This window comes from Vipera ursinii, assembly GCF_947247035.1.
Source record: "Vipera ursinii genome assembly, chromosome: 2".
Taxonomy (NCBI): Eukaryota; Metazoa; Chordata; class Lepidosauria; order Squamata; family Viperidae; genus Vipera; species Vipera ursinii.
Window position 1 is genome coordinate 197,728,809 of NC_139513.1, and position 72,089 is coordinate 197,800,897.

The window sequence follows — 72,089 nt, forward strand, 5'->3', positions numbered from 1 at the left end:
TTAAAAATGATGCTTTCTCGAGTTTTTAAAAATCAACCTTTTTTTTGGTTTTCTGAGGAAGGAAATTCCTGATATTGGGGTCAGTGAATTTTGTGCCCAGGAGGTGAAAAGGTTTTTTGACCCAAAAGTAAAAACGTACACCAGAATGACATTTGGAGTTAAATTTCGTGCTTAAAAATATTGTTTTTTTCTAATTTTTAAAAATCAACCTTTTTTTGGTGTTCGGGGAATTTTGTGCCCAGGAGGTAAAAACAGACACCAGAATGAAATTTGAGGTTCCATTTGATGCTTGAAAATGGTTCTTTTTCTAGTTTTTAAAAATCAAGTTTTTTTACTGTCTGGGTCAGGAAATGTCTAGTGCCGGGGTCTGGGCCCAACACTGTATGTCGAAATTTTCTTTCTTTAAAATTTGCTATATGTTGGCGAGGGAGAAATAAAGCAGTTTTATTACTTTGAAGGGCAAAAGGTGCGTGCATTTCCAGAGTAAGGGGCCATTGGTTTTAATGGGAACATTTTTAATTGTCACGCTTCTTAAGAAAATGCACTTTTTGTGAAATTGCTACATCCATGAGGAGAGGACATGCTGCACTTCCACCCATAGAAAGACAGATGTGAGAATCCTTTGATACCAGGGTCACCTGTTAAACTGATGTCAGATAGCAGAAACACTTATCTGTGATTGGCAAAGAGGTAAAATACCTACACAAGTTAAACCAGTGCTTTCTTGAGTGATTCATGTGACTCAAATAAGTGATTCTGCCAATATTCATTTAAGATAGTGGGGGAAAATAGAATCTTCGCATCCTCTACCAAAAAAAGAGGAAGCATTTTGGAAATGGAGAAGAATGGACTGGAATAGAAAAAAGAGTTTCAGTTTGCTATGCATTGAGAAGATTGGCAACAGGATGATGCATAAAGTTGCATGTTGTTTACTCCCAAGAACACATAAGCATTTATTTTGAAACACTTACAGATGTCTGAATGCAGGGTTCTTAGGTATTATAGTTTCTTGATAGACATTTCACAGACACACATATATGCTTGCTGTGTTTCCTTTCAAGATTCCTCACATACATACTATTGTGTATCAGGTTCTGAAGCGTAGTGAAGATGCCGGGCAGATGAGTACAAATGAACAGATGCTTTATTGGCAATCATATCTGTACTGAGGGGTTAGGTTGTACATGCATTCTTATATACCTTCATACAACCAATCAGATTGAACCCAACAATCCCGCCACTTTGGCTCCCACCAGAACTGTTAGAGTTCCATACAAGTACAGGGAACTGTTAGTTCCCAGTATACATGTGAATAGATATTTCCCAAACCTCCATACATAACACATATGTCACTCATGTACAAGTCCCAAACTTATTTAGCAAACTAAAACATGACAATCCTCTCAATATTGCTTGTTCTCTTTCTACCCTGTATACCTGCAGTTGTTCTTGAATCATGTATAGTGGCTCAGGCAGTATGACAGAGCATCTGGAATGCCAATAAATATTTCACACTATCAGCAATTCATTCAAACTGGCATCTGTCTGATTGTTTTCAGCTGAAAATACAGTTTAGACCTTCCAATGTTTGGACTTAAGTCAGTTCTGGATATACAGATCAAAATTTTGAACATATTAAACATGCTGACTCTACCAGTCAATGGAAGGAGCCATGTCTGCCTTCAAATGTAGTCTCAAAGAATGGATCTGGGTTTTTTTCTTACATCTGAAAGAATATTGATGGCAAATCATTATTTTTTTACCTGTTGTACATGTTCTACTTCCTTCCTTCCTTCAGTGGCGTAGCGTGGGTTGTCAGCACCCGGGGCAAGGCAAGTAATTTGCGCCCCCTAACCCCCTCCACAGCGGGCGGCAACCCGGTGGCTCGGATCGGATTCGCACAGCCAGCACTGCAGTGAGAGAGAGTGAGTGAGCCAGGCAGGGGCAGAGAGCTGCAAGTGCGAGTGCGCCCCCCCAGATGTTGCGCCCGGTGCGGACGGCCCCCCCTGCACCCCCCACGCTATGCCACTGCCTTCCTTCCTTCCTTCCTTCCTTCCTTCCTCTTTCTAAGTAAATTATTAAACCTGATTAACACATACAAATAAAACAGCATGAAAAAGGAGAGTCAAAAATCCATCCTGTTAACAGGATGCTTAATTTTCATTGTTCAATTAAGGGGTACATTTACCTCTTAAGCAACATAGGGAGGTATTGTAACAGCTTTGGAAGAGTTCTAAAAACACCCCAATGTAGAAATAAGTGTCCTATTAAGGCAAAAGCTCTTACAATCTCAGCTGGAGTCCTAATAGCAAATACAATTACCAATTGCTGATAAAAGTGTAGTCAAAGTACAATATGCCTAAGTGAAACCAAAGTTTGCAAAATTGCATTAAAAAAAATGGAGTAGAAGAAGCTCAGTCTCAAAAGTGCTTTTTTCTCTCTCAAAAAGCAGCTGGACTTTCTTGATTAACTTCTTTGCTCTGAGAACAATTTGCTTCTCATCCAAGAAGCTTCTTCAGTTCTTTGGGAGAAGCATGACCTGGTTGATTGAGAATCCATAGACAATAAGCTCAAACGTTTTTAAAAAAGCAGGCCAGTATGAACAGGGGGCTAAGTGCTCAAAGAATACTGAATGTCTCCCCCTCTCCCCCTCTAAAAACAGATAGAATGAAGCAGTGCTTTTTTTGTAAAAGAAAAAGGTGCCGGAACTCACACATGTCATACAACCTGCCTTGCCTACCCTACAAGGTTCCATCCAAAACTCTGTTCTGAGCATTCTATGAGAAAAAAAGCCCTGGAATGAAGTATCCTGAAGAAGAACAGGACTGGCTGACACACCCAACTGACACTAGACCCATGGAACTAAATTTAATTCATTTCTATGAACCTTCTTAATATTTAAAATATTCCCTCCATTTAAATTAATAGATTTTACTCCAGGACAAGATGTTGACATGTAAAATACCATCAACAAAACCCTCAACCAGTATAACGTACTCTTCTTTTCACATCCTAGAAACTTTAGTAAACATGTAAAGTGTTACATGATCTCATTGAAGGCAGTAAGGATGTTCAGCATTACGGCTATTCATTTAAACTCTGTCTTTAGATATAGGGCCAGGTATATGTCTCCAACTTAACCACTCTATCCATAGAATTTTCCTACAGTGCTTCTCTTCCAGATTTCAAAAATTGGAAATTGTAACAGAGACACAGCCTATACCAGTGGTTCTCAACCTTTTCTTTACCACAGACCTCCTTTAAATACCTTTTGTGGCCCCAAAACATGGTCCAGGACCACAAGCTTTTCCGGACTCCCTGTGATGACATTGTGGCCCACGGACCACAGGTTGAGAACCACTGCCCTATACAAACAGCATTATGCTCTGTTAGCTTCTATACTGGTTTTTTATATTATATATACTGTATTATAGGTAAAGGTTCCCGCGCACATGCGTGCTAGTCATTTTCCGACTCTAGGGGCCGGTGCTCATCTCCGTTTCAAAGCCGAAGAGCCAGTGCTTATCCGAGGACATATCCGTGGTCATGTGGCTGGCATGACTAGATGCCAAAGGCGCATGGAACATTGTTACCTTCCCACTGTAGTGGTCCCTATTTTTCTACTTGCATTTTTACATGATTTCGAACTGCTAGGTTGGCAGAAGCTGGGACGAATAACAGGCGCTCACTCTGTTACGCAGCACTTGGGATTCGACCCGCCAAACTGATCGACAAGCTGGGAAGTTGAAAAAAATGCTAAAAAGAAGGCAATAGAATGCTATCAAGGAAAATGTATGGATATAGCCAGCAGACTTTTAGGGAACCTTTATTTTTCATACACTGTTTGAATTTTGTTTTAATGTCATGGTGATACACAATCAAATGTAGTCAGTCTTTTTTTTTAATCCCAAAGCATCTGTTCGTTAAATACAGTATAACAAAGTTTTGGATGATGGAATTATTTTTTATCTAAGGATAACTAATGATAACAGCTCTTAAATCTGTTATTTTGTTTTATTTTTGCACAAAAAAATGTATAATTTGCATTTGCATTCATTTACAAATAGAATATGTTGTTAAAATGTATTAGTGTTGAAATAATTAGAGCACACATATACCTAAAACCAGTTTATTGCATTTGGCAATTGTACTAAAAAAAAATCTCATTGTCAACCAATATAATTCATTTAATTTGAAATCAAGTGAAAAAATGATTTAAATTATTTTATTAAAACAAATTAATAGCAATTCTTTTATAAGAAGTTGCCTCAAACAAAATGAGTTTGACATGCCTGCTCTAGATAGTTGAATGCTCGGAAATAAATTCTAGACCAGGTCTGTACATGCAGACTACCAAGCACAGACTTTTTTTTAAAAAAAAGTAATAAAATCACCACCACTGCCCTGAAAGTCATGTTGCCTAGTGCCTCCATGGCTTACCATGACCACGAGCTCCAACACTGTAGATGCTCCTCTAGTCACCAAATCATTGATTAGCCCACCAGCATTCCTTTGCAGACCACAAAGTTTTTTAATTTATCAGTGTGGGCCTTTCCCTTCTACAAGTTTCACAGACCTCTTTTAGACTTCCCTCTTGCCTTTCAAAGTTAACTCCTCAGTCTGTCACTGAGCAAGAATTGACCTTGTAGGGAAGCATATTATCATTTGATGTATATTTAACATATGTTCTACCTTTATTTACCGATTATATAATATTTGTATGCAATCCACATGGCGAGGTTTGGGGCAACTTACAATAGAAAAAAATATTTTTAAAATCATAAGATTAAAACATAAAAGCAGGGCTTTTTTTCTCATAGAACGCTCAGAATGGCGTACCGGCACCTTTTTTCGCACACAAACACAAAAAGCTTTTGCACAAGCTATGCTACTCCCTCTATTGGCTTTTGAAAGCCTATTGGCTTTCGAAAGCCAATAGGAATTTCTGCTGAGCACGCCAAAAGACCCAGCGGGCAAACGTTGCACAGGCAAGTTGTCTTCAGCAAAGGCGAGTTGACAGGAACTTTGCATCCCTCCCTGCTGCCCAACTACACCATCTCAACTAGGTAAGTAAGAGAGGACAAGGAGTGGGAGGTGGGTTCTGCAGAGTCCATGTGCACTCCTTCCTTGTGCTCACCCATGTCAGCCAGGCTGGTGGCCTACCCGGTGCTGGACCTGCGCCACTGTTGCCTTGCCCTGAGTGCCTAAGTGGCCGCCCTGCATCGCCTGGCCCGCACTGACTCCGCCGCCCGCACCGTGCAGCCCCACCATATAGAGCAGACCTCGCTGCTCCCACAGCACCAGCCACGCTGGCTCCAGCCCCGGGGACAGCACGCCACCAACAACCGTTGCACCCCACACCCCCACCTCCTGCGCCCACCAAGATGAGAGTTCTGGCACCTTTTTTTTTTTTTTTTTAGAAAAAAAGCACTGGATAGATTAAAAAAACTTCATTAGAAAAGGGAATTTATTGGAAGTCTGTCATATTGGAGGTTTGTCAGTCAGGGAGAAACCTTTTTTTAGTCAATTTGTCTGCCATTACTAATTCTTTTTGTGATGAAGTTGCCACCCTTTTTTGCACAGGAGAAATGGAAACTGGAATCACTTCATCCTATCAGCTGAAGTTTTGTGCATATGGTTCCATTTCCTTTAATAGGATCCCATAGAATAAAATATTTCTCTCTCTGTGTGTGTGTGTGTGTGTGTGTGTGTGTGTGTCCCTCCCTTCCTCTGTCTCTCTCTCTCCCTCCCTCCCTCTCTCCTATCATGCTTGGTAGCTTTCACACATACTGTAAGCTAAGCATTCCATATGGCATTTGCACTGGCTTATTTCCTAAAAGTCTGCACCCCATTTTCATAAGTTATACCTGTCAGCTCAATAATTCCCTCAGGTTAATAGATTGGCTTAATTAAGTAAAACACAGTTGGATAATTAGACTTACAGCCTCAGCTCCTCATTGATTCAGAAAATCTTTGTTTTGCCCCCATAGTTTTATTTATATTCCAAAGTTCAGTGCTTTCTTTTTTATTACAGTATTAGTTTAAAACCATTGTCTTGTTTAAAATATTGGCTCACTTCATTTGGCCAAAATTCTGGGATTCAACAGTCATAAACATAGTTTTTTCTCCATGTGACACTGCCTTCCAAAGGGCTACCAATCAAAAGGCAGAGACAAGCCATGTTTGGAATGAAGGATTGTCTTGTGGCAGTTTTATTACTTCATCCCCGTATTAACCAACTTGGTGTGAAAATATGCTGACAAGAATGCTTACACTCTGCCATCACTATTTAAAGCTTTGAAGGAAACCATACTCCGGTGAGGCTTCCAAAGGGAGATTAAACACATTCAGAGTAAATTTCTATCAATGGAGACAATCCTTAGGTTCAAAAGAGAACGGCTGTTATTATCCATTACTGGGAAAGAAGCTGTGGAAGTGGGCTGGTGTGTTCATGTATTATCGGCATCTAAAATTACCAACTGCCCTTTATGCTAACGAAAGTGACACATTAAATAGGCCTTTGGATTGGTGAAGCTCTTTATGCTTCCTTTATGCTTCTTTTGCGAAAGTAATACAACAGCAGGTGTCATTTGTATATTTATGACTCCAAGAATTCAAAAAATATGGATTTACAGTCTTTATGGATTACGGTATTACAGAATTCCAGAATACAAATAGAAGGGGCCCTGGAGGTCTTCTAATCCAACTGCCTGCTTGAGAAGGAGACCCTATATTGTTCCAAGCAAACGACTATCATCTCTTCTTAAAAACCTTCAGTGAAGGAGCACTCACAACTTTCGGAAGCAAATGGTTCCACTGATTGTTGTTACTGACAGGAAATATCTCCTTAATTCTAGATTGGATCTCTCTTTCATAAACTTCTAGCCATTAGTTCTTGTCCTGCCCTCAGATGCTTTGGAAAATACAGTAGGTTGACCCCCTACTCTCTGTGACTAAAAAAAATGGAAGACTGCAATCATATCATACATGGCATGGGTCCGGGTTACCTCAGGGACCACCTGCTGCCGGCGTCAACTCCCCTCCGCCCTGTGTGTTCCCACAGAGAGGGCCTCCTCAGGGTGCCTCCGGTAAGGGAATGCCGACTGGTGGCCCCCAGGGGGAGGGCCTTCTCTGTGGGCGCTCCGGCACTATGGAATCAACTGCCGGTGGAGCTCCGGATGACATCAGACCTCCGAACCTTCCGTCGCGGCCTGAAGACCCATTTATTCGAACTAGCTGGTCTGGCCTGATGGGGGAATAAGGGCTTTTAAAAGTGTTGTTTTTATTATTGTATTATTGTTTTTTATTTGGGCATTGGTTTAATCATATTTTAACTTTTGTATCGTAATTTATATGCCCTGTGAACCGCCCTGAGTCCCTAGGGAGAAGGGCGGTATATAAATTAAATAAAATAAATAAATAAATAAATAAATATCACCCCCTGGTCCTTCTCTTCATTAGGATAGACATACCCAATTCTTGTAACCGTTCACCGTACGCTTTAGTCTCCAGTCCCCTAATCATCTTTGTTGCTCTTTGCTGCACTCTTTCTGGAGTCTCAACATCTTGCCATTTCCAGCATGAATCTTCGTATCCATAAAGAGGTTCTTTTGAGGATTCTCCTATTGTAGAGGCCCTGTAGGAGAGAACCTTCTGTGTTCTTCCCAGGCTATGAAATGCACTCCCATATTATCAGTACTTGGAAAATCTGGAAAGATCTCTTTTTGCTCAATCTTAATTGTTAATTGGTTTGAGTATTAATAGTGGGGCTGGACATAGTTTGGATTTGAAGGGAGAAAAATACTTCCAGGTACACAGGATTGCTCGCCTATCTGCAACTTCTTAACGCAGCTATGTCTTCCCTCAGAACTGCGTGGTTGCCCTCCACAACTGTCACACAATCCCAGGAAAAGACAGCTCAACAAATTACTAACAGATGCTATATGCACATACTAAGGCACATTGTTGCCTTGGAATCCGAAGCACAACAGTCTTAATTAGTAGCATTTCATTTTTTAATCTTTTATATGTGCGCACATTTTAGTTAGTCCTCTTGAATGCTTGTCTGAATAGAAAGGGGGGATATAAATGGATTAATAACTTTTTATTATATTTGAATACATAATACAAACTCATTATGATAGTGCATCTACATTTTATGCAAAAAAAACCTCTTGTGTTTCATTTCTGCCATCTCCAGGTGCAACTGGGAATGTCTCCCAATCTGTAATTTCTCAATAATAAGGCACAGAATTATTTCTTCCTGTCGCAAAAACTCATTTCATGTTAATGGAGCACACCAAGGTGGTTGACTGGTAAGATTCCTTGAACAGCTACTTAAGTCTTCCCAAATGTAGAAAAAACGAGAATTAGCTGAAGTTTTCATATGCAGTTATATTACAATATTCAGATTTTGTAGGTTATAGAGCTCTAATGTTAAGATAGAATAGCAGAGTGGGAAGGGACCTTGGATATCTTCTAGTCCAACCCCCTACTCAAACAGGCGATCCTATACCTGTCAATGCTGTAAACATTGGATGTTCCCGTTCGGACAACTGATGAAAATTGCAGCCATTTTCTCTTTGCGTTTAACATGCTTTTTCTGGTGTTTAGAAATCAAATGCAGAAAGGGGGGGGGGGGTTTGGGATAAATGTTCGAGCCAAGCTAGCCATAATAACACTGCTTTGTGGGAAGCCAAGGACGAACTGATAACGTTTTGTGGGGCTGAGGAGCTGGGGAGAAAGGCCGCGTTTTAGGCTAATTGGAGAATGTGATTTATGACAGCTTAATGGGGGTGGGAATTGCACTTTGTTACTTTGTATCTGGGGGAAGGGAATTTAGTTTTGGGGTTCAACTATGTAGTGCCCATACTTTGTTTCCTGAATGAAATGTTCTTTAAGGAAGAATTTTTGTCTTGAAGTTCTTTTGATGGGTTTCATCTACTGAAACCATGACAATACCATTTCAGGCAAATGGCTGTCCAGTTTCTTTTTAAAAGCATCCAGTGATGGAGCACCCATAACTTCTGGAGGCAAGTCATTCCACTGATTAATTGTTCTAGGTTGGTTCTCTCCTTGATTAGTTTTCATCCATTGTTTCTTATCTTGGCTTCTGGTGCTTTGGAAAATAAATTGGAGCCCCCCTTCTTTGCTGCAGTCCCTCCAAAATTGGAACAGTGCTATCACATCAACTCATACAATTTTGTCGATTTACTACCTGAGCCCATTTAATTTGTCATTGCTTTCTTTTGAAGCTGGGGGTGGGGTAGAAGACAAAACGCTAAAGGTTAGGAAGAATGCAAAATATAAGGGTTGAAAGAACTGGGAAACTAGAAGGGTGGGCAGTCGGTTCAATTAAATGATAACCCTCCTTTTCGTGGAAAGTTGCTGTAGATAATAAAGGAGTTTTCAAAATAATTCTGTGAAATTGCATAGATAAGTCTAATGGAATGCCTAACAGACTTTGGGAGCCCAGAAAAGGCAGCAAGACAATTAAGAGAAGAAATAGGGCCATTGGAGAAGATTCTGCATTCAGGATGTGGGGCCAGGGGAGGCTGTGTTCTCTAAAAGAAATAATATCCCAAGGGGATTGTCCAAGTCCAATGTCTATCGAAAATAGCATTTTGGATATTAGATCTTCTGCTGTCGTTTCAAGCCTTTAGATGGAAAATGCAGCAAAGTTAAATCCACATTTACTTGAACAAAACCCTGAATTTAAAATAAATGCTCTTTTCCCTCCCTCCTCAAAGATTAGACAGGAAAAAACTCACCAGCCTTCATTAGCATATTCTCAGCAAACCCAAGATAAGCTTTCCATTTAAGGGTAAATAATTTGGGGGAAAAATTAATCTTCCTTTCAGACAAATACAGCAGATTATCTGGTAATTACTCATTGCACTTTCATTGACTAAATGGGTTGATAAATTTAAAACCATTACTTGAACTGGACGATGTGACTGCAATCAATTGTATTTTATTCTTTCTAGCTTGTTAGACAGAGCTCGTTAAGATGGAGACGTAAAGGATGGCTGGTATATTATTGTGTATTAAATTTCTTATCCGCCCATTTTAACAGGAAAAAAAACACCAAGGCAAGCTAACCGTTCCATAACCCCACACAAATCGGTGGAGAAGCAGATAATAAATGTTCTTGAAATGCAGCATTGTTGTAAGACTTCATGCAACTCCAGTATGTGAGAAAAGCCCGTTACTGTCTCTCAGAAAAAATGTCCAAGCTGCAGACAAAGACACTATCCAATGGTTGAAATTCAACATCACAACAGGAAACACTTAAGAGAGGAACCAATCTAGTTTTCAAAGGCAATGGCTTGGGGGCCCTGGCTGCCCCTCCACTCAGCTGGTTCAGATACAGAGAGCAGGCATTTTGATCATCTGATTATTCCTTTAGTGCAGTAATTTGTTTTCTACCCAGGAATATTAGGCATAAGAAATCAGCACCATAACTGGGGAAAAAAGGAGCCTATTTCACACATCAGAGCGTGTAAGATAACTTGAATCAATTATCCTCTGCTTGTTTTTAGTTTAAAAGAGGAAAAGGGGAGAGGTGGGAAGGCAGGATCACAGAATATATGGCTTTTTATCAGAAGCAGAGGTTGCTTGGATTTGTTATCAGCAGGACCTAACAGTTGTTAAGAACAGGTCTACTGCATTGGGATGAAATAGTTCTTCATGTTGGAAGATTACAAACGGATGGAGGTACCCAGAATAGGCCCAATTATTCAGAATTAAATGGCAAAAGAAATGGAATAAAGCTGTAGGGTAATAACGCATGCAAGAATACGCAAATACCACAATTAGCCAAGGATACAGGATGTTTTTTTTATGAATCAGATAAGAAGAGCTTTAGTAGAGCAATGTTTGGCTTTAGCAGCAGCCTTCCACAATATACAAGTGTATATGAGGTCCACCCAACCCAGCCTTTGAACTGGCCTCTAAAGATTTGCTTCTGAGATGCCGATCAAAGAGGCAGAGTAAGTCAAACACTCATTCTTTGATAATAACCACTATATCCCTGTGGATAAGCAGAGAATTTTAGACGCCAAAACACACACAAAATCCCAAATTGGCATATCTGTGGATAGGCTTATCCATGAGTATATACAATAATACTTTTAAAGTACCAATATATATTTACAGATAAAAGACCATCCCCTCTATAGGTAGATCCTCAAATGTTTTAACCAAATATTGTGGAAAAATGCAGCATCCATGGATAGGTCAATGTGAAAATGAAAGCATACAAAAATTTCAAGGATTAGCTTATCCCCAGAGAGCACATTTTTTCATAGTATTTTATATAAAATTGAGGATCAACTTATCTGTTGATGGGCTTATCTGCAGGTATATTTGGTACTTTGTCAAGAACAGTTAAGAGAAAGGGAAGAAGATAAAAATGAAATGTAGCCACATCATGCAGAAAAAAACCACATAGCATCATCAGAAAATACGAACAAGTTTTAAACAAGTGGTTGTTGTAATAGTTATTAGAGGCTATTACTACCAGCCAGTCTGAAGCTTCTAGTTATAGGGAGACTTTATCCAATTATAGGGAAACAGATGGAACATTATAAGGCAGGCATTTCAAATGTTGTTTGGATTTATGACATAACAATTAGTATTGTCATAAATAATGTGACAGTGTTATTAGTAAATGAAAACAGCACACAAAATGTCACGTTACATTTAAACCCCAATACTAATTAATTTGAACTGCACATCATGTATCTTTACAGATGAAGTAAATTATTTGGGATTAGACTGTTATTTTCCCCCCTGCTCCCAAAATTCTGGCTGATGGCACTAATAATCTGAGAATTTGCGAATTTGCTAAATTACAATGCAATGTTCATTCCCACAGTGTAATGGAATGTGCGGATGACCTTGGGGAAAGAAGAGTCATGATGATGCCCTGGAAACAATCAGACAAGTGGCATATGAGTGGCATAAGGGTCAAAGAAAGAAACTTAGGAAGGATCTACCCTAATGGGATCAAGCAGTTAAAAGTTGTGGCTGGAGGTTTGTGCCTCCAGACGAGCAAGATAAATGTCAATCCTCCTAGGAAAGCCAGCCAGGAAACATGACTAGATGAACTAATTCTACTTTATTGTAAGGCTACATTAATGGATTCCTGCAAGGATGAAGGTTCAACTTCCTGCTGCTTAATCCCTTAAGGCAGTGATGGCGAACCTTTTAGAGACCGAGTGCCCAAAAACCGCCCTGCCCCCGCTCAGCCCACCCACTCCCGCCCTCAGGGCCATCCACGGCCCACCACAGATTGCCCAGGTGGCCCTTCAGTGCCATGGTGGCCACGCCCTCCGCATCTTCTGCTGCCCAGCTGCCATGTGCTTGGCTACGCTGCTCCCTGCGGGCCGCACCCAGGGTTACTCTCCTCCGGGGGGGGGCTGCTGGTGAGAAGGGGGCTGTGGGGGGAGACGGGGCTGGGGCTTACAAGTCTCTGGCACTCGAGCCATAGGTTCACCACCATTGCCTTAAGGGAAGGGTCCTTCCTAAGTTTCTTCCTCTGACCATTTAGCCACTTGGAGCTCCTGCCTCTGATTGTTTTCTAGGCAGCATTTCAATCCCCAAGTTCATCCACACATTCCATTAAATAGAGACAAAAATCACATTAATGCACAAATAAACAAAGTGAAGACAAAGATATGGTAGGCCATATTTATTGACAAAAGAGTTTATATTTAAAAGAAAACATACTATATAGGTTGAAATAAGCATGGCTGGGAAGAGATAAAACCGTCTGTACATTCGTAACGAACTGGGAGATCTATAACTTGCAGCTTGACAGGATGTCTTCCACTAGTCTTTTATAGACCCAGGCATCACCCTTCAACCGTTGCCTTCTAATGCCCATGACTTCAGGTTTGCTTAGCTGGCAAATCTCCAGTTCAAACTGCATTGTCACTTTGCCATAGTCTGACTGGGTTTGACACTTCAGTTTATAGCTGTGAAAAGTAAAGAAAAGCAAATGAAGCCCCTGACCAGGAAATCTTTTACAAAAAATAAAAAATAAAAAAATCCCCATAGGTTTTCATTTTCAGGAAGCTTTTATTTTCAAGAATGATCCAACTCTCTTGAAAAACCAATAAGCATCATTAACACAGAAGAAAGCCATAACGGATTGTTTTTATCTGCCACACAGGACAAAACGAGCAGCTTCAGACCTGGAATGTTGATATTTCAGGAAATATTTTTCTGAAGAATATGCCATTAAACAAAAGTTTGGCATCAAGCAATTCTTAACAGAGATCTTGGACAAACTATCACTATCAGGGGCAGAGCTCAATATTTACCCTACTTACCCTTTCTGTACATATTCAACTCGCTTTTTTGGAAGGACAGCAATTATTTCCTGTAGCAACTCATCCGGATTTATTAAGTTAGTCAATGTCACATTGTAGTGAGCCTAAGGGAAAAAGTATTTAATGAGGATTATTTCGCAGAGCAAAACACACACACACACACGTTCATATTCAGAACAAACTAACATGTGGAAAATCTTTCTGAGATAACTTCCTGTATTTTAAGTTAGGAACTTGAAAATATAAATGCACTAGAATTAGATCAAATCAAAAACCTGTTGAGATCAGCATTCTGTTTCCATAGTGCCAACTAAATGCCCCTTAGAAGCCAACTTAACAGGATATTATCAAAATAGAACATTCCTATTAGGAACTGATATTGAGAGGTATACTGCTTTTTGTATGAGAGGTAATAAATAATTATCTCTAACTTTGTTCAGAAGCCAGATCATTTGCTGCATTCTTTCAGAAGGTGAAGAAAAAAAAATAAGCACAACATATTTGAACTTAAATCTGCATTTTGCCCTCCAAAAGTTTGACTTTCAGTAATGAAAATGGCCTACTGGCCATGTGAAAACCAGTTAATTTTCCCAGGGACATCCTGGGAAAACCTTTGGAAAATCAGGTATCTTTGCATTGCGTTTTATATGCAAAGTCTGCTTAATCTGTTATGTGGCAGTTATTCCAAGCCTGCAAATCTGCAATGGTTGGGATCACGGATCTAAAATCCTTCAAGCTAGCTAACCTAAGATACAAGAAACCCACCAATTGTATTTTCAAAGATTGTGTGTCAGCAGTCAGATGGGTCTTATGTGTTTTATTATCAGATAAAATGCTTCATTTCTCTTGAAGAGCCAGTTTCATATTTGGGGATCTGCAGCGAAAACAAGGATTGGTATCAATGGTTTCCCTTGATCCCTGCAACCCATTTCAACGGAATTAGTCTTATTGACAAACATACCTTTAACTTCCTGGGGCCTTCTTTAGCTGAACCTTTCCTTCTACTGGGGGTAAGCATTGTAATCATTTTATCCAAGCCCCTTTCAAGGCTGCCAAACATTTTGGCTCCTTTTCTTTTTTGGCCATTTTCCAGATGCATCTGATTTAAGTCCAGCTCCACTGAATGGCACCTGTCATAATGAGAGACAGCACGCAGGTGAGTAGATTTAATGCTGCTCACTTCAGCTACAGCAACAATGGATCTTCCATTTCTGTTTCAATAGCAGGAAGTGTGTAGGAGGGAGAAATTTACAGCGAAAGAAAAAGGAGGGCTTGCTGCACAACAGTCATTGGGGATTTTGAGAGAGAACTATATATGTGCTCCAATTCTCTGGGGGCACAAAAGTGAATTTTAATTATGGAAAATAGGAATGCATCCAAGACTGCTGAAGTGTGTAATGCTTTTAAAAAAAGGCCCACAGCCCTTTAATATTTGTTGGTAAATGTAAGAAAGGATTTAAATAGGTTTAACGCAGCCAGCACTGATACAAGGCAAAAAAAGCACTTTTCTTACCAATGTAAGGATTAAGACTGGAATAACTGCTGGACATTTACCTTCTCTCGGGGCTAATGACGCCAGCTGTCAGCTCATCTGCTTTAATAGGAGTATTTATTGGCATTGCTTGGGCGACTGGATTTTTCCCTGCAAGAACCATTCAAGTTTGAATCAGTATGTCTAGAAAGATAACTATTCCTTCTTATACCCAGGCTTATTAGCTTACAAAAGTTAGTTTTAAGTTAACAAAGAACACTTGATCTTTGATTAGTTGTCCTAGAAGAAAAAATGAATAAAGATGTAAGTTAAAAACTAAGTACATGAAAAATGGAGGGGAAGACATGTTTGAAAGGAGGGTTAAAAGAATCTGTTTTGGGACATCCGGTTTGCGCTTGTTGCGCATGGCCGCGCAAGAACAGACCTCCACTTCCCACGGCTAAATTCTCCCTGTCTGGGGGATCCTAGATGGGTCTGAAGTCACCCAGGAGAGGTGACAGAGAAGGAGGGGTGCCCTGCTGATCACGAAGCGATGGCAATCACTTCATTTGATCTGGTAAAAGCCCTCTGAACCCGACAGGAGAAAGGCTAGCCGCATGCCAGCATCTAGCCCAAGCTACTGAAGCCAAAGTCTAAGAGCACTACCAAGAACAACGGTGAACAGTGTGCTTGGAACTGGTGAGAGTATTTGATCTTCTTTTCTTGGGAAAGATCCCCAAAGCAAACAACTTCCGAAAGTGAGGGGTGGGGTTTACATTCCCATTCCCCCATAGATGGAAGTGGCAAATTAACCTTTAAGGAGAAAAGAACTATATTGAAATTAAATTCAAAATACTATAATCTGATCAAAGTTAGAAACTAAAACAAACTGCTAAGCTTATATTCTAAAGAATTTTGATTGAACTACATAGAAAAAGAAAAATAATAAGAGCATTTTGTCTGAAAGAGCTGGAAAATAAATATTTGCTGACATCTAGTGGACAAAGAGAGTATAGCATACTAAAGATAAGGCCCAGAAACAAAGAATAACAAATCTGTTCCCATGAACTCTAATAACCTTCAAGAAGATAGTTGCTAAGGAACAGAGAAGAGATTGAATACCAGATTGGCTGGCTACAAGATTGGAAAGTGTTTAAAGGGAAAGAAATGTTCTGATTATGGTTTAAAGTTATGAACTATTTAAAAACTTTGATCTATGATAAAATATTGAGAAGGGAAGCTACAGAAAGGATTTAAGTTGTTTAATTATACTGAATTGACAATTAACTCCTGAAAGAAAAGAATTGTTACAAAACATTGACTTTACTGAAACTTTGACAACTGAAAATTACAGTGGATTACAAAAATTATATATAACAACAAGAACTATACAAAACTGGACTGTATGAATGCTGAGTTTTGGTTAGCAGGACAAGGCTAACTACAGAGACTATGACATTTATGATGGACTATTCGAAAGGGGGAGACAACATGGATATGACACACTCATCAAAAAATGATAGAAAACCACACCTAATATGTATTCCTGAAAGTTTAGCTTGAAAGATCAAAGACGTTTAGAAATACTTCAAGACAAGACAGATACTTTCCAAGACGAAATTTATGTAATGCTACGACAGATACAAACTACAATTAACTTAAACCACGAGGAGATTAAATATAATTCTGATACTATAAGTGAATGTACTTTTATCTTAAATCTACAATCAAAAAACATTCAAAGAATGATGGTAAAGAATGAACAAACAATTCATACAATAGAATGTGAACTAGAAAAAAATGATTTGACTGGCGAAGTTACAACTGAAGAGAATTATACCTTACTACAAACAAGAAAAAACTTACAAGACTTGGAGACAACAATAAATATGGAAAAGATACCTTACGCATTAGAACGTCAAAACAAACCTGAGAAGAAAGAAGACTTAATAAAATGGACACTGTTAGGAGAATCATTGTTTGGGAGACAAAAAGCACACATATTATCTACTATGTATCCTCTACTCCTAACAATAACTACAAAAATACGAGACGGAACAAGTTGAAAATATTAATTTGGAAAACAATTTGGCAAAGGAAGATTGGTTGGGCTGAAGAGACTGGATTCGCCCTACATGGAATATTATATGAGTAAACACCTGTTTAAATATGGCTAAATAAATAACTTTGGTTATAAAGGGACTTTAGAATAAGTGGGATAAGAGATATAAGTAATATAGTACTTTTTTATAAGATACAAAATGTAAAAATATAAGGATGTTGTAAGTGAAGGAAAAGTTTGAATTTTAAAGACAAATTAAGTTTGAAAAGATTTAGAATTAAAATATTGAAATATTTAGGGGAAATTAGGCTTAATAAGAATTCTGAAAAAAAGGATATATAGTGATTTAACTAATTTCTACAAATAGAAGTAAAATATAATCTGACTAGAAAGATGTTGGAAAGAGAAGAAGGGGACGACAGAGAATGAGGTGGCTGGATAGAGTCACTAAAGCAGTAGGCGTGAGCTTAAATGGACTCCAGAAGATGGTAGAGGACAGGAAGGCCTGGAGGAATGTTGTTCATGGGGTCGCGATGGGCCGGACACGACTTCCCAATAACAACAACAAAGAAAGATGTTATTAGATGCTATGATAGATAAGTAGTATAGTATTTCTATAATATATGAAATATGAAAATACTGGGATGATATATTTAAAGGGAAAATTTAGGTATTTAGATGTTAAATACTGGGAAAATATGATTGATAAGAATTGTTTGAATATTATGGAGAAATTGAGCTTAAACAAGATTTATGAAAATAAGATACATGGTAAATCAATAAGATGATTCTTACAAAAATAACATAAGTTGGAAAAAAATCCATATAAGGACGTTACTACTGTTGGTATAAATATAGAAGAAAATGTTTTTACTCAATCATTTAAATATGGAAAATGCCAAATATTAGAAATTATATTTGTTTAATGTTATAGAAGGAGAATATCATTGGGTGAAGAGAAGATCTAGGAAATATATTTACAATTGATATACTAACTGTGGAAATATAAAAATTAATTACTATTGTTTATTAATTATTATTAATTGTATATTTTGTTTTCTAAAAAAATTATGAACCAAGACAACACACTGTACACCAGGCACTAAGGATGTTATTGCAAAAAACCAATAAAACTTTTACAAAAAAAAGCTGTTTTGTGTATTTTACAAGAAAGTGAAATTGAAATAAATAGGTGGTCTCACCCATTAAGTCTTTTGTTTGTTGAAAATAAATTTGACAGAAATGATTACATTAGTACATTAGATAAAATGGTTGCATCGACCTAGTACTTAAATAAAATGTACACTCCCCATGAAGACTCAACATAAGGATGCCATTTTCAATAATAGCCTCCGGACAAGTAGGCTGTAGGTCAGCCTATAGCTTGTTCTCAAGTCCACAAACCCATCTAGCCAACTCAAAGCTACTTGTTTCAATCCATTCTCTATAGTTACAGATTATACCCTCGGGTGGAAGAGCATAATTGGGAGTTGTCAGCACTTGTTTCTCAGTCGTGGCCCAAGCAGACGTCTTCGGTGGAGGAATCACAAAGGGCTCTGCCTGTGCAGGTGGAGCATTGGCATTCTCTTTGTTGGCACGTTTCTTTGATGCTCCTCTCTTGGGCACAGAAAGTAACGGTGAACTGAACTCTCCCCCATCCTGGAACATTAGATTCTTTAAATAAATAAATAAATATATTTAGACAAAGGCTTTCCAATTTCATGTGAAGAACATAATAATTTTATCTATTCATAAATCCTAGATGCTAGAGCAATCTATTTATGAGTTGGACAAGCTCAAGTTCCATTTCCACTGATAAACAAGTTACCTCTGTATCACTGCTATTAGTTAGCATTATTAGTTGCAGGGGTCCATGTCGGAGGACATAGAGTACCTGTCATGGTTCCGACAGATGAAACTCTTCAAAGAACTTCAAAGCATTGTTTACCTTAAAGAATCTTTATTCAAGTAGCATGGCATCGTCGAAGCCAAAATCTGAATTCTTCTCCCCTAAACACATAGTATCAAAGCACAATTCCCTACTCTAATTAACAGTCATAAATCACATTCTCCAATTAGTTTGAAATGCAGACCTTCCCTCCAGTTCTCCAACCCATTTCTTATCATGTCTTATTTCAAACAACCTTGAAAAACACTCTACTATGTCTAACTCAGACATGTCAAACACAAGGCCCGGGGGCCAGATCCGGCCTGCGAAGTGGTTTCATGCGGCCCGCGAAGCCATCCTGGAAACAGTGAGGGAACGGTCCCCACTGCCTTGGCCCTGGCCCAGAGACCCTCCTCCTGCCAAAGACCCTCAGATCTGTCCCACTCCTGCCCAGGCCCCCATAGGCACCCTTGATGCGAACGATGTAGAGCTGGCCATGCCCACCCAGTAGGCCATATGCACTCTAGCCACGCCCATCCAGTAGGCCACACCCACCCAGGCCACACCCACCCAGCCCCCTGAGGGCAACTGCAATGCTGATGCGGCCCTCAATGAAATTGAGTTTGACACCCCTGGTCTAACTAATTCCTGGTCTACACATTCTTCCTCCTCCCCCCAGCATCATCTAAATCTAAATCTAAAAGTAACACAGAGGTTAAGGGGAAAATGGCTGCATCTTCATATTTTGTCAAAGCAAGAGCATCCGATGTTAGCAGTGTTGACAGTACCCAGGACAAAGAGTACCCGGCAGTACCCATAGAATTCAGAAGGTTTCTTTCTGTTATCAGTCTCATATGGAAGAATGGACAAGAGAAAATAGGAACATACAGACAGCAGTGGTGAGACCAGTTCAACTATCTAATCTAATCTAATCTAATCTAATCTAATCTAATCTAAATAATTTAATCTATGGCATTGACATATAAGCAATATAGAGCATGAGTATGAAGCCAAAGAAAATTCTTCCCTACAAAACAGATCAACATGTTTTAGTAAATCCATAAGCTTTATCCAATTGTCTACAGAATTTTTTTTGCATATTGAAGGTGCCACTAGTATGACAGACTAGCACCACTGCTATTTAACAGCACATTACTAAGAGTTCTGGAGAAACAAAGATAGCTTCAGAGGTTTGTCACCCTTATTTCCATATCTATTTAGCTCTTGCACCATATTAATCAGCTTATCCCAATAATAATCTACAATACACATCTATGTTTTTACTTTGATCTACTAAAAGAAAATTCAGTGTAATTTACAGCTGTCCTCCTATTTAGTGAACAGAGGTCCCCAACCTTTTGGGCACCAGGGACCGGTTCTGTGGAAAGAGGTTTTCCTGCGGACCGGAGGGGACGTGGTTTTGTGTGCTGCCTGCATCCTTTGAATGGGGCTTTCCTTGTTTGTGCGGATGGGTTGCTGGCATGCTGCGGCCCAGTACTGGTCCATGGACCGGGGGTTGGGGACCCCTGGATTATTTATTTATTCGGTTTATATACCGCCCTATTCCCAAAGGACTCAGGGCGGTTTACAAGGCAAAATTTAAAAACAATCCAATATAAAATTAAAATAAATTAAATTAAGTCTAGCCACAAAAATTAAATCACAATTTAAAAACATTAAACCCCTCAGTCCAGACCAGATAGCTCAAAGAGCCAGGTTTTTAGGTCCCAGCGAAATGAACGAAGGTCGGGGGCAGTCCAGAGTTCCGTTGGCAGTTGATTCCATAGGGTAGGCGCGCCCACAGAGAACGCCCTCCCCCTGTGGATCGCCTGTCGGCAATCCTTGACCGGCGGTACCCTGAGGAGGCCCTCCCTGTGGGAGCGCACAGGACGATGGGAAATTAGAAGATATCTATTTATCCTGACTTGAGATGCCCTTTAAGAAGCCACGGAAGGCTGCCATTAACTAACTATTAACCTATGGGTATGTCTAGTTCAGTATTTTCCAGGGTTGCAAATAAATTTCTTCTGCTGGGAGATGCCAAGAAGTTGACCGCTGATCTTTCTCATGGAAATGAGGTCCCACCAGCCTAAATCTCTCCTTTTTTTTTGCTGTTACCTCTGAAACTGGGTATGTCAAGCAATACAATTGTTCACCATGATACAGTGGTTAGGGTTGTTGAACCAGAAGTGGGAAATCCCATATCCTAAAATCTACCCTCAGCTACAGTCATATCCTGGACCACTTTCTCCCCTCCAACTGATGCTACTGTATGGGTTTGTTGTGAGGAAAATACGGTGTGACATGCATACTGCCTTGAGTTCCCCCAAAAAGGCAAGAATGCCAAATAAATGTACAATATCTACATACAGAAGCAGTTTTATATAAAGCAAAGATCAGAGTAGATCCTGTTTTCTAAAGAGTACAAACCAAAAGCTAGACATGACTTAAATACACTGCTGAGAAAATAAATTAGAATAAAAGGTCAACATTTATAGATACCTGCTTAGGTCTGGGTGTATTTCCTAACATAAGGTGAGCTTCATCAAAAGAATTTAGAAATTCCATGGATCCAAATACATAGGGCAATTCTTTATTGTCTGGAGCATCTTCATAACTCAGGGCCTTTTTTAACTGAAACAAAGAATTGTTTTAGAAGTAACGAATAGATAAAGATGCAAATCCACAACTGCCTATGGTTGATTCTGAAGGCCCCTTGGCACAATAATCCAGCCTGGCACTTTGGCTTCAGTATAGTTAAAAAAAGGGATTTAACTGCATACACTTGGAATATTTCTGTTGTTAACAAGGAGCCTATATATTATTCTCACCCACTTCCCATTTTTATATACTACAAATGATTGCAGTAAAGCCTATTTGATCAGGATGGATGGATGGTGTAGTGAGATCTTTGCCCTGTACATAGAGAATTGCAACTCCCTTGTTGTCCAATACTATCAAGCGGTTTGCTTTTTTCACCTTGCCAAGATTTAAAACAGAAGTCATTTTGGCATAGTGGTTAAGACAGTAGGCAAAAATCAGGAGATCATTAGTTCTACTCCTTCCTTAGGCACAAATCCAGCTAGGTGATCTCTCTCTCTCTCAGGCCAAGAAAGCAAGAAAAGGCAAACTACTTCTCAGATTTTGCTCCAAAATGCAAGGACTCATCCCGGCACTTGTAAGGAATCAACAATGGCTCAAAGCCACACATACACACAAAAAGACTTAAAATAGCTTAGCTTTAATACAGCAGTATCTGGAGCCTTCTACAATGCCCTGTATTGTATATTTTACAGTGAGATTTGCTAAGCTATGACTTATACTGAATATGTGGCAGGCTTAGTGGTTTGCAATTCAGAGAATTATCAAGCTACATTGGAAACACTGGAGTTTTTCCTCCCCATGGTAATTATTATTTGAATACCGACAAAATAGATATCAGTAAAAACAGATACATACTTTCCCTTCTCTGGACGGTGTGATGCTCATACATTCTCCTGCCAGAGAAAGAATCCTAAGGCGAACAGGTTTAGCATGAGTCTTCTTGTATTGCAGCAATAGGTATGTTGCAGATACATTATCATATTTCCACTAATAAAGAAACATACATTCTGGTTACTTGTTTCTAGAAAAAAATACAATTTGCTCAAAACTCACTAGGAAACCTTAGTAGAACTTGCATTTCAGACTTTCAAGCCTTTTTCAGTTAAACGCATGCCGCATGTCATCCTCCTTCCTTGAAAGGACAGACAGCAACAATGTCCCACACTTCAAACACCCTCCAGTAACTTTCCCCCCTTACCAGAGAGACATTCAGAATTTGAATCTGTGACATGCCTCAAAAGCCAAGGTTGCTTTATTACTCTGCCGTCTTTCAGTTAAATCGCAGGATAATTATACACAATTTCCTACCCCCAATCTTGGTCCCTGATACACAAACATACGTTTGCTCATTTAGATACATTTAGCAGAATTAAAACTCTCATTAATTCCACCCCTACTTCATGATCATAAAATCTGTGAGATTCATGTCTTACCTCTAGTCTCTTTTCTTTTAATTTCATAATCATAAAACAGTCCGTATTTTTCAAATCAATCTGCCATGAAATATGCAACTTCTTACCATGAAATAAGCAGCTGATTGCCATGAAGATGATGCCTGAGCAGTTAAGAATTTAGGTTTGCACGATTTTCCAAAGGGATATGAAATTTAGTGCCCGCTTACCAGCGATGAAGTATATATTTGCAAAAAAACTCAACAAGAAAAAAAACAACAGGCTGTGTTCTCAACAATGGGACCATATCGGGGCAAGGCCTACCCATCACTATCATCCAGTTCTAGCAATACAGATGAAAAAGAGTCCTTGGGGTATTCTAAAATCTAAAGTGTGCTCTTAATGTCCTCTGTAAGGTAACAAGCCTGAGTAGCATCTCAAATGAACAGACAGCCTCTCTAACCAGAATCCTCTGCAGGAAATGCAGCATTTCATTAGAACAGACATAGAAAACATCTTTAAAAGGCAAAGAGTTTGAAACAGAAAAAAAATGACATGGGGTGGGGGGAGAGCAGTGCTCTGTAAGTTTCAAATCAGAAACTCTCCTGCACATAAGCCATTATTGTACACTCTTGTCTCTCAAATCATTCCTTACCTCACAGAATCAATAGTTACTACCGTGTTTCCCCAAAAGTAAGGCCTATCCCAAAAATAAGCCCTAGCTCTAGTTTTGGGGCGAGGCACACACTTAAAAATCAAGCTAGGGCGGGGTGAGGGTGTGGAGCTGCCTCACATGCCCCACACTTACTTACCTGGCAGCCAGACCTCTCCTCACCAGCCCACTTCTTCTGAGGCGTTTTTTGCTGCCAGGCCTGCATTTCTCAGTCACAGGCCTTTCCAAGAAGGCCACTGCAGCCGAGAACTAAGCTATGGATTCAATCCATAGCTCTGTTCTACAAGTCTTCTGCAGCTGAGGACCGAGTTATGTTTGAATCCATAGCTAGCTACTCAGCTGCATAGGCCTCTTGGAAAGGCCTGACCGCAAAATGCAGGCTGGAATGCAGCTGCTCCTTCAGGCCCAGAAGAAGTGGACCCACTGGACGGGGCTGTCGGTGCAGAAGGCAAGACATCCCCCGAAAATAAAATCTGGTGCCTCTTTTGGAGGCAAAAAAAAAAAAAAAAAAGACCTGGTCTTATTTTCGGGGAAACATGGTAATGTGTATGTTGCTTTACGGTAGCAGAATCTAATGTCTTGGACTGTCGATTGGACCAAAAAGTAATTAAATAAAATAAAATCGAGACATTTGTATTTTACACTTCATAAATTGAATAATTCAATTATAACAAGGGAGCTAAACAATTTTTTGGGGGGTGTGCCAATGAATTTCATCTTCAAATAAGGTCTCAAAAATATTTGCCATGTGGATGTTTCATTTCCAATGGTAATCGAGTTCAAGGAATCTTGTCCTTGACAATGTGGATAATTTAAGTACCTTTATATAGCTTCACAATTTATTTCCTCATGCAGATAAACAGTCATTTTTTTATTTCCATAGAAAATTGTTCCATGCAAGACACATTCCATAAACAAAGAAACAAAGAAACATCAGCTTGAGATTCTGGTCAAACGTCTCTGAAATTGGTGATAAGGCTATATTGAGCCTCATTCTAGCAAAGGAAAGTGAGGTAGGTAGTCAGATCCGATTGTTGATAGATGAAGAAATGATGCTGGTTCTTGCTAACAAGGACCAAAGGCCCAAGGTGTATCCAGAGGTACATTAGAGGTCAATTCTTTATGAGACAAAGTGCAATGTGCCATTACTTCATCTAATGTATGTACCCAAAAATACAACAGGGACTCTGTTGTAGAAGCCACAGTTCAGATCATAAAATAAAAACCATTTGGCTCTTCACACATCTGACTCTCTTAGTGGGAGGGGCTTGTTAATTCCTCAATTTAATTTCTAGAGCCCCCTCCAGAGGCATCTACCCACTTAAGCCTAGCGTGGTATACTCTTTCTGGTGATTAAGATGAAGAGAAGAGAAGAGAAGAGAAGAGAAGAGAAGAGAAGAGAAGAGAAGAGAAGAGAAGAGAAGAGAAGAGAAGAGAAGAGAAGAGAAGAGAAGAGAAAAGAGACCTTAGCACTATCTCTTGGGCACACATTGTCAATACACGAGGCTCAGCCCCATCAAAAACAAAATCAAACATTATATACATCTAAAGTTTAGCAGAAACTGTGCCACTATTTTAAGTTTTAGACATTAAACCAACATTCCTGGTTGAGGGAAATAAATAGAGCAGTCCAGACCATAGGGGGAAAAGCAGTTTTAAAAGAGAATTGTAAAAGAAAAGACAATGCTCTAGGCAGGCCACAAGATGGTGCTGGCTACAAATAAAAAATACTTCAACGTAAAGATTTTTGAGTGGGATTTTAATTATTATTTCAAATCACAGAAAAGAGGAATTATTACTTTATGCATAAGGCCGAAGTTCATACAATTACTCAGCTTGCGCAGGGAAATGATCAGAGACTTTTAGAACACAGACACCAAAACCAATTCCTTTTCTTTTCCTTCAGAAGTCCTACCTCAAGCATACGTTCCTCTTCTTGAATCTTCCTGGATTTTTTCCCCTTAAATTCCAAAGTCTAATCTGAGACTCTTGGAAACAATGTTAATCTCCTCTTAATCTACCTTTGGTCCAGCAACTTCTGTCTTGCTTTTTCCATACCCAAAATAGAGGAAGGGGCTGGGGCAGCTTTCTGTATACATGAAAGAGAAACTACCTATTTCATGAAAATGTGAATTCTATGTCTGTCTGTACCTGTCTGGACTATAAGATGGCCAGATGTGAATGTCTGGCCTGCAGCCCGGAACTCACAACAGACTGTATCAAGCCAGCTAGGCCATGATTGGTTTAAATTGCAATGTTCTGGTTCAGGTGAAAACCTGATGGGTTTACAGATGGATTATGGCAACCTGCTCTACATGAGACTGCCCTTGAGGACCATTTGGAAGCTATACTGGCCCATAATGCAGCACACTTGGGTAGTTATGGGCTCGGTTAGTTTGCCCACCTGACACCTTTTCTGCAGTAATTGCTTCAATTGCGAAGCTAATTAGCTTCTGAGTGCAATTCAAAGTTCTGGTCATTACCTTTAAAGTTATACATAACTTAGTTGCTGGATATCTTTAAGATTGTCTACACTGGATAGAATTTTCCCTTTCACTGAGATAGTTGAAGGGCATGTTATAGGTTCCACCTCTGAAGGACGGCTATCACCAGAATCCCAAGGGTGAGCTTGGTTGGTGGTGGCCCTGCCACCTCTAGAATAGCCTACCCCATTTTCTACCAGGATTTCACATGGCAATAATAGTCTGGCTTTCCCATCATTGAATGGGGGATGAAACAGGATTATGATGTTCCTTACAAGGGAAGTGAGGCCTGAATATGTAGGGAGAAAGACCATGGCATTTGTAAACATGTTTCTATGCTGCTGCAATCAGAATGACTCTGTGTGGTTTAATAAACTTTGGTTTTGGCTTAAAGGTTATGGTTGCTGTGTTCATACTGTTGTAATCTTAATATTGTAATCTAAGAGCTGTAAACCAACGTTCCCTAACCTTTCCGGGTTGATGGCCTGGCAGGGGGGGAGGGGGGGAAAGAAGGGGTGGTTTTGTGTGTGGGGGGGGTAGGTATGAGCGCACACAGCTTCATTTGTGTGAGCGGCGGGCGCCTGCTGCTTGTGGGGGCAGGACTTCAAGGGCTGGCTGCTGATGCAGGTGGGGCTGCAAGCTCCAGCTGCCTGCATGAGTCGGGCTGTGTGTGCACCAGCCCACCGCTCACACAGCCTGGCTGTGAATAGGCCACGGGTTGGGGACCCCTGCTGTAACCTACTCAGAATGTGGCTGTTTGGAGATACCTACAAAAAGAACAAAAGCAGAGTAGAGAGTGGACCAGAAGCTGTTCGTGGAAGAAGGAACTAATCCCAGATGCTTAAATTCCTTGCTGGAGCCTTTAATTTCAATACTGATCTGCGGAGCAAAGAATGCAATCTGAAATGGACTCCAAACTTTCCACCCAGTTGCTGTGCCCAATAAATGGATTTTTAACAGGCGACATGGGGGATCCCCAAAGAAGTTTCTAAGGGTACTCTTTGAAAATCATGAGTCAGTCTATACGGAACATCCTATGTTTTCGGAACACCCAGAAAAGGCTCCTATAATTAAGTATTTACAGTCACAAATATATTTACATGTTTAATCTAATATGTCAGCTCTGAGTATCAAGCTTTATGTACATGAACAAATGCATTTTTACTCTCCTAGACTCTCCAACAGTTATTAAAAACAAACATTACCTCTGAGATTACTTCCGCCATTCTTTCTCTGCTACATTTGTGAAACACAGAAAGTTCGGTTATGCAATCTTCATCAAGGCACCCAAGCTGGGCGGGGAAACAAACATTTATACATTGCAATTAAGATTTGTAAATATAAAAGCTTTTTTTTTAAAAAAAAAAACCCACCAAATACAGCAAATGAGAAGAAAGAAACAGAGCTGCTAGTGCATAGAAACAAAATCAATTTAAATACTTGTAGGTAAGCACAAAGTAAACTAAAAAGTTCCACAACTGAGAAAGAGTGAAATTTAATGGATAGCAGGAAGTATTGGTTTTCCATTTAATCCATTTCTCATGTAGAAGAGAAGATGAATATTAGATGCACTGATTCTCAGAACAATTATCCAAGTTATTTTCATACTAGAGCAGGAGTCCCCAACCTGTGGGCCGTGGTCCACTAGTGTCTCCAGAGGGGTTTGCAATTGGGCCACGGAAACAGCCGGTGAGCATACGTACACATATCCTCAGTTGTGTAAGAAATGGGAGAGTGCATGTGTGCATGCTCCATTAGCTGAGTGGCAGGCATGTGTGCACGCCACTCATGCAAATGGAGCTGCATGCATGTGCACACGCTTGCTGGCCATTTGTGCAGCATAATTCCCTCTCCCCACCCCGGTCCGCAAACCCAGAAAACTAGAGTACTTATGTTCTAAACATGGAGGTGCAAAACATTTTGTGCATGGAACAATTCGCTTTTAGTTATCTGTGCCTGGACTGAAACATGTGTTTAGCCTGTGTCCAAACATACATGGGGTTTTTTTGGGGGGGGGGTGTATTTTGGAATGGGAGAGTTAGAGAAAGCCAAGAATGCCAGTTCTGACAGGTAAGAGGAGGTAAACACTGGAGTTTGGGGGGGGGGAGCACACAGGACAGCAGTAGGATAAAGTCCTTAATTTCAAGTGGCGTAACCAAATGACTCACCCCACAGTCTTCTGAAAGCCTTTTTAAGATCTGTGCTTACTGCCCAGAATAATGTGTGTTAATCAGAATAGATAATGCAGGCCAAGCAGTCTAATCTGGAATGGAAGGCAGTTTCCTAGCAATTATGTCTTCAGAGAATCAGGGCCAGGGAAATGTTCACTGGGAAAAAGATATATTTTGACAACTGCCCAGTTTGATTGGTACTGAATAGCTTTTAAATTATATTAAACAGTCTAGTACTAGATATAAAAGAAAGCTATAGCTGAAGTGAGTACTTTATATTGCTCTTCCCAAAATCCGAGTGTCATGTACATTTTGACAGATTGTAATAGCAACTGGTAGAATAATGGTGTCTCTTGATTTTGCCCTAGAAACTCAGAGGTACAAGATTGTTCAGCAGAGAATTTTCCATACAAGAATAGCATGGTACCTATCATGTTATTCAGAATGTTTACTTTCTTAATCTAAGAATTTTCAATAGTAATAGTTTCCTTTGCAATTGGTGATTAAAGTATTGACTAATCACATCAACCTAGGTTTTCCTAGATATGCTCTCATTAATGTAAAATTAATCAACTCACAGGATATTTACTTTGCCACAGGACAGCAAAGGAATAGCCCTGCATGAGCCAGGGATGATTTAAAAGATGCTTCACCATAATCCGTTTCTTTGGGTCCACCTAGTGGTCAAGAAAAGAAATACAAGTTAAAATATAAACAACTGATAGATACATATACAAGTAGTCTGATTTACAACAGTTTAGTGACCATTCAAGTTACGACAACACTGAAAAAAATTGACTTATGACCATTTATCACACTTAAGCTATAGCTACAACATCCCCATAGTCATGTGATTTACATTCGGATGCTTGATAACTGGTTCATATTTATGACGGTGGCCGTGGTCGTGTGATCAGCTTTTGCGACCTTCTGACAAGCCAAGTCAATGGGGAAGCCATTCACTTAACAACCGTGTTACTAATTTAACAAATGCAGTGATTCACTCAAGAACTGCAGCAAGAAAAGTCGTAACATGGGGCAAAAATCACTTAACAAATTTCTCACTTAGCAACATAAATTCTGGGCTCAATTGTGGTTGTAACTTGAGGACTACCTGTATAGGGATTAGAAAAGATATCACCGCACTGATCAGCAATGAAGAGAAGTTGGTGCTGTTAAGACCAGCATCCATAGTTTTTCAGGCATTATAGCACTTATTCTTGAGGCCACTGAATGGTTTTGCTCTTTGAGGCAAATTACCGTATTTTTCGGACCATAAGACGCACCTGACCATAAGACGCACCCAGTTTTTAGAGCAGGAAAACAAGGAAAAAAATATTCTGAACCAAATAGTACCGGTATACTAAAACAGGGCTTTTCAACCTTTTCATCCATTGTACCACTTTTAGGACAAGGCAATGTCTGAGTACCACCAGTCGCCCAGCAAGGTGTCAAAAACTTGACACCCCCCCAAAAAAGGAAAAAAATGATAAAGTACAGGTAGTCCTCGACTTACGGTTCACTTAGTGACTGTTCAAAGTTACAACAGCACTGAAAAAAAGTGTCTGATGACCATTGCAGCATCCCCAGGGTCATGTGATTTACATTCGGATGCTTGGCAATAGATTCATATTTATAATGGTCACATTGCTCCAGGGTCATGTGATCGCCTTTTGCAACCTTCTGACAAGCAGTTATTGGGGAAACCAGATTCACTTAACAATCATGTTACTAATTTAATTTCTCTCTCTCCTTCTTTCTCTCCCTCTCTTCCCCTCCCTCTTTCTCTCTCCTCTCTCTCCCTATTTTTCTCTTTCCCTCTCTCCCTCTATTTCCTTCCCTTTCTTTCTCCTTGTCTCTCCCTTTCTCTCTATCCATTTCTCTCCCTTTATTTCTCCTTTTCTCTCTCCCTCTTTCTCTTCCTCCCTATTTTTCTCCTTCTCTCTCTCCCTCCCTCTCCCATTGTCCCTTCCTTCTTTCCTTCCTTCCTTCCCTCCCTCTTTGTCCTTCCCTCTCCGCGTTACAGCAGTACCTGCGGAGGTGGCCCTGCGGCCCGGCTTTCTCTTGCAGAAATCAAGCTGAAACGGAGCGAGGGAGATTGCCAGGAACGTGAATCGACCGATCTCGCACTCCTGCAATCTCCCTCGCGAGCCTGCTTTCTCTTGTAGCAAGGGAAGCTGAAACCGAGCGAGGGAGATTGCAGGAGCACGAGATCGGCATTTCTCAGCACGTGCCGATTCGTGCTCCTGGCAGTCTCCCTTGCTTTCCACTTGCGGAGGTTGGGGCTGGCCATACCTCACCCTTGTTTCCCCCCACACACACTTTTGGGGGGAAAAAGTGTGTCTTATGGTCCAAAAAATACGGTATTCTGAGCAAGTTGAACAACTGTACGGGAAATGGGTCTGCTGACTTTTAGCCACAATAGTGTAATAGAACTTTCATATTCAAAGGGAGAGGACCTCAATACTAGCTGTACATTAACAGAACAATGGAAGGGGATCACTGTAAAAAAAGATTGACAGAAGCAGAGTGGAAGAGTTTGACTAAGTATGGATGTGTCTGTGATCCAAGTGAGACCTTTTCTTGGGTCTGAGGCTTACCTGCAACATCTGTTGCAGAAGCAGGATACTGCCAGGTGAAAGCCATTTGGGGACATCATATTTCCCCCTCTGTAGGAAAAAAAAGACATTACAGTTACATGAACTGTTTTTCCAATTTTACATCATTCACAAATTCATGAGCGTTCCCTTTACTTCTTCTTTAACATCATTTAAATATGTTAACACTGAGTGCAATTGGGAAGACCCACACATATTGGAGATTGTTACTTATTTTCATTGTATTAACTTTTCTCTCTCATGTACCTTACCTATTGATCCTTAACTACAAATAAATGAGTTAAAGAGCATTAGGCCCATAATAAGGTTTGAAAGCACCCTGCCTGATCCCTCAGCTTCAGAAAATAACCGATGAGCACTCTTTTAAGTCCTATGTGAACAAGCTATGTTTCTACTTAATTGCCACACCATCGAGCCCATAGCTAGTTTGCTAATGAGAATCTCACAGAGTATTTTGTCAAATACTTTGCTAAAGACATCCCATGTCTACTGCATTTCCAAAAGCAACAGAAAAAGATGCCCAGTTAAACAATGAAAAAATTTATTGGTTAAAATCCATGCCGGTTTCTAATTATTGCTGCATTGTTTTCAAACTGCTTATTGATCAATCATTCTGCTCTAAAATCTTCTGACATAGAAAGCACAGTCTGGCCTTTTTCTGATTTAATCTCCAAATATCTAAGTTGTTGGCGTAATTCAGCAGAGTTAGGGAAAAGTATAAAAGTGAGCTAAGAAACTGGGTGCAAAAGAGATATTTGGAAAGAGCGGAGATAGAAAAACAAGTCTGGACTTTTTAAACTTGTATTCTCCTTTTACATTTTTAAAATTAAAAATGCTTTATAAAAAATAACAAAAGTTAACGATACATTGCAGTCTGTATTTTGAAAGATGAAAGATGGCTTCGTTTAAAAAAACCACAGAAAATTTAACTGTGAAGTTTTCCCATTAATTTACCGAACAACCATAATATACCTCCATTTGTTTCTTTTTACTGGTTTAGACTTGTCAACAGTTTATGAGAACAGAAACAAATATCATATTTTGGCTTCTGTAAAATTATCATCAAATTTTATTTCTCCAGGATCTTCCACAAATGTATTTAACATGATATAGAAAAGGATTTTTGCTGTTTTGAACTCATTGTTGTCTTTTTTATTACTATAAGAATTCTCTTTTTCGCTTGCCATCCAGATGAGTTAAGATGGATAAGGCTGCTGTACTTTTGAGTTAGTCAGTGCTTAAGTATGAGCAGATCTGGGTCTGATATGTGGAGAACATGTTGACATAAATCTCAGAACCTGGGATATTTCTTATACTACGGCATATAGGATGCTATCTAGCTATGAATCAGAAAGAATCTCATAACATCTTTTTCACACTAATACATTTTACTAAAAGGCATAAGCAGATAATTTCACAAAAGCTTAGGCCTTTTCATAAAACATGTCAATCAGACTGTCTCGACTGTTGGCTGCCATAGACTAACACAGCTTTCCTCTTGCAATGCCTGGCTACGTTAAGTCTTAATAGGCTTTTGTTGTTTTGGTTTAGCATCATATACAAAACCAGTCACCATTCTTGTGAAGCAGGTAATGTTTATACTAAAGCATATACCGAATGTATGAATTCAGTAATTGGGGGTTATTGAATACAGTAAGCCCCAGGAAGCTACAGCTAGTCCTTGACGTACAACCATTTGTTTCGGTACAGTTCAAAGTTACAGTGGCACTGAAAAAGGTTATGACCAGTTTTCTCACAACTGTTGCAGCATCCCCATGGTCACATACGGTAATCAAAATTCTGGAGCTTGGCAACTGGTATGTATTTATTACAGTTATACTGTCCCAAGGTCATGTAATCACCATTTGTAACTTTCTCAGGTAGCTTTTGACAAACAAAGGCCACGGGGGAAGCCAGATTCGCTTAATGATCGTACAATTACATTAACAACTGCAGTGGTTCACTTAACAACAATGGCAAAAAGGTTGTAAAGTGGGGCAAAATTCACTTAACCGCCTTGCTTAGCAACCTAAATTTTGAGCTCAATTGTAGTCATAATTCGAGGAATAAGTGTAGTCTAAGGCAGGGCTTTTCAACCAGTGGTACGGGTACCACCTGTGGTACATTGGCACCTAGCAGGTGGTACACGACCATCCTACAAAAGTGGTAGCAGGGGAGGGGAATGTGATAGCACCGCACAAGCCTGAGCGAGAAATGGCTGGAGCTGCAGGCTGTCAGGGCTCAGCTGGAGCTTGGTGCTGATCCTGGCGCTTCTGCTGAGCCCAGAAGAAGCGCCAATCAGCTGGAATGTTGCAGCATCTCCAGGGTCTTGTGATTTACATTCGGATGCTTGGCAACTGATTCATATTTATGATGGTCAGTGTCCCAGGGTCATGTGAAGTGACCAAAACCTGCTGCAACCACCCAGCAAAATAAAAACCAAACATCCCCCACCCCACCGCCAATCATCACAACAATGAAAACCTCGGACAGGAGGAAGAGCGCCGCTGGGTGGGCAGGCAGGTGTCTTGCTCGGCTGTGGCTTGGGGAGCACTTTTTTCAGTGCCATTGTAACTTTGTACAGTCACTAAGTGAACTGTTGTAAGCCGAGGACTACCTGTACTTCATCACTTTTTTCCTTTTTTTTTTTGGTCATCAAGTTTTTGACACCTTGCTAGGCGACTGGTGGTACTCGGATGTTGTCATATCCTAAAAGTGGTACAATGGGTGAAAAGGTTGAAAAGCCCTGGTCTAAGGTCTTCCAGAGATAGGCAGGCCTTGACTTATCATCACAATGGAGCCCAAAATTTCTTTTGCTAAGCAAGGCAGTTGTTAAGTGAGTTTTGCCCCATTTTATAAGCTTTGTTGCTACAGTTGTTAAGTAAATAACTGCAGTTGTTAAATTAGTAACACAGTTATTAAGCGATTCTGGCTTCCCTACTCGCTTTGCTTCTCGGAATATTGCAAAAGATGATCACATGACCCTGGGACACTGCAACTGTCAGGAACACGAGTCAGCTGTCAAGAGTCTGACTTTTGATCATGTGGCCATGGGGATGCTGTAATAGTCAAAAGTGTGAAAAACGGCCAGGAGTTCATTTTTTTCCAGTGCCGTTGTGACTTCAAACAGTCACTAAACGAACTGTTGTAAGTCAAGGACTGTTGTGATTCAGGGTCAGCCTGTGGGTTCGGCAGTTGGGTCGGACGATTCAGAGGAGGAGGAGGGGGTGTTGGAGAGCTTGCTGAGGATAGCCTTGAGGCTCCGCAGAGCTCTCAGCCAGGCCCCTCCCATCTGGTTACGACGCAGACCCAGCTGTGTGAGCCTGACAGCATCGATGAAGATGACCCACAGCTGGCCCTGTTCAAGGACGCCCGACGCAGGAGGCAGTCAAGCAGGAGTAAACAGAGGAAGGCAATGGGGCACCTCGGAAGGAGGCAGAGAGAAGCCACACCCTGAACTGTTTAAAAGGGGAATGTGTGAGAGGGCTGGTTTGCTGAAGGCAACCGTCTGAATAGCTCCTGTTTCATGGTTCGTGTTTGCTCTGTTTTATGTTAATAAATTTGGCAGGCTTAGTTCCAGCCTCTTGCCGTTTTGTAAAGGGGTTGTCCCTGCCTTTTCTGCAGGGCCGGTAGTAGGCTGGTACAGAACAAGGACTACCTATATTACAAATGATTCTGGGAGAGAACTGGAGACTATCGGCATCCACAGCATGTGATCTGCCCGCCAAAGGGACTTATTGAGGAACAACACAAAGAATACTTAGGATAATAAGTTACTACTATACATCAGGGGTTCCCAATCCCCGGTCCGTGGGCCAGTACCAGGCCGCGGTATGCCGGCAACTGGTCCGCACAAGCAAGCAAAGCCCCATCCGCAAGATGCAGGCAGCACACACGCACCCTCTGATCCACAGAAAAAACTCTCTCCACGGGACCGGTCCCCGGTGCCCAAAAGGTTGGGGACCTGTGCTATACATGACTACACCGGCTGGAACTCTTGTTTGGCTGAAGCTGAAACTACTAACTGAAGCATCCAGGCAACTGCATATAAGGATCACAGGATGTACAGCAAATGAAGAGACATGCAAGGCATATGATTTGGACCCAGTCACAGCTGCTTCATTTTTAAGTGGTTGAATCTGAATGCATTTCAGCATCTTTTCCTCCCCAAAATTGATCCCAACTGATAGTCAGCGTGGTACCCAATCTAATGTCTTTTAATACTGAGCTTTGCCTGTTTTCCCAGGATATCTTTGTTTCCTACAGGCAGGTGGGGGATAGGAAAAGAGACAGGTTAAAAAAAACACCCTGCAGTGTCTAGAAATAACCAGGTTTTCCACTCTACAGGAGGCTATTATCCTTCATTTCATTCCATTTCTCGATAACCCCCAGAAAAAGGCAAGACATATTACAAGAAAAAAAGATGGAATTACACACCAGGCCAGGGTGCAAGAGAAGAAACTGTCCAAAGCAAATTTGATTATGTGGGTGTTTGTAACCCCTACCTCTCACCAAGAGGAGAGAGAAGAGGAGACAGATCATTTGAACTTCTCGTGCTAAAATGTTATTACGACCTTGGAGTAGTAAGACAACACTAGAATTTTAGTTGTAAGATGATTCCAGTTTTTGCACTATGGAGCTTCCAAGAAACTTTTTGTAAGATCAGCAAGTGCAAAGACGCCTAGAACTGTCCTTCTGGAAACAGATCTCTCCCACAAAATCTCCATACATCTGTGTCTAAGCCAGACATGTCAAACAGAAGGCCCGGGGGCCGGATCCGGCCCGCGAAGTGGTTTCATGTGGCCCGCGAAGCCATCCTGGAAACAGTGAGCGAACAGCCCCCCACTGCCTTGGCCCTGGCCCAGAGACCCTCCTTCCACCAAAGACCCTCAGATCTGTCCCACTCCTGCCCAGGACCTCATAGGCACCCTTGATGCAAACGATGTAGAGCTGGCCATGCTCACCCAGTAGGCCATACGCACTTTAGCCACGCCCACCCAGTAGGCCACGCTCACCCTGGCCATACCCACCCGGCCCCCTGAGGGCAACCGCAATGCTGATGCGGCCCTCAATGAAATTGAGTTTGACACCCCTGGTCTAAACAGAAAGCACTGGATCCTGAAAAGGGGATACGTACCACAATTTTCTTGTAGAGCGCCATCATGTTATCATCATCAAATGGTAGAAATCCACAAAGGAGAGCATACAGAAGGACTCCCATGCTCCAGATATCTGCCTGAGATAGATAGAGTGATACAAAAAGTAAGGCACGGCATCATCACATTCCACTAAATTGTGAAACAGTTTTGAGAACTTTCAGGTCATTTTCAACCAGGAACCTGGAAAAACAAACTGGTTGAACAGTTCTGGGCCCTATGTTTAAGATGTCGAGCATGCCATCCCAGTGAACAGGAAGACTCTAGTGTTGGAGTTGGAGAGAGGTGGATTATTGCCATTTTTTTAAAAAAAATGTCATAGAAGCTCAGCATTGAAAAGCAGGGTTTTTTTGTCTGAAGTTCACAGTTGATAGTATCCGCATGGAAACAAGGCTAAAAGTTACGTTGAAGGGAAACAACGCATTCTCGGAAGGGAGGCAGCAAAACCAGCCTTTCTCTCTAGTTTCCAAAGTGCTCCAAAATCACAACTGTGGGCAAGGACACAGGCAAGAGAAGCAGTTGGTAAAAGAAAAGTGAGGGAAGGGCTAATGCAGCCATATCACCTCCGCTGACTCGATGTCCCAAGTCAGACATCACCTCAGTCAGCAGCGGCAGAACCACTCCCAGCTCTGCCAGTCTCCTTTCTCCTCTTTAGGAAAAGGTGGAGAAGGAAGACCCGCGGAGGGCTCAGGCACACGGCTACTGTAGTGTGGGGAAGAAGTGGCCATCCTCAGTTGCAACAACCCAGAGGGCTCCACATCCACTCAGCACTGGAGGATCTCTTACGATAGGTTTACGTACGCTCTCAAAAGGGACTTTAATTTCAGGACACCGTAGGAGAACGAGGCAAAGATTTGGATTGAATCCAATCCATTTCTGAATCCATTAATTGCAAGGGTCTTCTAGGACCAGGAATTCTATCACTCCAGCTAATTTACATCACCCATATACCCTTCTAGTTGTCTGCCAAGCCTCTCCAGACCTGATGGATTTTGCACAGTATTATCAGCTATGCATGCCATCACAGCAGAGATCTAGCACACAGCATGCAGAGAAACTAAGGAAAAGCCGTGGTCTGCCATGGTTTCGTAAATAGACGTACACTTGCATTTTAAAATATAAGCAGCTCCATCCCTAAAATGGAAGCAGTGAAATTATACAAGAACATGCCCTTTTAGCAAAAAAGAAAAAATTCTTTCTTTTCCAGTCAATGGAAGAAACGGCAGCTTCTTAAAAATCCTTCGTGACGCATTTCAGATATGGGTTTGATCAATGCAGAGGAAAGAGCATCGGGGCTGGGGAGCTTTCAGGTCTTCGGGAAGGCAAACTGAGTCAGCCCTCCTCTCCAGCACAGGTAAGTCCTCAAATTACAAACTATTCATTCAGAGGCCACTTGAAGTTACAGTGGCACTGGGAAAAGTGAGTTACAAGAGGCCCTTGCACTTACGACTGTTGCAGCAATCCCCGCCGTCACGCGATCAAGATTCAAAGCACTTGGCAACTAACATGTATTTGTGATGGTTGTGACCTTCCCAGACAATTTCCAACAAGCAAAGTCACAGGTGGAGAGGAGAAGGGAGGGGGGGGGAGGACTGGATTTGCTAAATGACAGCGTGATCCACTTAATTGCAGTAATTCTCTTAACAACCGGGGTCACAGAACTGAGCACGACTCATTTAACCCCCCCTTGCTTAGCAATTCTGGTTCCCAACTGAAGGAGAGAAGACAGGGAGAAAAGCTGCAGCACAGAAAAGGGTGACCAGTAACCAAAGAAAAGATTTGGGGGTGGGTGGGAAACAAGCACCCTATCTCTACATAATCATGGCTTTCTGAGGTTATCCCTTTTTTAAAACGTATACATTGTTAGATCTATACAGTGGTGCCAACTGGGAGGAAAATCTGAAAGAGTTCAGTCGAGAGGCTGATAAAAAAATTAGAGGCCACAGGACCGATGACAATACCTCTGAGCCAATGTAAGCTTTGCCCTGGATTAACTCTGGTGCTGCATAGGCAGGGCTTCCACAGCATGTGTTCAGATGGTAATCCAGACCCCCCTACGAAAGGAACAAAAAGAACAAGCAAAATCCGTAACACAGAATGGGCACTTCACCTCTGTAGGAAAACCGAATTTAGAAGATCTTGCCAGCTTAAACACTTGAGCTCCTAAGAGAAAAACAGAGTGACTTCTCACACTTAAGACTTCTCGACGCAATTTATCTTTAGTCTGTTTGCTGTCTTTATCTGGCACGCACGGTGGGGTATAAAAGCAGGTTGCATGTAGTGGGCGTTTGAATAATGGCATTTTTGACTCAAACCGTAAATTGAGATCATGTTGTGCTTAATGCAACCCAAGATTCAGCTAATGAGAAGCTAGTGCTTGTGCAAGTTGGGGTTTTAGTGTTGTGATTCAGGGTCAGCCTGTGGGTTCGGCAGTTGGGTCGGACGACTCAGAGGAGGAGGAGGGGGGTGTTGAAGAGCTTGCTGAGGGGATTGGACAGCTTAATGAGAGCCCTCAGCCAGGCCCCTCTCATCTGGTCACGACGCAGACCCAGCTGTGTGAGCCTGACAGCGTGGATGAAGATGACCCACAGCTGGCCCTGTTCAAGGACGCCCGACGCAGGAGGCAGTCAGTCAGGAGTAAACAGAGGAAGGCAATGGGGCTCCTCGGAAGGAGGCAGAGAGAAGCCACACCCCGAACTGTATTTAAGGGGGAATATGTGGGAGAGCTGGTTTGCTGAAGGCAACCGCTTGAAAAGCTCCTGTATCTTAGTTCGTGTCTTGTTCTATTTGTTTTTGTAGCATTAAATTTGGCAGGCGTAATTCCAGCCTCTTGCCTTCTTGTAAAAGGGGTTGTCCCTGCCTTTTCTGCAGGGCCGGTAGCAGGCTGGTACAGAACATTTAGATGCCGCTGAACTTTGTGCATTTAGAATGGAGAAAAGATTCCATCATAGGAAAACAATACAAGTTTTTTTTCCTAAAAAAAGATGCTTGTTATTACATTTGAGTAAAAATAAGATGTGGGTATGACTGAAATTGTGGTAGAAATTTGTTTTTATTTTGCTTTCTATAACTACCCCGTGGCCCTTTTTTTAACCATACATTTAAACTGTAAGGAAGAAAAAAAGCTTTGGAAGATTGAGATCCAGATCCAGATATTCTAAACCAATATTGTATTGTGCTATTAGGCATTTGATCAGTTGTTTGTTTGTTTGTTTATTGCCTTCAAATCAGTGCTGGCCCCTGCTTGGAGAAATCCCTGCAGCTTTCCCGGCAAGATTTAGTCACCCAGCTGGCTTTGTGCCTAAAGCAGGACTAGAACTCACAATTGTACAGTTTCTATCCTGGCACCTTAACCGTTATGCCAAACTCATTCTCTGTTGAAACTAAGACTAAAATTCTGTCACACACAGATGATTGATCTTCAGGAGAACATTAGTGGTAGTGCTATGATGGAAAGAGGAAAGGTTCCGACTGACAAACCCAACAAAGCAAGCATAGCTGAGACAATCCAATCTCTAACGCAAAACTTGATTGAGCACATCATTTCGGCAGCTCCGGTTAATTGGTACCAAAATCAGTATATTAAAAGCATAGCGTCTCCCTCCCCGCTAACAGTGCAGGTCACATTGTCCAATGAAGCGTCAGACAATTATTACGAGAGAGTATTTTAGTTCTTAGTAAACAATTTTTGCGTGATCTCGGTTCTCACAGTTTGGCAGCCCGATGTCTGAAGCCTGCATTCCATTCTTCCCTCCTCTCCCCCTGAATATGTAGGCAAGCTAAGAAGCAGTAATGGATGCCACAGCAAAGGTATTCTTCGAGGCTTGACAGAAGAATCCAAACAGAATGTATGAGCAAATACAGGTATGTAGATGAAATTGCAGACTTCTCTCCTTATTCAGACTAATGTTGTCTGATGCTTTTTTTATTTTCTGGCAAAGAAACTCTAGCAAAATTAAGCTTACACTCACCCTTGGTTTTGCACAGAGCCCAAAGTCTATCAACTTCAAATTATGCTCAGCATCGATCAACAGGTTTTCCTAAAAGAAGAACAATGACAGATTAGAACAAGTACAATGAAGTATAGCAGAAGAGCAATTCTACGGGCAACAAAGTCAGCTCCTTCCAAGGAAGCCTCCAGCTTCAATTCAGTCACATGCACACCTATACAAACCATGAATACAGCTGGCTTAGCCGAAATTTGAGATCTTGCAAAAAGAGAATGTAAAGATGTAGGAAGAGGTCTTGGAAGGTCAGAAGTCTATAAAATATGAGTCCTTCTCTAGGGCAGTGCTTCTTAACCTTGGCGACTTTAAGATGCGTGGACTCCAACTCTCAGAATTGAAATTCTGGGACTTGAAGTTTGCACACCTTGAAGTTGCTGAGGTTGAGAAACTGCCCTAGGGAGAGACAACAAAGCAGACACTGGACTGGGGAAACAACAGAAGAGGAAATTAAATAAAAGTTTTGAAGCGCGCAGAGAAGACAACGTACCAAGGTAAAAAGAGGGCTAGTTTAAAAAGTGAGAGAAGATTTTTAGGCTCTAAGCCAGGGGCGTCAAACTGCCGGCCCGCAGGCCGGACGCATCATCCGGAAGCCGCGCCCACCCCATTGCCGGCAATGGCGAAAAGGCTTTGATACGTTGCACGACGTCACGCGACATCGCGAGTTTGACGCATCTGCTCTAAGCGAAAGTAAAAGAAGCAGAAAAGAAGAGGAATGGGCATGGAGAAGTGCAGGCAAGAGAGAAGCCAAGGAAAAGCTGGAAGTTTAATAAGGAGGACTAGGCAGTCAAACTTGGAGGCCCGTGGGTGGCAGATCAGAGAGCTTTGAACTCATAAGGCATTTTGTGATTTCCACTGCAGCCCAGGAGCAACAGATGTGATGGCAGTGAGGCTTTTTATAAACTGGCTTGAATCTGTCATGTAGTTCCTTGGCTGCAGGCTGACAGAAATAAAACCAGCAGCCAGCAGTGAAGACCATCTGGGCGCCAACGTAGATTTGGCTTATTATTCCAGGAACAGTCAGCTGTCTACACTTACTGGTTTGAGGTCTCTGTGAGCGTATCCTTGGCTGTGTACATAGGCAATTGCAGCTACAATCTGACGGAAAAAGACACGGGCTTCATCTTCAGCTAAGCGGTCCTTTGCAATTATGTAATCAAAGAGCTCTCCTCCAGGGCAGTACTGCAGAGGAGGAAAGAAGCATTCATGTTTGGGGAAAAATTGGCTAGCTTGGAATTATGAAAAAAATACCCCCAACAACAACACGAAATGAAACAAAAGAAATGTTACCAGCTCTCCAAAAAAACATTTAAGACAGGAAAAACAATCAGCATTTAATAGAACCTCTTTTCCAAAGCTCTGGTAGACAGCTGAGAGATGCAGCCCACTTATTAATTTGTCAGGGTTTATATCTTATTGGCATGTGAAGCTGATATGAATGGTGGACATGCCCAGAGCCAAAAGCATATCGCTCCTTTTCAGCGAAAGAGACAGAGTAATCCTATCTAGGGAACTCCATGAAGGGCAAAATCAGATAGATTCTTTGCTTTCTTTCTTCATCCACTTATAAACCAGCCTAGAACTAAGGCAGGGGTAGGCAACCTCGGCTCTTTTATGACTCATGGACTTCAACTCCCAGAATTCCTGAGCCAGCTTGGCTGGCTCAGGAATTCTGGGAGTTGAAGTCCATGAGTCATAAAAGAGCCGAAGTTGCCTACCCCTGAACTGAGGAAACATTTCCTGACAGAACAATTAATCAGTGGAATGACTTGACTCCAGAAGTTGTGGGTGCTCCGAGTTGTGGAGATTTTAAAGAAAAGATTGGACAACCATTTTGTCTGAAATGGTATAGGTTTCCTGTTTGAGCAGGGAGTTGGACCAGAAGACCTCCAAGGTCCCTTCCAACTCTGTTATTCTGTTATGTTGTTTGAGCAGCACAGAATTTAAGCATGAAGACAAGCGACCTTCCAAACATCTGGAAATCTGAACACCAAAAGGTAAGCTTCCTGTTCTCTCTTTCCCAGCAACAACAGATGCCTACTGAAGGGAGAAAATTAGAGCACACCCACCCGTAAAGACATAATTGTTAATTCTTCCTTCTACTTAGCAATTGGGTTCTTTGGTAAGATAATTTATCACAATGGTGTAAGTGTTAGACTGAAGACTGAGATATCCAAGGTACAAATTCCAACTGACCTGGCTCTCAGAGGAAAGACCAAATAATAAATTCAATTTATAATGATATTAGTAATTCCTGCTCCCTTATTCATTTTGGTTTTAACCTAGCTGGACTTGCAAAAAGTGCTAAATAGTTTGGTTAGGAACAGGGATAGGAAATCACCATGGATCCAAGGGCTTTAGACTCTCCTGAAAAGTAAGAAGTAGGGAACCCCAATCCACTTCTATATTTGCCAGGGAAACGTGTATACATTTGTTAAATCCCACCAGGCTCAAGGTTGACTCAGCCTTCCATCCTTCCGAGGTAGGTAAAATGAGGACCCAGATTGTTGGGGGCAATTAAGCTGACTTTGTAATAATGCCGCTTGGGGTGTGTGTGAAAGCCCTAATAAGCAGGCATATACATAGAATGAAGGCTACTGCTAAGCTTGTAAGCCGCCCTGAGTCTTCGGAGAAGGGCGGGATATAAATGCAATAAAAATAAAAACAAACAAATAAATAAATAAATAAATTCAATCTCTGCAAAATACTGCAGATACTACCTTTGTAAAAATTACTCCAATAGAATTGTTGAAATTTACAGTGTGTTTGTTTATTAAAAAAAGAAAAAGAAAAAATAGGGTATCTTTTTGCCAGAGCAAACTATCTGATGACAGATTAAAAAAAATAAAATCCCATCAGTTATTACCCAAACCACATTTTTAACAGCTCCTAGGGTCCCTTTCAACTATGCTGCTGACCTGTAGATTCAGAATACGTTTAAAACACTGTAGTAAGAATCCTACAATTGGCTTAAAACAAATATACATACCTTTTTCATTTACGCTCTAAAAAAAAAAAGCTTGCAGCGATGTCTAATCCTTACCCAGAAGCCCAATAGCCTCCTATTTGCTACGAAACATTTGGATGTACAAATCCAGTGTTTGCTAAAGAAACTTATAAATACATCAGGCAGCTACAAGAATCCATAGCAATTCCACTAGTATAACAGAATTGTGATGTAAATTGTAAAAATGTATGAGGTTTTATATCTTACCTCTAAAACCATAAAGATCTTCTTTGGTGTCTCAATTACATGGTACAGACGGCAGATATTCTGGTGGCTTAAGCTCTTCATTGCTTCAATTTCAGTTTTTATACGAGGTAAGTCATCCTAACAAATGAAAGATTCATGCCATATCTAGGTCATTTTATGTCAAAATAAATAAGATGAAAGCATTTATTTGCTTACTTCTTCTTTCTCTCTTTTTTGGGCTTTTTGTGTCCCAATATTTCTATGTGCACAGGAACTGTTTTGTTCTTTAATCTCTGTCCAGCTTTAGGTCTGTTTTAACTGCTTAAGTTTTTGTTCTGGTGAAAATTTCTCTGCAGAAAATAAATACTTAGTGATATTTGTCTCATCTATCTTTCTCCTGTCTAACCGAGTATTTTTCAAATTTGACAACTTTAAAATGTGTGAAATTCAATTCCCCAAATTCCCCAGGCAGAGGTCCACACATCTTAAAATTGTCAGGTTTGAAAAATACTTGTCTAAGCTAACATAAAGGTAAAAGCCAAGACAAGGGGAAAGGAGCTTTTCTGAGCAATTTGTGTGCCATTCTTTCAGGTGCATGGTTTCAGGAAAAAATACAGCATGTGATGAGAAACATTGCCCATGTTTCATTTGATCAATCCTCGTTCCCCAATTCAGAATTAATGTATGCTGGCCTGAGGGACAAAAAGGTCTAAATCAAGAACAAGGTTTGGCTGTCAAGATACCCAAACCATGTTTCTTACAATTACTTTCAAGAACACTTATCAAGATCACCGTGTATTGGGCCACAACTGAATTTTAAAAAGGAGAACAGGAAGAAAGAATCTGAAATAAAGGCAATCTAGCCTAATGAAAGCAGCTAAGCAGAATTAGATACAGTACTCATGGCTGGGATCACAACTCTCCATGGGCTTAATTTAGCTTGCTGAGCCAGCTCATCTTCCTCAAATATCATGACCTTTAATATTCTACATCTTGCTGGGACCAGCTTGTTTCCAAAAGGAGCTAAATATTCTGAAATACTTAGTCTGATGACACTAAAAGAGAGAATATTTTCTGAAGGCAGAGCTTCATTTAGGAAGAGAGATTGGGGATACCACTTCAGTTTCCTATGGAATATTTCATCTTTCAGAGAAAGAATTCCTTGGTCTGAAACTCATTATCATATCTAGTCTATCAAGTCTTTAGAGGTGGACGATCTGACCTTTGCATTATAGTAGTTTACCTTTTGTATCCAACATACAATTCCACCATTAGCAGGTATCCAACTAGCATTATTGTCTAAACATCATTAACGGAATGCCAAATGTTAGGTCTCAGTTAATGCAAAATGTGGCCCAAGAGATTTTATTATATTCCAAATTCCTTAAGGTTCCAAATCATTTAGGCCAAAAACCTCCTTAACAACTTCCAATTAATGAGCTGTATGATTAGAAGCAGTATTTGTACATATAAAACTAATATTACGTTTCTTAGAAACTCACCCCCAGAGTCAGCTTGTCCATTATTTTTATGGCAACTTGTTCACCAGTAAGTAAGTGACGAGCCAGTTTAACTTTTGCAAAGCCACCTACAGTAAGGAAAAGAAAAGCCCACCATGATTCATAATTAGCATTTATATTTAATTCTGCCTTGATTACAGTGATTATTAGCTAGAATTATTGGTTATGTCAAAACTCCTTCTCTCCAAGGACAGCTTGTAACTATTTAACAAAGGAGCTCTTAAAGCAGCTGTTCGGCTAGTATATGTCTAGTATATCCTGTATTTCAGTGGTGGCTAACCTATGGCACGCGTGCCAGAGGTGGCACGCAGAGCCCTCTCAGTGGGCACGTGTGCCATTGCCCCAGCCCCTCCTCCCCACGCAACCCCCTCCTACCCAGCAGCCCCCCCGGAGAGTTTTCCCCAGGCATGGCCCATGCAGAGCAGCACAGTCAAAGACATGGCAGCCGGGCAGTGGGACAAGACTCCGTCCTCGAGCCCCATCATGTGCAGATGATGCTGCAGGGTGCGGACGGAGGGTGTGGCCGCCATGGCGCTGCAGGGCCACCTGGGTGATCTGTGGTGGGCTATGGAGGCAGTAGGTAGCCCTGCGGAGGAGGGGTGGCGGTAGGGGGTGGAGCCGGGGTGGTGGTTTTGGGGCACTCAGTTCTAAAACAGACATGTCAAACTCGTGACGTCACGTGATGTCGCGCAACGTATCAGGACGGTTTTGCCATTGCTGGCAACGGAGTGGGTGCGGCTTTCACATGACGCATCCAGCCCACGGGCTGGCAGTTTGACACCCCTGGTCTAAAAGGTTTGCCATCGTTGCTCTATTTTATAATAATGTCTTATATTTAAATCTGCAGATTACTCTTATAGCAAAGCAGATCTTCCTGTAATAAGCTTAGGATTCTATTCCTGCTACCCGCATGATGCTATTGCTGCCACTAGAATGGCCTCGCCAAATTCAATTCCTTGAGAAAGGCCAAAGCATCTTGGAATTTGGAAAGCAAGAGATCAGAAACATTCACAATATCTGTGAAACTAAGAAAAAGGAGAGGATGGTACCTAGTTTGGGTAATGAAACATCTGAAGAAAGTCAGCCTGATTATTATGTAAGATGGAGTTGTGAGTGCAGGAAAATGAAGGTGAAGTTTTATTCATGAATGAAAGGACTGAACTATTTATCAATAAAATATGAATGATCATGTAGATGTTGTGAGCGGACATAAAAGTAGGAATCCATAGATGGGCAATATTTGCACATTACGTTCTAGTGAGCAGTGATAATGAAAGCAGCAGAGATGTGCTTGGAGATAATTACGCAACATTCTGAGTGAATGCCACACAGGAGAAAAAAATATCCTGCTCAGTGATAGGAATAGATAATGTCACTCATACGTTTCTTTAGAAAAAGGTCTGTTTTAAAATCATGATTTATTTATTTTATTTATTTATTAATAGGATTTATATCCCGCCCTATCTCCCAAGGGACTCAGGGTGGCTAACAACAACAGAACTTAAAGGTCTCTGTACAATAAATTAAAAATAAAAATTTGAAATAAATTAAAATAAATTAAAGAATAGAGTTAGAGTTGTAAACATAATTAAAATCCCTGTCAGTCTAGGTTAGCCAGGTGGAAAAGGAGTGTTTTGAGGCCGCGGCGAAAGGACTAGAGATCTTGGGCCATCCGAAGCTCAGGGGGGAGCTGGTTCCACAGGGCTGGCGCTCACACAGAGAAGGCTCTTCCCCTGGGGGTCGCAAGCCGACATTGTCTAGCCGATGGTACCCTGAGGAGGTCTTCTCTGTGTGAGCGTACTGGGCGATGGGAATTCATTCCCGGCAGCAGATGGTCCTGCAAGTATCCCGGGCCTAAGCCATGTAGGGCTTTAAAGGTAAGAACCAGCACCTTAAATCTCACCCGGAGGGCAACCGGTAGCCAATGCAGCTCATGTAGGAGGGGTGTAATATGGGAGTATCGGGGTGCTCCCATCACTACCCGTGCAGGGCAGCCCCATATAGAGAGCATTACAGTAGTCTATACGGGAGGTAACGAGTGCGTGGGTGACTATATGTAGGGCATCTCGGTCCAGAAAGGGGTGCAACTGGTGTACCAGGCGAATCTGGGCAAATGCCCCCCTAGCCACGACTCCAATATGATCATTTAACCATAAACCCATTCATACAAACAGAGCAACAGAAGGAATATAAATCTAAAAGCAAGATTGTTGTTGATGAAAGAGAATTACTGAAGGTGCCAAGGGTTACGAGAGGCTTCAGATATGGGAAAGTCCACTTTTGGTGGTGTCACGTGCATTTGCAGGGGGGGGGGAAGGCATGGAAAACTAAGAATTGAAAGAAATGGGCATGAAAGCAAAATGATGGCAGGAAGAAAAATGTATGAATCATGTGTAAAATCATATTAGAAGACAGTTTTCCAAAGGGAGAATGCAGAAACTGGTTGGAAAAATTTTAAAAGAATTGTGCTGAGGAATGTCATTAAAGACTGTGATGTTACATTAATGGGAAATCTAGAAAAATGCATTTGAGGGAATGAAATAAGCTATGGAAAAATGCACATTAAGAGAATTTTGCTGCAGAAAAAGGTGGAAGAAATGTGCCGTATAACATACCAAAAGAGCAGAGTCTGAAAGGTAGAAGACTAGAGGTCTCAAATCACCTCTTCCAGAGGCTTTTTTGGGTCTTTACTGATAGTCCTTGATCACCAACCACTCCTTCAGTGACTGGTGGAACTTACAATGGTGCTGAAAAAATAACTTTACTGCCAATTTGTGACTGACCTTCTACATCCCTCTCAGTCGTATGATCGTTATTACAGCCAGTATGCATTGTCCTGTACCTAACTAGTGGGGGTTTTTTTCCTCCCTCTTTTGCAGAACAGAATTATTGGAGAAGATATTTCAATGGTGTGAACTGTTTGCTCTTCTACACACTGAAAGCAATGTGATTCCGCCAGCAGCAGGAAAAGGTCAGGCAAAGGGGTGACTGCCTACAGAAATCACTTGCTCTCCTCTCCTGCAGAGCAGAGAGATTAGAGAAAAATGTTCAAGTTAGTACCCTAAGGTGTTTGTGTAGTGTGCCTGTGGCTCCCAGACCTAGGCTGTCAGCACAATCCTGTTGCTTTCAATATGTAGAAGAGCAAACAGCTTACTCTCTTGAGATCTCTTTCTCTCCAATGTGTCTGCTCTGTGGTGGGGGATAAATAGAGAAAAAGCAACCTCTCATTTGCCTGACTCTCCCCCCGACACCCCAGAGCAGAGATCGAGAGGGATTTCGAGGAAGTAAGCTGCTTGTTCTTCAACACCTCACAAGTGATGCTATTGCACCGACAATGGGAAAGGGTCAGGCAAAGGAGAGATTGCCTACAGAAATCACTTGCTTGTTTTCTCACCCCTCCCCCAGAGTGGAGAAATTGGAGAAACAATTTCAAGAGACTACTGTTGCATAGTATAATCTGTTTACATAGTGTGTAACTGTGGCTCTCCGCCACATGCTGCTGGGTGCAATCACATTGTTTACAGTGTGTACAAGACTGTAAACGGGCACTGGAGCATTCCAAAGTGCAGAGGAGTGATTAGGAGGGAAACAAAGGTTAAAGGTGTAAAACTGAGTAGTCTTGTCTCTTTTCAGCTAGTAGGCACAGTTGCGGTCAAGTGATTTCCCACTTAGCAACTCCTTTGCTTAGTGATGAAATTGTCAATCCCAATTAAGTTTGTTAAACGAGCTCTATCTGCCTACTATTTTAGATTGGTGATGTGGTAGTTTCCACTGCCATAAACCATCTTCTAAAGGAACCTCATCCTGATGTCCTCTCTCAAGCACTAGTGTGTAAAGGGAAAAGGTTTGCACTCTACTTGTGCAGTCAACTCCCCTCTTCTCCAATTACACAAAACTAAATACAATAAAATGGGTTTTTTTTTAAAAAAAGAGAAATATTAACTAAAAATATTCAATATTGAAGTCAGGTTATCCGACAATTAACTAATCTTTAATTAAAAAGGAAAATACAACGCACAATACTCTGAACAGACCTTAAGACTGTATTGTAATACCCTGAATGGAGCTTAAGTAATACCAAGCTACTAAAAATACTATTTCCCCACCCCAAAATTCCAGTTAAAAGTACAAAAGATTCTTTATTATTATAATTACAGCAAACTAATATTAAAGAGAACAAACGAAGATTAGATACTGGATCACATACATGAAGTGTGAGTCAAGGTTGACATTAAAAACCCAGTTTCCTATTATGCAGCCAATTAAAGAATCTTAGTCTTAGCATAATGCAAAAAAAGAATCTAAATTCTAAGTATAAAGACCTCATAAGGCTTATAACCAATTTCTGAAGAAATAATGGCTTTTTCAAATAGATGTTCCCTTTGCTGTTTAATATTCCTTGTCTTCCCAAAACTCTTCTTGAGATTCCTGCTTTGGGTTCTAGGATGTTTGGGAAGATCTTGCACTCCGCTTGTTTCCAGCCTCCATCCAGTAATTTCGGCGTTGTTTTAAAGGAAATAAAACATTTTTTTTCCAATCTCCATAAAAGGAGGGCTGGGGGAATCTCTCTGTGTACCTAGACGACAAATATCACCTCTCTCTTGTAAAAATGTTGAGCCCAAGTGTATAATTGTGAGAGGATATGTATTTAAAATGTATAAGTTCTGACAGCTGGCAGGAAATTACATACATAACAAATGAGTACACAGAAAAATATATTACAAAGACTAGTCAAAGAGAGCAAGGAATGATTAATCTTTTTAAAAGACAGAGAAAATGTAGGAACATTTTGATGGATATAAAAAAAATGTTTAGGGATGAACAGAGCTAAAGAAGGTGTTTCCAGTACACTGAACAGAATTAAAATAGAAGTGATTTCGGATGAAATAAAATAAAAACTTTATTGTCACTTTAAATGTACCCTAATCAGCATACATTAAAATGAAATTTCACTGCATTCACTGCACTCAAGGTTTGGCTATGGGTTTTAAATTGAAATGTTATAAATGTCCATACAGAAATCTACATATGAAAATGTTGAAAAATGGTAAGACTGAAGATCTAGGCAGTATTACTAGAGAAATATTAAAATGTAGATGTTTTTTCTTAGGAATAATCACCAGTTTGCTTTGTTTAATGGAACAATGTAGGGCCAGCTTATAAGCTAATATATCTAGAAACTGCAATAAATCTGAAAATAAAGCTAAAGCGTTGCAATAATCACCTAAAGTGTTTTTAATGTATACATATTGGAGACATATAGTAGAATAGTAAACTAGCAAAGTTTAAATAGTTCTACTTTGAAATTCATACATGGGTCTGAGATCAGTATATTTCCTACATCTATCTGAAATATTGTGGACCATACCTGTTCCAATAGTTTCATGAATTTCATAGTATTTGAGAAGTTCCTCATAGTCATCTACAGCCATATTGAAATGGAAAAGCGTTTTCTGGAAGCACACAACAAAACACCAAATAATCATGAGCTGAATTAACAACAAAAAAATATCACCAGACAACTAACAAATATTTCAAAATGTTTAAATCTGTGTCCGTAAAGCTCCTCAGAGTAACATAATTCAAAGAACAAAGCAGTTTTCTGTAATGTTATAGAGAACAGATAATCAAGGCTCCTTCTTGGTTATATACCATTTATCCTACTTGATTTAATTCAGAGAATCTAGTTTACCACTTCATCCGAGGCTCCAGTTTTGTCTGGCAAAGGTCTATCTGGGCAAGAACTGGAAAATATGCTTGGAACAAAGGGGATTTTTGATTATATTGATTAGAAAGAAATGAAGAAGTGTTATATTTATACTACCACTTATTAGTTGGCAACATGAGAATAAAGTAATTGGAAAACCATTATTTTGCCAGTAAATTCATATTCAGAATCCTCAGCATGAATTATACTTAGGGAATAAACAGTAGCAATTTACTCAGGAGATCTTTCTACCTTCAGTCCATTTCACCAAATAGCTCAGAAAAGTTGTCAATGTTATATGCTTTCTTCATATAAATTCTTTATGGAAAATTTGTATGCTTATATAAGTTTTGAAACACTAAGGTTACAATAAACCGCAGCCCTGTTCACCCAGGTAAATTGAATTGGTCCTCACACGTACATAAAGCTAACCCATGAAAATGGATGAAGCCACATCTAGTCATGTTAGTGTCATTGTGGTAAACCTGCTATAGTTTGCTGACATCGAGTGGTTATCCAGAGTTTTACAGTATATATCTATTGGACTTTGGTTTTAATTTAATATATTATGTGAATTCAGTATGTATGAAGTATATGGCAGTTTGGTGTAAATGTGGATTCAGTCTCATTTTGCTCTTGCTCTGTGTTATTCAGGAAACATCATAGAAAAGTATGAATTTGTAATCAAATTAATTGTTGACACCTTATAAAACTAGAGTAAAAGCTATGATCAACAAGGCCAACATTGCATTAGTTCCTGGTAATTCTTTGCAGTCCCGTAGTTACTTGAGACAGCTGACTTACTCTCTATGGATACTTTTAAAGAGGTTTTAAAACTGGGCCATACTTGACTAGAAAGGTATATGGCATTGGGATATATGTGTTTCAAGCCCACATATATAATAAAAGCTGTTTATTTAACCTAGTCAAAGGGTTAGAGATCAGAGGGAGCAATAAAAGATGGAATGCCATTAGCTTTTACCCATACAACAGCTGTTTTACCTCTGAACTCAAAGTCTTATTTCAGATAATAAATGACCTTGAAAGATGGAAATAAAGATTTATGCTGTTAGATTTAGTCTTTTAGAATACATTACATTCTTCTTTAAGAAAAGAAGGGACAGCTGACATGATGAATATCAAGAATATCAACCCAACACGTTGGAAATGCTATAAAAAATATAGACAACTACTGAGTGCCAAGAAAGAGATGTAAAAAACTTTAATTCTTTGCTGTAACCTAATAGCAATCCAGATCTTGTAGCCCTCATTTTACAATCCATTCGTTATTTTAAACAGTAGAAAATGAGCATTTTTCTCTGACTCCCTTTTGAACCCTCAGTTCAGTTACAAAAACAAGTTTATAACAAGTCAGAGTAGGAGAGGCAAAAAGAAAAAAAGACATAAAAAACAAAACCAACCTCCTCATCCAACGCTAAATATTGCAAAAGGAGGCGGATAATAATATACTAATCGCATAGTAATAACACACACATACCGTCGTCCAAATGTCACCCGCTATATGCAACTCAACGCTCTCAAGGTTTTAAAATTCCCGGAAAACTAAACCGTTTCCGGCTTCCATCCAAACAATGAGCCGCATCCTCGACGGAAAGGGCGGGATTAGCGAAGGGGTGCATGGGAGGAAGGTCAAAGAAACTAGCCGAAGTAGGAAGAGTGGCTGTTGGTTTGCGGCATTGGCCGTTTTGGGAGGCGTGGCTTAGTTTCTTCAAATAGCCAATGGGAGAAGCCGTCGGTTGGTCCCGTTCTCTTTCTGTTGAACTTCAAAAGTGCAGGGATTCTTCACTGCGATTTCGCGTGGGGAGACGATCGGGGAGGGAAGGTTGGCTATTCTTATTTAAAAAGCCGTCGCAATTGCTTATATTGAACTTGCGTCCGATTCTCAAATGTCCGATGAACTAGTGGTTCTCAGCGTGGATGTGCAGTAGTAACTCGCTAGGACTTTTTAGATAACGTGAATAACTTTTTAGATACCGTAACTTAAAACAGGGGTCTTCAAACTTGGCCCTTTTATGACTTGTGGACTTCAACTCCCAGAATTCCTCAGCCAGCGTGCCTGGCTGAAGAATTCTGGGAGTTGAAGTCCACAAGTCATAAAAGGGCCAAGTTTGAAGACCCCTGACTTAAAATAATGGACTCCTCAAGCTGCGTAAAATTAAGAGGATATTTTTTTAAAAAAAAAAGTTGAAGCAATAAAGGTTAAAATTGTACAGTAGGTTTTTCTTCTTGCCTTGTAAGCTTGCCTTTGTAGAAAATCCAGTGTAATTTTATTCAGCAGTGCCCCTGGGTACATTATGATTTAAAGCCCTTTTCAAAGCCAATTCTGCAGTAGGCAAAAAAAAAGTAAACGTTGTGGATATAGTGTGTATTAATATTCTGAGCTATCTCTCACCACAGCCAGTTTTAAGTGGTCAGCCCTAGCTCCACTCTTATTTTAGGCACAAAGCCAGCTGGGTGACCTTGGCCAATCCTCTTTTTCAGCCCATGAGACGAGGGCAATCCCTCCCCCCCTTTGAAAAACCTTACCAAGAAAACAAGGAACTGATCCAGGCAGACACCAGCAGTCAACAAGGATTCTAGAGCACAAAAACTTCCACGTCCCATGTTTCACTCATTGGCTAATGGGCACATTGCAATCAAATTTAGATCCTAATTAGGCAAAACTCCCATGTCATCCTCCTGAATATTGCTTCTCTACCCTTTGAGAGAACTTAAAAATTTACAATAACTCGATTTTATTAATGGTCATAGACCAAAATTCTGAATATAAAATAAACCAAAATGATAACCTTAAAATATTAAATGATAAAACACTTAATCATCTTTTAACATAATAACAGAAATAATCTGTCAGAATGTACTTATATGCAATGTTTCCTTAGAGCAATCATTAACTGGAATGGAATAGAATAGAGCTGGAAGGGACCTTGGAGGTCTTCTAGTCCAGCCCCCCACCCCACCCCAGCTCAAGCAGGAGAAGCTATACCATCTCAGACAAGTGACTGTCTAGCCCAGGGGTAGGCAACCTTGGCTCTTTTATGACTCGTGGACTTCAACTCCCAGAATTCCGGAGCCAGCATGCTGGCTCAGGAATTCTGGCAGTTGAAGTCCACGAGTCATAAAAGAGCCAAGGTTGCCTATCCCTGGTCTAGCCTCTTCTTTAAAATCTCCAGTGATGGAGGTCCCACGATTTATGGGAGTAAGCTGTTACACTGGTTACATCGTCCTCACTGTCAGGAAGTTTCTCCTTAATTCCAGGTTTCTTCTCTCTTTGGTCAGTTCCCAACCATTGTTTCTCGTCCTTCCCTCTGGTGCTCTGGTGAATAACGTGACCCCCTCTCTTCTTGGTGGCAGCCCCTCAAATACTGGAATACTGCTATCATGTATCCCTATTTATTCTTTTCTTTAGACTAGTCAAACCCAAGTCCTGCAACCATTCTTTGTGTGTTTTAGTATGTGCTTGTTATGTCATAGTATGCACCGGAACAGAGTTCCGGCTCTTTTTTGTCTATATATTTATATATTTCTACCTTTTCTGAGGCTTCCGAGGATCTTTCACCTAACAAGAAAAATGTATTTTTCAGTAGAACAGCTGGAGTGAATCTTAAGGAACTGTATTATTATTTTAGAGTTCCATGAATAGTCCGATGGTCAGCAGAGCAAAGTCCTGCTTCGGGCATGAAAGCTTGCTAGGTGACTTTGGGCCAGTCATTCTCTCAGTTCAGCTCACCTCACGGGGTTTATGTTGTGGGGAAAATAGGAGGAGGAAAGAGTATTAGATACGTTTACCTCCTTGAGTTATTTGTAAAAATAACAAAAGTGGGATTAAATTTTTTTTTTTAAAATATGTGATGCCAATTCAATTCTCGCAGAGGTAGATTTAAAAAGAAGGTTCTTATACCTTCTTTTGGATACTCCGATGAAACTCTGGTTTCTCTTCAGGTCATATCAAATGTTATGTTTTGCACATTCCTGAAGAAAAAAAACAAGAGTTTGAGCAAGCTGAGATTTGCATATTTTCAAAAAAGCAACTTCTCCCAAGTACATTTTAAAAGCATAATACATTCTTAACATGGTGAGGACTCTTTCATTACGCCTCCAGATAAAACAAGGTAGTATTTTATTTATTCTAAGAGATTTAATAGCATGCCTATTTTTCATGGAATAATTAATTCTTTCAAATAGACTATTATTTGATTATTTTAGCCCAGATTGATAAATATGGGTCAGAAGGTGGCAGCAAACTCCTTCTGTTCATTTATTTGTTTAGCATTTACCCCTATTCACATGCCATCAAGTCATTATGTAAGGTGTGTTAACAGTTGTCTAACTATATTTTAAAGACCTTTTGAACTCTCCCTTTCTTGTATCCATTCCAAAAATCATCTTAGTCCTTGGCAGAAACATAAATCTGCTATTCATCATAATAACTATAAAATCACTTCTACAAGGGCCTGCAATCAATGCTAATGACTTACTGTACAACAAATGTTTAGCCCTTAGCTGTTGTGTGGGATCCAGTCATAATTACCATATTGATGGCAGAAAAATGTTCTATTTTAAGCACTGCACTAATAAACAGATATTTTCTCTGGTATAGAAATGTTCTGTCTTTTAAGACTTGGTATACTGATACCTTTAATCACAACATGAAAACATCATTTTGGCCTCAGAGAACATTCCAAAATCTTATTAAGGTAATTTATTTATTTATTTTTATTTATTAATTTAATTTGTATACCGCCCTTCTCCCGAAGGACTCAGGGTGGTGAACAGGGCAATACATAATAAAAACAAGATACAAAAATTAAAAATTATTAAAAGTAATTAAACAACGATGCCCGTAATAAATTAGTACAGATTAAAAGTTAAGTTAATTTATAAAACCCAACCCCATCCCATCAGGTCAGGCCTGCTTGTTCAAAAAGGTGGGTTTTAAGATCGCGCCGGAAGGAGCGGAGATCAGGCGCCATCCGGAGCTCGACCGGAAGATGGTTCCATAAATCCGGTGCGCCCACAGAGAACGCCCTCCCCCTGGGGGCCACCAGTCGGCATTCTTTGACTGGTGGCACCCTGAGGAGGCCCTCTCTGTGGGAGCGTACTGGGCGGAGGGAAGTTGACGCCGGCCGCAGGTGCTCTCCAAAGTATTCCGGACCCATGCCATGTAGGGCTTTGTAGGTCATTACTAACACCTTGAACCTCACCCGGAAGACAACTGGAAGGCAATGCAGCTCGCGGAGCAAAGGTGTGACATGGGAGTGTCGGGAAACTCCCAGCACAACTCTCGCGGCTGCATTCTGCACCAGTTGGAGCCTCCGGGTGGTCTTCAAGGGTAGCCCCATGTAGAGAGCGTTGCAGTAGTCAAGACGAGAGGTCACGAGCGCATGAGTGACTGTACACAAGGCATCCCAGTCTAGATAGGGCCGCAACTGGTGCACCAGGCGGACCTGGGCGAAGGCCCCCCTAGTCACAGCTACTATATGGTCTTCTAGGGAAAGCTGTGAGTCTAGGAGGACTCCCAAGTTGCGAGCCCTATCTACAGGAGGTAATAACTCACCCCCCATAGAGGGGTGGGATATCCTGAATGTCCCGAGATGCCGGTACGCACAGCCACTCAGTCTTGTCAGGGTTGAGTCGAAGCCTGTTCCTCCCCATCCAGACCCTAATACCTTTCTTAGGCTTATTCAAAAATTTTGGAGATTGCTAGATTTCTGGATTGGACAAAATGTTAGAAAAATTGGGAGATGGGAGGCTTGGTAAAACCTGCAATCACTATTTTAAGCTGTGATAGTATATTTTATTCATTTCAATGATATTTAAGTTTATGACTGAATCAAAGGTTGATTCTCACACTGAATCTAAAATCTAGCTATACCTGAATCTGATCCTCAGATCCCTTGATAGGAGATGCCTGACTGCCTCCTGGTATTTGTGCATTTTGTATTTCTGCTGAATTTGTTCAGAGACTGGGTAATTCCTATTATTAGTACTTTGAATTAGCAGAACCTATATGTAGTCACTGACAGAGAGTTGTAAGAGCCAGTTGTGCTTTTATATACTTGACTGTAACAAACTCACTTGGTAATTCTTTTCTCTGCAGGGGGATGGAACAATCTAGCTTGCATCTGGCTTTACTTATTTTCTTCAGAGCAATCTAAATACTAATAATGATAGGATAATAAAGTAACAAGGGAACAAGCATCAAATTCCTGGGTGTGCAGGAATCCATCCAGGACATAGCACAGAAGCGTTGCTTGAGCAGGGTTCGTAAGATTATCTGGGACACTACACATCCTCTTCACGACCTGTTTTCCTTTATTACCTTCTGGGAGGAGGCTTCGTGGTATCCAAAGCAGAACCTTCAGATTCAGCCATAGTTTCATTCCATACAGCATTAACCTTGTGAACTCTCAAGCTTCCTCCTTCTATTATATATTCAAGATGGACAGTATTTAATATTTATTTGTTATGTATATTTAGGGGTGTGGGTCTATACATGTGCTGTATATAGTATGTTTAGGTGTGTGTCATGTATGTGTTTCACTTTTGAGAGCGGGGCAACTAAATTTCATTTTTGATGTGTGCCATTGTGCCCACAGTAAAAAAATGACAATAAAGGTTATCTTAGCTTATCTAACAAGGGAACATTCATAGCCTAAGGTAGACTTAAGAAAAGTACTGTATTGTCACAAATAAGTGAGCCTACAACAAACCTCCATTTTCATCTTGGATTATTTCCTTTTAGACCTGATGAGATAAAAACATAATTCACAGACTTGCATTGTGCAGCTTTTGTTTTAATATTTTATTATCCACTATTTACTCAGTTCATTGATTTTGTTCAGGTTTTGGAAACCACCACTGTCTACTAGTATCTCCTAGACTTTTTAACTCCGCCTTGCACTTCTGAAAATGTGTTCTGAACTATTGGACTGTGTGAACTGAGTGATATATAAATATATTGGATAACTAAAAAAAACCTGTTTAATAGAACTTCGTGCATGTCAGTACTGTTCATTGTGTTCATTCAATTCAGTTGTTCATTGCCTCTTACGTATAAGCATCTAAGCAATACGTTTACCAATACTTGATTTTTTAAAAGTGATGTTAAGTTGGATCTCTATAGTTCTTTGAAAAATTTTCTAGGTTCCACTAGATATTTGAAATCTCCCTCTAATGGGAAGATTACGTCTCATAAATCTTCCTAGCTATCAGAAAAAATATTTGTAGTGTTTGCTCCTCTTCAGACAAGTGAGAAAGGCATTTGTGGATATGAACATATTTTCCCTACCTTGTTTCCCAGAATTATAAAAAAAAGAATATCAGCTCTAAGGCTATCGTCTAGAACAGACATGTCAAACACAAGGCCCGGGGGCCAGATCCGGCCCGCAAAGTGGTTTCATGCAGCCCGCGAAGCCATCCTGGAAAGAGTGAGGGAACGGCCCCCACTGCCTTGGCTCTGGCCCAGAGACCCTCCTTCTGCCAGAGACCCTCAGATCTGTCCCACTCCTGCCCGGGCCCCCATAGGCACCCTTGATGCGAACGATGTAGAGCTGGCCATGCCCACCCAGTAGGCCATACGCACTCTAGCCACGCCCACCCAGTAGGCCACACCCACCCTGGCCATACCCTCCTGGCCCCTTGAGGGCAACCGCAATGCTGATGTGGCCCTCAATGAAATTGAGTTTGACACCCCTGGTCTAGAACATCTCTCCCATCACTGATGAAATGAAGAAAAATCGTACCAACCAAGAAAAAATATATGTGAGACTGATAGAGCCAAAACAAAACAACCCCCCTCACTACTTCTTCCTTTCCTCTTTTCTAGCAAATATTTGATGCATAAGATATGGCTATTCCTCTGTCTTTGGAATACTATTTCCTCCAGCTCAAACTCACTCATTAACTGTTGGGTAAACATGATCAACGTTTTTAGTAGAATTTATTAAAGAAAAGATTTTGAAATGTTCTTTGGCTGTTCAATAGCTTATACAGCTAAAGAAGTACATTGATGAATCAGATTCTGTGACCTTCCATTTCTTTTACACCAAAGAAGATAACCCATTTTCAACTAAGTTATTGTGTGTTAATGGATGGCTGTTCTAAGAAATGAGCCTTCTGTACTATACCATTGCCATTTCTTAGATTGAAGTTTTAATTATAGCCTGGCTTCTGCTTCCTTCTTTTTTGTGGGAGAGAACTGCCTTCTTAGTTCAATCACATGCTTTCTTCAGAGGATACAGATTTTTAAAAGTATCCTTGCTTTAACTCTGGTTAATCTCTAGTTCTTTTTGCTGATCACTATACTGATGTTTTGCTCTGATCATTCTGTTTGCATCAAAAGGCATGCTCCTAAATATTTATAGAGGAAATTATTTCATATAGGTATTCGTTCTGTGACTCAAATCACAAACTCTTTGCAAGATGACATCTTGAATAAAAAAAAATGAATGAAATCATCAGTTCAATCTCATTCTCTTTTTCTCCTCAAACTAATTCAGTGGGCTAATGCCTCCTTAACTAACACCAGCTGCCTGCAATTAGTGCAGGTTCGCATCCCACCAGGCTCAAGGTTGACTCAGCCTTCCATCCTTCCGAGGTAGGTAAAATGAGGACCCAGATTGTTGGGGGCAATTAAGCTGACTTTGTAATAATGCCACTTGGGGTGTGTGTGAAAGCCCTAATAAGCAGGCATATACATAGAATGAAGGCTATTGCTAAGCACATTGGTTTGTGCTTAAATTGTAAGCCGCCCTGAGTCTTCGGAGAAGGGCGGGATATAAATGGGATTAAAATAAATAAAATAAATAAATAAATAAATTCATAAGGTTGTTATTGTAGAGAAAACGGGTCACAGCATATGTAATAAACAACACTTTGATTTCCTAAACAAAGGAAGGAAGGAAGGAAGGAAGGAAGGAAGGAAGGAAGGAAGGAAAGAAGGAAGGAAAAAAAATTCAACATCAATATGTACAGTCTAAATCTATACATATTTTGGAAATTAAATGGCCTTAGAAAATTACAAAGCTTTAGGATTTGATGAAATACCAGCGGAATATATAATGCTACATGTGGTTTGTAAGCAGATACAGAAAACATGGGGGCACAAAGAGATAAGGGAATGGAACAGGTATTTACATTCCAATATCAAAAAGAGGCAGTACTGACAATGTTTAAACTACCAAGCAATTGCACATATCTCATATGCTAGTAAGATACTGCTCAGAATTTTGCAATCTATAGTTCAACAATTCATGGAAGAACTGTCAGATGTTCAAATTGGATTCGGAAGACTGGAATATAGGGCGTATCTGCTTAAGAAAACCAAATGTGGTCACAAATGGAAAAGGAAGCCATTGAAAGTGTCACTGTCTGCTTAAGTCAGGGCTGGGCAATTAATTTTCCCCAGGGCCATATGAGAAACTTGGATTGTTGTGGAGGGCCAGTGTCCCCCACTGCTGTCCCCTCTCAGACAGGAATAGTCAAAGGGCTAGAATGTATAAAATGCCCAGGTCTGGCTTAGACTATGATTTTAGGAGTCCTAAATAGAAGCCTGACCAGGTCCTGTCAGTCACAAGGAGAAAGCCGATTCTTGCGACAAATGTGAGACCCTGTCAGTTCCCTACGTTCTGAATTGGTGCCCTGATACCAGCAAGTCATCAATATCTCCTTGATTGTCACAAAAATAATGCCATTTGGAAAGCTCCCTGTTTGACCCAAAAAGCAGCTATGATAGCAACTATGATATTGGCTGCTCTGCTCACCAGGGTTCACACTACCTGCTCACTTTCATTGTTTCAGCAGGTGACAAGTGAGCATTGAAGCAAGTGTGGCAAAATGTGAGAAAACAGCCAACCCTGCGTTCTATTGGCCTAATTATCACAGTCGTCTGCAGGAGGCAATCAAAATAGCATACAGCACGTAAAAATGCTGTGGTTATGGCCGTTCTCTTGACTTTTTTCTCCACCCTCCATGGATGCCCCTGAAGGGTTCTGTAACTGGGACAAAAAGAAATTGTTTAGCCTAACTATTGCTATCTCGCTTTTATAATCAGCGTTTGGTTTCAGGGACAAATTTCATGCAAGTGTGGGAAAACATGTACATGGATGGGATGTACTGAAGGAGGGAATAAGGGAGTGTACAGGAATGGTTGATGTCTTCCTTATGATGTAATGGCTCTGTTGTCTGATTTTCATAGGCTAACAAAGTTTATAAAGCCATGCTACTAACTTTCTAAGATGTGGCACTTCTGGACGTAACTCTGCCAGTGTTCCAGATTGTTTGCCACCCAGCTGTTTTATTTGATCAATTAAAGCACTGTTTCCTCAAGAAACCGCCGTTTGAGTTGCCCGATTAGACTTTTAATGGCATCTCAAATTTAAGTAAAGGCCAGGGACCTTGCACCCCTGCCCGTTAGTAAGTTCTGGGACGATTACTCTTAAATTTCTGCAGAAGGCTGTTAGCAGTGTTCTTCTACACCAGACATATCGAACACAAGACCTGGGGGCCAGATCTGGCCTGTGAAGTGGTTTCATGTGGCCCGCGAAGCCATCCTGGAAACAGTGAGGAAAAGGCCCCCGCTGCCTTGGCCCCAGCCCAGGCCGGCAGGAGCCAATGTACAATTTCGTGGTGGCCATCTATGCTGAAAGGCATTCAGTCTTAACTCTACAAGGCTGTCTGGAAACAGCAAGGGACCAGCCCCTGCCGTGTCAGCCCCACCCCCTGGGCACGGGCTGGGGGGGTATCACCCTTTGTGAGGAATGAAGAAATGCACCATTGCCTGGAAGTGGCCAGCACATGGCCCTGCCTACTTCGGGAAGGCTAGGGGCTGGGCAGCATTGCGCTTCTCTTCAGATTCGTGCCATCTGGCTCAGCCTCTCGGCACTGTCAGGAAAGTGCCCCAATGCCTGCCAAAACAGGGCAGGCTGGGGGCTGGGCAGCATTGTGCAGGTAACATCGACTCTCATGCTGCTCATGGCATCCCCTCCCCCACAGCCCACCAAGCCGGATATGTGAAGTAGGCGAGGGCCATGTGCTGGCCACTTCCAGGCGATGGTGCATTTCTTCATTCCTCACGAAGGATGACACTTCCCCAGCTGCATTTCTTGCCTGTTTTTCTCCCTCCCTCATCTCAAATATTTTCCCACCACTCTTAGGAAGGAAGGAAGGAAGGAAGGAAGGAAGGAAGGAAGGAGAGGGAGGGTCTGGGGGAAGTCCTGCCTTAGTCCTTCCCTGCTGCCCTTTCACCATCCTCTTGCCCCCTCCTCCTGGCATATCCTGGGTGACCGAGTCTACCCCGAGAAAGCCCCCTACTCCTTTGTTGGGAAACGCCCCGAACCTGATCTAAAAGGAGTGTTAAGTCGGGCATCCCACAACACCGAGCGACGTCTTTCCGATGCTGCCTGTGGACCTCCACGGCATCTGATATTGGAGGCATGTCTGATCCTCCCCGGCAAGCCGAAGGGGATTCCAGTCCATGCCTTAACTGACTCTGGAGCCACCACAAATTTTATGAATTCAGCATTTGTGGCCAAATGGGCTGTTGCCCAGTGCCCGGTGGAACCACCCATGTTAGTGGAGACTATCGATGGTCAAGTGGTCCTGTCTGGGCCAATTAAGGCCCCCATGCAACCGTTATGTATGGCCATCAGTTCCCATGAGGAGGCCATACAGTTCTATATCACCTCAGATCTGCATTTTCCTGTGGTCTTGGGACTGGCGTGGCATGACCCACAGATCTATTGGTCACAGAACTTGGTCACCTTCCCAAGCTTACAGTGCGTGGACCACACCCGCCATATCTGTGCCGGGCAGGTGGAGGGTTCCCCAGGGGTTTCCTTGCCTTCCGAACTGACTGAATTTGCTGATGTGTTCAGTGAGACAGAGGCGGATCAATTACCCCCGCACAGGCCCTATGATTTCCCCAATGATTTAGTCCCTGACGCGCCTCTCCCAGTGGGGTGTTTGTACTCCATGTCGGACCCCGAGTTGGCTGCATTGCGGGACCTTCTGGAAGATGAAGAAACAGAGGGGCCATCTTGTTAGCTGCTGCAAGAAGATTGACTGACAAAGCAGCAAAAATGGTGCATTGGAAGATCTGCAAGAAACCCTGCTTGCATGCAAGCAAGACTTGGTGGGACCACAAAATAGACCAAGCAATAGAAATGGAAGAAGGTAAAGTGCTCTGGGACTTTAGAATTCAAACAGACAAGCACCTAACACCCCCAAACTTAACAAACGCTGGTTAACAATAGCATGGATGGGTCACCGTGTTAGGTTCTTTCCATGCCAGTGACTATGACACTAGCACTGGACATTACAGATCCATGATGTGAAATTAGGAGCCTTTTTCAGCAAAAATGCTGCATCAGGATTCCTGTACATAACATTCCACCTGAACCAACCTGAAGTCCTCCCAAGAACATCTCTGGGAAAAACCCAAATTGGTACACTTTTAAAGATGTTTAAGAATACAGTCTTGCTGAAAATTACTACCAGTCTCATGTTATCCTGTAGGAATAGGGGTGTTTGGTTTTGTTTAATTCTTTATCTGGTAGCACGTCAACTTATTTTTCTGCTCATGAACATCCCTCCAATTATTTTGCTCTTAAATGGTCAGACTTTTTCAGAGCTTTGGTGCTGTTGCTACAGTCATCAAGCTGATGTTGTGAACCTCACAGCTCCTTTTGTTGAATCAGGTGTGGGATCTGGCCCCGTTTGCAAGAGGGAAAGAATTTTGTTTCATCAAAACAGCAAGGGATACCTTTGCCAACCCTCACAAGTAAGTTTATATAGTAAATAGATTTTCTCTCCATTGCATCCAACTATGTGACCTTTATCTATTTATGAAGCTAGATGAAACAGTGCCTTAGGATTTCTTATCTGGAGTAAATTATATTTGTTTATCTTAGAGTGTAATTCTCAAACATGGCCAAAATGGGCTTCTCAGAGATCAGAAAATACAGTAGTCTATAGATTATTTCCATCTGAAAGGTGTAAGTATCTTTTGTGTTGGATTGGCATTCCCTCTTTAATAACACGGAAGTTGAGCCTGGCGCAAACATAAACATCATCATCATCATCATCATCATCATTATTATTATTATTATTATTATTATTATTATTATTATTATTATTATTTTGATAGGGAGCTGACTCATCTTGCGAAGTGTGATTGTAAAGATGCAAGGAGTATGTGGAATGAAACTATGGTTGCCACTGACACCCCTGGTGTTTTATTGATTTATTTGCCAGGCTGCTCTAATTGATGCTAACATAGTGCGGTTTATATAACTAACATATGGAAGCAGAGTTAAAACAACAAAGATGAACAATGGAATAAACAAACAAAAATTCCTACCACATGCTTTTTTACATGCACCTAGGTCAGGGGTAGACAACCTTGGCTCTTTTATGACTCATGGACTTCAACTCCTAGAATTCCTGAACCAGCACAACCCTAACCCTAACTTACCACAGCTGGCTCAGGAATTCTGGGAGTTGAAGTCCACGAGTCATAAAAGAGCCAAGGTTGCCTAGCCCCTGACCTAGGTACAACAACAATAACAATAACAATAACAATAATAATAATAATAATAATAATAATAATAATAATAATAATAATAATATCAACAGGCAGTCCTAGTGAAGGAGGACGCTGTTCAAACCATCTCTATCTTGAAGGCCTTTCTACATCCTGTTAAATTTCCATTGAAATGCTGATCCATAGGAGACAGTGACTGAAAAGGCTTGTCTCCACAATCCTTTTATGTTGCCTTCAAAGAACCTGCCTGTCCTTCCAAGGCAGACAAAGAAGAAACCCAGATCTTGAGCCTTGAAACTTTTTAAAGGTGACAACCAGCTTCTTGAAATACACCCAGAAACCCAAGCGTTGCCAGTGCTGCTCTCAAAGTAAAAATGTTATATGAGCAAAGTGCAGAAACTCCTTAAGTTGCTTCATCTGGAAAACTTGTAAGTCTCTAGGCAGTCTTCAGAGGCAGCCAATTGCAGAACTCACTGCAGTAGTCCAGACGAAATAAGTGACTGTAGGAATGACTTTTGGTAAGGTCTCCTACTCCAGAAAATGTCCTAATTGGCACACCCGTAGGGCTTCTCATTATTATCATTATAAACCCCTATAGGATGGCCCCTGACCTTCTCAACTCTCAGAGATGGTGTAGAACAAAGGTAGGCAACCTTGGCTCCTTTATGACTCATGGACTTCAACTCCCAGAATTTCTGAGCCAGCATGGCTCAGCTTGGAAACCTCTCTTTCCCTTCAGCATGGCTGGCTCAGGAATTCTGGGAGTTGAAGTCCATGAGTCATAAAAGAGCCAAGGTTGCCTACCCCTGGTCTAGAAGGACACTATCCTTGATGGAATCAAAACTTCTGAGAACAGGACCCAAAGGACATGCTTTCCTATCCTGGTTCTGCCAGAACTCATCCATGAGCCTAATGTGGAAGGGCAGGGATCCACGATATGCAAAATTCATGTCACAGACAACGTTGTCCGTTTCCTCAGGACCAATAGAACTTGAATTCTCTACAGATATTTTTGCAAGAAATGACTTACCTTAACCCGACAGTACTTGGTCAGCTACAGTTTTAACTCCAAAAGGAGCTGGATGGTTTTCATTGTTTTGATGGAAGTGTATTTGATGCCATTTTGGAGCATACACAGGTGATGCTATGAATAACTTGTGTTGCAAGAGTTAGGTGACAGTAAAAAAAATGACACCTGTGTTGTCTCTTTTCTTTGAAATGAATGACAGCATCTTGTGACGCTTAAAGACTGGGAAGCTGTATCTTTAAGCAATTCTAGAGGGATAATTCTTGGAAGGACAACCAAGAATAATTTACAGTTTGAAATACAGAGAATTTTTCTGATAGTGAGAACAATTAATAAGTGGAACGGCTTCCCTCCAGAAGTTGTGGGTGCTCCAACATTGGAAGTTTTCAAGAAGAGATTTGGACAGCCATTTGTCTGAAATGGCATGGAGTCTCCTGCTTCAGCAGGGGGTTGGACTAGAAGACCTCCAAGTTCCCTTCCAACTCTGTTATTCTGTTAATCCTCCAGCTGACTAGAAGATTCCTCACTTGACTTCATCTGCCCTTTTATGTTGGAAAAAATAGATCAAAAGGAAACAAGGAAATGAGACAAAAATTGCAGACAATGTAATTCCTAACTGATTTGTACAGCTTATTTGATTATTTGTTTTCTTTGCTAAATGACAGAGAATCAACACTCCAAAGTTTAGTTCTGATTAGTTATCATAACAACTGAATCTTTAAAAAAAACAGAGGAGGGCATTAAGTCTATCAGAAAAATGCAAAAAGGCACCTGTTTTGAATATTTTAAAAGGAATAAAGAATCCACCATCAAAAGTAGGGGATTTCAGCCCAAATGCAATCCTTAGGACTCCTGTGTATATGTGGTTTTGTATGTGTTTGGTTGTGGCTACAACAAAAAATTGTGGGCTTTTGTGGATTAAACCATTCCTGGCATAATAATAATGATGATGATGTTGTTGGTGATGATGACGATGATGTTGGAAGGGATCTTGGAGGTCATCTAGTCCAACCCCCTGCTCAGGCAGAAAACCCTATACCATTTCAGACAAATGCCTGTCCAGTCTCTTCTTAAAAAATTCCAGTGTTGGAGCATTCACAGCTTCTGGAGGCAGGTTGTTCCACTGATTGATTGTTCTAACTGTCAGAAAATTTCTCCTTAGTTCTAGGTTGCTTCTCTCTTTGGTTAGTTTCCATCTATTGCTTCTTGTCCTGCCTTCAAGTGCCTTGGAGAATAGCTTGACTCCTTCTTCTTTGTGGCAGCCCCTGAGATATTGGAACATTGCTATCATGTCACCCCTAGACATTAAACTAGATATGCCCAATTCCAGCAACCGTTCCTTATATGTTTCAGCTTCCAGTCCCCTGATCATCTTTGTTGCTCTTCTCTGTACTCTTTCTAGAGTCTCAACTTCTTTACTTTGTGGTGACCAAAACTGGATGCAGTATTCCAAATGTGGCCTTACCAAGGCATTATAAACTGGTATTAACACTTCATGTGGTCTTGATTCTATCCCTCTGTTAATGCAGCCTAGCACTGTGTTGGCTTTTTTGGCAGCTGCAGCACACTGCTGGCTCATATTGAAGTGATTGTCCACTAGGACTCCGAGATCTTCTGATGGTGGTTCTCAAGGCTTTGCAGAAAAACAGAGTGGATCATCCATGTCTAAGGTCCAGCCTTAGATGACTTATGTAGTCACTTTTATATTTCGACTCAGGTAGGTTGTCTACTTGTTTAACTTCTTAAACAAGTGGTAGTGAATTCAAATATTCCAAATAGCTGTTGGGCAAAAGCAGGAAGCTATGATCACTGCAACCTCAAGAAAATCTTCTATTTTCTCTTACTGTATTTCTTGAAATCCATATCAAAATATAGACTACAATCTATATTTTCCCTAATCTGAGGGAAGGTAAATGATGTTCTGGAGTTTTCCTGGGGAATAGGCTTCTGAATCCTACATATGTATATATGTATGCCTATTTTAAGCTTTTGATTTTGTGCACCTCTCCCAGAATTTTGAGAAGCGAGAATAAGATTGTAGCATTTACACCACCTCTTGTGTGGATTCTAGCAAGTCACATTGTTATGTATGCAGGTACCTGCATAGCAACAGCCACCAGAGGGCGTTGGCCTGAACGGTTTTGGCGGGAAACCCAGTTTCGGTGGGAAACCTAGGGCCAACCCCATTGGCTGTCCGCTTACCTGGCTAGGTATTTAAGGAGGCCAGGTAACCCTCACTCCTCAGTACGCTACCCCCTCCCAATAAAGAGCTGAACACGTACTCCAGCTGGCATCTCTTCCTTGCGTCGGACCCACTACACAATACACATAAACCAAAGCCATGAATCTCTTTGGGCATAGCAGGGAAATTATCCAACAGACAGACAGAGAGTATTGCAGATGCTAGCAATCTGTCTCCTGTTTCATAACTGAAGCTGTAAACAAAACCTGCTCTTGCTTTTGCTACTTCATTCAGCTGAATGTCACATCTTGTGTGAAGATAGCAGCAGCCCTGCTTTTAATTTATTTGATTCATGGGTCAAATCAAAAGAAACACAAAATAGTTGCTGCTTTCCTATCTTCAGTAAAATGGCTTCTGTTTCCTATCAGAGGGTCAGCTAGCTTGAACTTTCTCAAATATAGCATTCCTGAGAAGACCCACAAATATGATTCAGACCAAGACTTGGTCTGGTGTAAAACTAGAGGGAACAAATATTTGCTAGAGGTTCATCCCCAATATATACCTCTCAGGGCAAAATTGCATTGGTTTGATAAGCAAAATACTTACTAATCAGGAATACTAAACACTGTAAAATCTTTTTTTTTAAAAAATGTTAAATGTTAAAGATAATGTATTGAAAAACTTTTCAATAAAAAATTAAAAAAAATCACAAAATCAGGATTGCTTTGTGCAGTTTTCCTTATATATCGCTTTAATTTATTTATACTATATCCTCTCATGGACCTAGGCATCAGAGCGAGTGTCACATAGATCTGAAATATTTGAAATATTTGAGGTGCTGTCACAGAGAAGAGGGGGTCGACCTAGTCTCCAAAGGACCAAGGGCAGGACAAGAAATAATAGATAGAAGATTATCAAAAAAAGAGATGCAATCTAGAACTAAGGAGAAATTCCCTGACAGTGAAAACAATTAACCAGTGGAAGGGCTTGCCTTTGGAAGTTCTGGGTGCTCCATCACTGGAGGTTTTCAAGAAGAGATTGGACATCCATTAGCCTGGAATGGTATTGGATCTCCTGCTTGAACATATAGCAGAGACCTCTAAGGTCCCTTCCAACTCGGTTAGTCTGTATACTACTTCAGGGCTTTTCAGCCTTTTCACCCATTGTACCACTTTTACGATATGGCAACATCCGAGTGCCACCAGTCGCCTAGCAAGGTGTCAAAAACTTGATGACCCAAAAAAAAAAAAAAAGAAAAAAGTGATGAAGTACAGGTAGTCTGTACTGGAACGGTATCGGATCTCCTGCTTGAGCATGTAGCAGAGACCTCTAAGGTCCCTTCCAACTCGGTGGTAAATAATAATTAATAATAATAATAATAATAATAATAATAATAATAATAATAATAATAATAATAATAAAGTTGGAAGGGACCTTGGAGGTCATCTAGTCCAACCCCCTGCTAAGGCAGGAAACCCTATACCATTTCAGACAAATGGTTGTCCAGTCTCTTCACTTCTGGAGGCAGGTTGTTCCACTGGTTAATTGTTCTAACTGTCAGGAAGTTTCTCCTTAGTTCTAGGTTGCTTCTCTCCTTGACTAGTTTCCATCCGTTGCTTCTTGTCCTGCTTTCAGGTGCTTTGGAGAATAGCTTGACTCCCTCTTCTTTGTGGCAGCCCCTGAGATATTGGAACACTGATATCATGTCACCACCAGTTGCCTAGCAAGTTGTCAAAAACTTGATGACCAAAAAAAAAAAAAGGGAAAAAAGTGATGAACTACAGGTAGTCCTCAACTTGCAACAGTTCTCTTACTGACTGTTTGAAGTTACAATGGCACTGAAAAAAGTGCCCCCCCCAAGCCACAGCCGAGCAAGACACCTGCCTGCCCACCCGGCGGCGCTCTTCCTCCTGTCCGAGGTTTTCATTCTTGTGAGCATTTCTGTTGAGGATTGGCAGCGGGGGAGGGGTGGGGGTGTTTGGTTTTTATTCCCCCCATCTTCTGGGTGGTTGCAGTAGGTTTTGGTCACTTCACATGACCCTGGGACACTGTGAACATCATAAATATGAATCAGTTTCCAAGCATCTGAATGTAAATCACAAGACCCTGGAGATGCTGCAACATTCCAGCTGATCAATACTTCTTCTGGGCTCAGCAGAAGTGCTGGGATCAGCGCTGAGCTCCAGCTGGAGCCTGGCGCTGATCCTGGTGCTTCCACTGAGCCCTGACAGCCCCAAAGAAGCGCTGATCCTGGTGCTTCCGCTGATCCCTGACAGACCTGCAGCTCCAGCCGTCTCTCGCTCAGGCTCATTTGGTGCTGCCACCGGTTCAGCTCATTCCCCTCCCCTGCTACCACTTTTCTAGGATGGTCGTGTGCCACCTGCCAGGTGCCAATGTATCACAGGTGGTACCCGTACCACTGGTTGAAAAGCCCTGTACTACTGAACTCTAATGAGCAATGTTCATTATACACAGAGGTAGATTCTGGATCTACTTTTAGGGCTCTGTAAAACTTACCTCTGCCTTTGGGCTAGGTTTTTGCTTGTCTGTATGTAGTGACAGAGACAGTAATGCTGAGCAAAGCTCCCAGAGTTGATTGCCACTTCCAATATATTTGCATTAACAGCAGGAATGTCATAAGACCAAATAGTGACCGCTGATGGGCAGAGAGCCCTGTTTAATTCTGTTGACAAGCAAGCCATCCAGATTCCACCACCACCATACAAGCATTGATTCTGGTCTTAGGCCAAATCAACTACCTGATTGTTCCATGAGCCTATCTTGTGGATGTGAGATGAAGTAGACAACTGAGCAGTAGAGCACCATCAAGAGTGTCAAGAGTGCAAGGCAGTTGGAAACACATCCACCAATGACTTCCCTTGAGCTGTGCTGATGGATTTCCCCACCTTCCACAGTTTTTGCTGTAGCTATTCATATTCAGACTGTTTTTGCATAAGCCCACATTCAAATAGATGTGTGAGGTGTCAGTACCCGCCAGCTTTCAAAAGCCATTGAGCAAACACGCGTAGCTGTTCATGTTTGAACTAGAGAAAAGCTCATCTTCTTATTTGAAGGCTCTAAAAATATTCAGCCCAACCATGTCCCATTGGTTGATCTGCCAGTTCTCATATTGTTTAACATTGTTAGCTTCATCTGTCTGCAGTTTTTCCCAAGATAATTGGGGCATGGTAAAAAAAAAATTCTACATGTTTTGTACTGAACATTTTTTTTTGCCCAGCAATAAATTCTACTGCAGTTAAAGGATCTTTTTTTTTTCTGACTACACATAAGGAATTGTATAGTCAAGGATGAGATCACATCATGCTCTCAAGTCCTTATTTGTTCTCCTTGAGTTGCAGGACTGTTCTTTCAATTGTGCCAACTCATGGTATATATTTTAGCCAACTCTCCATAAATGCAAAGCAGAGGGAAAAAGAAAGGGGCATTTAACACACACCAGATGTTCTGTAAATAACCTACTATATAAACACTACTAAATTTAGCTTTCAGGTTATATACCAATTCTGTAAATAATAGGAATTAAATAGGACACCTGAGAGTTCTCATTTTATTTTTAGGTGAGTTTCCAATAAATCACTTCTTCAGCGTGGATCATCGCAACCGAAAGATAACCTTGTTCACAACTTAAGTTGTAAAAAAAATTATAATACTTTGGCTAGGATTGCAACCTTTGATCAATAAAAGGCTTGAAACTCACTCCCAATCTTTTCTGCAGCATGCTTAACTTGATTACTAAATTAACCATTTTTCTGATTTTGCCCAATACATTGAACTAACCAGACAAGTTGGATACACACAACATACTTAAGCCACAACATCTTCTAATCAAGATTATTTATAGCCAAGTAAATTAAGTGATTGTGTAAACATAGATATTGGCTGAGAATCCTACTGTATAAATGATGGAGATAAGTTTTATTTGGGAAAAGGGCCATTTTAAATGTCACTTTCCAGAGGCCTAAAGAAGAGAAACATGACTGTGCTAATTTTTCACTAGATTTTCCATATATTTCGTGGGATTTGAAGAATGATGGATGTGGAGAGAACTGTGGGGAGCATATAAGTGTGAAGTACCCATGGTGCAGGATATCAACTTAGTTGCTTGTCCATGGGAAGTGACTCCCTAGATTTGATCAGTATCCATTTAATCTAACATATATTCAGCTTCCAAATTGCATTACAGTACTTCATTCTCAGACTGACACATATTCAGACTATTATCTGTGAGCATTCAGGTTATCAGCAAAAAGACCTACTCCCTCTCTACACCATAGAAAAGTTTTTAGAAGGAAAATCAAAAAGCTCCCGTTCTAATGTGTACGGAGCTATATTTGTTTTACATGGGAAATAATTCAATTGCTGGAATTCTTGCAACTCCAAACTTTTCTTTTAAGCAGAGCTTGCGAAACTTTGTAAGAATCATCTTTGGGATGAGTAACTTTGAATTTTAGGCATCTGCCAAAGGATCTGGCAAAAATCCATTGAAATCTCACTGGTAGATGATAGACATTGTGCAGTGGTTCTCTTCCCGCCCCCCCCCCAACATTTGGCTTCAAAACAGCTGTAGTAGTGAAGAGGTACTGATGCACTTATCCTCCACAAAGTTATATAATTCTTTGTACAGTCCTCCAGGCTACGGTCTATCAGCCCGCTGAGGTAGACTAGCTCAGGAAGCAGATACCCTGTTCCTCCATGGCTCAGCTCTCCTAATTGCCAATCAATTATTGGAACAGTTCTTCCAACTTCTTTGGTATGCCTCATGTTTCACTTCATCAGAAAATCCTTCCTGGAACTGGTAAATTATAGCAAGATCACTGCACTCCACCTGACCAGTATATAGCTGAAAATCTGATACGTACTTGCCAATTTGCAACCATAGAGTTGTTGTTTCAGCTGACAAATCTCTCAATTTGCTGTTGACTCCTAGCCACGTCGTCAAATGCATGAAGTTGCATGAAATCCAGGTAATTATCCAGCGATGGATCATCGCCCTCAACGATCTCCACAATCTATTTAG

At 40.9% G+C, this 72,089-nt stretch overlaps 1 protein-coding gene across 1 annotated transcript; it reads right to left on the minus strand.

Annotated features, from left to right (window-relative positions):
* Window positions 1-12,679: 12,679 nt before the first annotated feature.
* MELK (maternal embryonic leucine zipper kinase) lies at window positions 12,680-50,003 on the minus strand (the record flags this gene model as incomplete). Its single annotated transcript, XM_083350977.1, has 17 exons — window positions 12,680-12,980; window positions 13,338-13,441; window positions 14,299-14,467; window positions 14,892-14,979; window positions 18,334-18,544; window positions 21,261-21,392; window positions 22,218-22,349; window positions 27,115-27,201; window positions 28,659-28,757; window positions 30,681-30,749; window positions 35,836-35,934; window positions 37,816-37,908; window positions 39,826-39,894; window positions 40,897-41,040; window positions 43,073-43,189; window positions 44,554-44,639; window positions 49,940-50,003. 17 exons carry the CDS (start codon window positions 50,001-50,003, stop codon window positions 12,803-12,805), a joined length of 1,941 nt encoding a protein of 646 aa, XP_083207103.1. The 3' UTR covers window positions 12,680-12,802.
* Between the last annotated feature and the right edge of the window lie 22,086 nt (window positions 50,004-72,089).